We start from the raw sequence: 72,089 nt of genomic DNA on the forward strand, positions 1-72,089 counted from the left end.
TTGCGTATCCTAGATTTGCTTCTGCTATATTGTTTATGAATTTATGAATAAATTTTCTTCCCACCCTATGCGTTGGTCCGCACTCAGCATTTCTCTCATTGAGTCCGCAATATCTTTTTTCTTCCATTCACTAGAAAGCATTTTTAGGTCATATCGCTTGGTTGTTTATTGTGCTGTTTATACAATTTGTTTAATTTGAGTTTTATGAGAGCTAGTACTAGTTCATGATCAGAGTCTATGCCTGCGCTGCGTTTAGTGCGCACATCAATTAATGATGATTTCCAACGGTGGCGTATGCAAATGTGATCTATTTGGTTTTTGGTGTAGCCATTTGGCTATGTCCACGTATATTTGTATATATCTTTGTGGGGAAATAGTGAGCCTCCGATAACTAGGTTAAATTCCTGACAGAATCCAACACAACGCTCATCGTTGCTCATCGTTGTCGTTTCTACTTCCCATGCCATGTTTGCCCATTATATTTTTTGCGTCATCATTATATGCACCAATTTTTGCATTAAAATCACCTGACAGGATCAGGACGTCACTTTGTGGTACTTTATTCATTACCGCTGTTAGTTCATTATAAAAAGTGTCTTTCGTGGTATCATCCGCATCTTCAGTAGGCGCATAACATTGAACGATCGTTATGGATTTCTTTATAGAACTGTAGAATCGTGCGGTTATGAGCCGTTCATTAATGGGTTACCAGTTGCTTAACGCCTTTTTATTTTTTTTTTTAAACATGATTCCTACACCCCACTCACATCGGCCTTTATTTCCGCTGAACAATATTATGTTGCCATTTGATGATAAGTGTTCGCCCTTATCGCACCATCTCATTCCACTTATTCCTAATATATCCAACTTGTATATTGCAAACTGTGCCTCTAGTTGCGCAACTCTTGTTGTTTCTCTTAGCGTCCTTACATTCCATTGAGCTAATCTTATCCGTTTTCGTGAGCCAAGGGTCGTCATCGTTGTTTGGGGTGGATTTGTATTTTCTCTTGTTGAAGTTTCATAAATCGCTTTGGGTTCGGATAGGCGGATGATTGGTCCACCGTATCCTAGGATGGTAGTGGGACTGCCACTTTAGGGGCGCCATCCCGCCCGCGGTTGTAACAGTATTTTCGCTGTGCTGATGGGTAGGTTATACCGCCTTTTCTCGGTCGACAGAGCCTCGTTGGCGAAAACAGGGAGCACCAAGTCACGGGGGACAGTGGTTGAGGTTGCCATTTGAAGAGGCTATACTGTATATTCGCTGCACTCTTCCCTTATCTCATCTTAGGTGATTTTAAAGACTTTCAAAAATCCACGTTTTGTGGCCTTTTAAAGACCACTTAGCGCCGAGAATTTTTTGCGTGAAAACTTTAAATTTTATACAAAAATGATATTTTTGTGGCTTTTTAAGAATTTTTAAAGTAATATTTTTTTTTTTCTCTAAACCTTAAGTTTTCCTGTAATCGGGTCTTCTTTTAAAAATACGGAAAACTTGTAAGGGTAATATCTGCGTATTCTTAAATGACAAACCTTCGGTTTTTGATGAAGAAAATACTCTTACTACCTATATTCCTAACAAATCCCCGACTTTATGTGAATGTAACATTTATGATTAAATTTCTAACGCATATTTAAATTTTTCATCAAAAACCGAATAAAGCATTATAACCCAGCAAAATTTGAAGGAAGGGGTTCTATGCGATGACGTGATTTCATGACATCTTTTGTATTGGTTCAAACGAAGTCGTCAAAGATCCGATCTTTCATTAGCATTTGAACCAATGGAAAGGAAGTCGTGAAAGATCCCATCTTTTCATCAGCATTTGAACCCATTCCATCGATCCAATAGAGATGAATTTTGTGTTTTTATTTATACACATTTTTCTAAATATATAAGATTAATTAGTTACAATAGGCTTGATGTTGTCGGAGACTCGAAATCACAACCAACGTTGTTAAAACTCTCGTGGTAATGACGAAAATGACATGCCAAAACATTGATGGAAATGACACACCAAAGCATTGGTGAAAATGGCGTGTCAAAGCATTGGTGTAAATGACATGATTTGGATCCAAAACTGAATAGCATCTTTTGGGGCCCACGCTCATATAAAATTCATCGATGAAGACGCTAAAAAGATGACATGCCAGATCACTTGCACCCATTATTGAATGGCATCTAACATTTTGCTGGGAAGCGTGAAGTGACAGGTAACAGACAATACTATAACAAAAAGCTAAAAACCCCACAAATATGCTCAAAAATATCCCAGTTTTACGTCAATTTTTGCAATCATTGTTGTGGCGTTTAAACGACCTGTGGCTCTAGGTGGGTTAAAAAATCAACGTTTTGTGGCCTCTTTGGGACGATTTAGGTTATCGGGGAAGGGAAAAACTCAGATACAGCAAAACATGGTACTGAAAGCGGGAAAAATATAAAATAATCGGTATGCAGTGACTAAAGGTAAGGTCACATTACGCAAATATTTGCTCCAGCGACCGACAGTGTGCGCTTACTGAGAGCAAGTGAGTGTAAATAATGTATTGAAATGTACGCTCTCAGTAAGCGCATACTGCCGGTCACCGAAGCACATATGTATGTATGTATTTTCCTAATGTAACATTAGCTTAAGGTAAGTGATATTCCTAAACAAAAAAGAAAATTGCCGTTTATGTTTTCTTCTTGTCTTCTAATGCAGACTTTGTATATTTTTAGAATATTGATTCTAATGCACACACGCCTCAAATATTAAAAGAAAAATATTCGGCATCAAAGTTCAAAGTGAGAAAACATTTGAATGCAACTATTTACTGCGATATGCAAATGAAAATTTTTCAAAAATAATTTCTGGTCTTCTTTTATTGAAATGGACATTCGTTATTTGACACTGAAACTGTAAAGTAACTTAAAAAATAAATATTAATTCTAACATGTCTATTGTAAATTTCTATAAAGATAAGGAAATTTTTGTCACCGGCGGAACAGGTAAGTCAATTCTACAAACATAGCACAATGTTGTTAACTAACCGCAATAATGTCTTCTTTCTTGTCCCAGGTTTCATTGGCAAAGTATTGATTGAGAAAATTCTACGCTCTCTACCAAACGTTTCTAAAATTTACATTTTAATGCGTACCAAAAAGAATAAAACTCCTGAAGAACGTTTAAAACAGTTACTGGAGATACCAGTATTTCGTAGGGTCCGCAATGAACAACCTGAGTCATTTAAAAAACTCATAGCCATATCGGGTGATTGTTATGAAAAGGGTTTGGGTATTTCGGCACAGGATAAGGAGAGATTAAGCAATGTTTCAATAATATTTCATGTTGCGGCCACAATACGTTTCGATGAAAACTTAAAGACATCGATATTACTCAATACACGTGGCGCTTACGAAATGATTAAATTGGCCCAAGAATTGCCCAAATTGGAAGCTTTTGTTCACGTTTCAACGGCATACTCTCATCCGGATCTTCAGGAGGTGGATGAAAAGGTAGGTGTAGTTTTAATGATAGTAATATGAACAATGTTCAGACTATTCCATTCAAATTTAGTTGGTTGTCATTGGTTGTTTTAAGTGCAAAATCATTGTATTATCCTTTCTTTAAAGTTTATTGTTGTCCTTGCTGCATTCATAGGGTTTCTGTTCTTTAATTTCGATATTTGATGTTTTTCGATTTCTTTCCAGATATATCCACCATATGCAGACTGGCGAAGCATAATTAAATTGGCCGAAACTTATGATGTGGATACACTGAATATTTTGTTTCCCAAGATTTCACCCAAACATCCCAATACTTATACATTTACCAAAAGTTTAGCTGAACATGTTATTGATGACCATCGTCACACATTGCCGCTAGGAATTGTAAGACCATCTATAGGTAAGTCATGAGTTTTAGGTGAACTCAAACAATCAATTTCTGTTTTAGAAAAAGTATTAAAGATTTTTAGAGGCCACCAAACGGTCACAAAACGTGGAATTCTTAAAGATTTTAGAGAATATCCAAAGAGGCCACTAAAAGTGGATTTCTTAATGATTTTTAGAGGATATCCAAAGACGCCACAAAATTTCGATTTCTTAAACTTCTAATCTAAATCATATGCTCTGTTCCAGGACCTGCAAGAAGCTACTACCTTTTACTACGATAACATTTTGTCCTTTATGTTATCAGAAAAAATAGTAAAAATTAGTAGATTCTCGCAGTACTGGAACAGACCAATAGTAAGTGCATATAATACTCTAGATAGACGGCAGCGTTAATTTGCATTAACTGCCTTAATTCAAATTAATTCGTGCATTATCCACTGGTGATTTTTGTAGAAGACTCTTTTCTGTGTAAATAGAGTCAGGTAGATTTCTTTTTAATGCATGTGTTCGAAGAATCTATGTTTAAAAATAACCGATTGCCTGTCATAAATAATGGAACAAATGTCGTGCCCAAAATAGTAAAGATAAGAAAGGGTCTATAATAAATGTATGTATTTTCCATTACCAACGCAACGTGTGGGTGCAGGATGTATTTATAGACACAGCGTGCATTTCTGCGTGTAAACAAAATGTATGTGTATGTGTGTTATTGTTAGATTATAAGATTTAGGTTTAAATATTGTGTAGGAAATAAAGAGTCTCTCTAAAGCAACGAAGCGAACAACATCGCTCGCGCGCGTTTTCCTTTCTTCGGTTTCCTTAGGTTAAATTTAGTGATGAGATTAGGAGTCTGTCTCATCATTTGGTGACCCCACAGTGATTGTTTCGTGTTTAAAAAAAGACACGTAATAGTTCGCGTAGATAGATAATAGCGGGATAAGCGCGTAGAAAAAAAGTTACTGCGTTGTATTTATCCGCTAGGATAGGCTAGGATCATAGTGAAATCTGATAGTGTATCCGTCTATTTAGTATAGTGTTAGTGACACGTAGTGAAACTTAAAAAAAAGTGACTACGTTAGGTTGGTAACATGTTTATTTAAAGAAACAAAAAAAAAATTGAATTTGTTTTCTTAAAGGCGCACAATATTTTTTCGTCAAAATGAATTTTGGAGAATTCATTCAGCATCAAAAGATGTTGGGCGAATATATTGTGTCGCTATACTTAAAAATGAGCAAAATTGCTCAAACAAGTGTAGCAAGAGAAACTAGGGAAAAGTGTGAAGTCATTGTTAGTTCTTTCACGGAAGCCAGAAAGGATTTTTTAGACAATGATAGGGAGCTCCGGCATATGGGAAAATTTCCATATGAAATGCATAGCATATTCGCCTCAGGTGTGCGATATGCAATAAAAAAGTTCGACTATTTAGATCGTCAGATTAGAATAGATTTGGGCTTAGAATCAAATAGGGATTCGTCGGAGTTGCGAATTCTTTCTAGATATAAATATATAGCTGAGATGGACAGCTTAAGTCCATTGGAACAGTATGAAAAAAGAAACATACTGCGCCATTCAAAAACATTAAAAGGAGGTTTAATTAGAGAGTTTGAATATTCATTAAATGCGCTGGAGACTGAGATAAGGAATGAGTTTCTAAGTGTAGAAGATGTCAAAGACAGATATGATATTGCGTCATTAGTACTGATGCAATATTTGAATGAGTTTCCTAAAGAGGATAATCTCGTAGAGAATTTCAATTTTTTACAAATTTGTTACCGCATGGTGAGATTTGGGAAATTTTCTAGAGTAGCACCTAAAGAGGTGAAGGTAAAAGATTATGAAGAGATCAATGGGAAATGGGTTCCCAAGATAAATACTAGACAGGTAGACAGTAATTCAATTAGGAAAGTTGAAAATGTGACTATTCCTGAAATTAAGAAAATAGTAAAGTTTACAGGTAGTGTAGGGGAAACTTCGGAAAGGAAAAACGAAAACGTTCGCGCTGATGTTTCGCTAAAGTTCGAAAGTGAAGTCAACCAACTGCGTGAGAAAAATGAGCAGTTGAAGGCCAGATTGGAGCAAACAACCAAGGACCGGCAAATTGCTGAGAAGAAGGCTCGTATGTACGAGTCACGAGCTGCTGATCTTAACGCCAAATACGATGCTGCGACTGCTTATACGAAGGAAGCCGGTGTTGAACTCTGTGAGGTGCATGCAGAATTGGAGCTTCTACGCAAACAAATTAAAGAGGATGCACAGGCACGTATTGAGTTGGAAGGCAACATACAACATCTGCGTAACGAACTGACCTTCAAGGAAAAATTTCACTCAGAAGAAATTAATGAATTACGCACTGGTCTCTCTAAACAATATGAGACCATATTACAACAGTCGTTGCAAGAGTTGCGCGAACAACACGAAGGAAACATGCGTAAAATGAAAATGCTGTACGAGCAAAAGATTCAGGATCTCCAAGCAGAAGCCAATCGTGAGTCCGTTGCAGCTTCACGTGCTATCGAAGAATTAGATGTCTCTCATCAAAATATTGAAAGCCTGTATATTCGCATTAGTAAGTTGGAATCTACAAATGCTGCATTGAATGGCCGAAATTGTGATTTGGAAAAATTGCTCGCCAATGAAAGAAGACGCCACCCTTCTGAGATTGCCAAAGTGGACGCTGAATTACAACAGCTACAATAAAGTGTTGTCTACGAAAAACTATTGTATGACGAAGAAGTTAGTAGCCAAACGGAATGGGCTGTAACTAGCAGAGAATATGACATCGAAATTTCCAAAGGTGATCCTAAAGCAAGGGTACAAAACAAAGGTACAAATGAAGTGCAAGTCGACGGCAGTTGCTCCCGTGTCTCAATGGAATGTAACGAGTGCAGCGGATGAACCATCAACCACTATTGTTATGAAGTCACTAAAATGGCAGATTGGCAAAAGCATAAAGACGTCGCCGTGTAATGCCGATGAGGAGGAAGTTGCCGGTGCCGACGGTAACAAGCATACAATTATACGTCATGTGTCAAATCATCGTATAATTAATGAAGAAAGTTCTAGTGGCGAGAAGAATCCTCTAAGAAGAAAATGGATTTACCACGTCTTTCATCGAGGGAAAAGAAGTCCTCATCCTAGCTGGTTGCTGAAGGTGTTGGGTGCCATCACCTAGAATTAAGTCATGATAATTCTCTATATTTTTTATTATTAATTTAGAATTTAAAGAAGGCCTTCAGCAGAAAATGAAAAGTATTACATTATGATCATGTTTAAGATAATATTCCTATTTTGTAGAAAATAACATTCATACATTATTGTTAAAAGATTAGAATACTCTAAGAGCAGAAGAGTGCTAGTTTTGTATCTAAACTATTTAATGTAAATTGAGTGAGATAAATAGCAAGCAAGAAAATGTTCAATGTTCCGTAATAACTGTTAAAAGATTAGAATGTTTTAAGGCGGGGAGAATGGTGAATTTTGTAGAAGACTCTTTTCTGTGTAAATAGAGTCAGGTAGATTTCTTTTTAATGCATGTGTTCGAAGAATCTATGTTTAAAAATAACCGATTGCCTGTCATAAATAATGGAACAAATGTCGTGCCCAAAATAGTAAAGATAAGAAAGGGTCTATAATAAATGTATGTATTTTCCATTACCAACGCAACGTGTGGGTGCAGGATGTATTTATAGACACAGCGTGCATTTCTGCGTGTAAACAAAATGTATGTGTATGTGTGTTATTGTTAGATTATAAGATTTAGGTTTAAATATTGTGTAGGAAATAAAGAGTCTCTCTAAAGCATAGCCGACCAAGAAGAGCGAGCGCTTCAATTGTTTATGTGTGGGTAAAATTACACTGACAGAACAGGGTGATGATTTTCATATTGAGTGTGAAATGAAAAATATATTGTTGGCGCGTTCGCTTTGTATGACTTTAATTAAAAATAATATAAATAACTTCATAATTTGAAAAGTATTTTTCTTCATATGTTAATTTTTTTGAGAGAAAAAACAAATTGTATATAATAATGATTTTTTAAGACTTTCTAAGCATACATACATTTTTTATTGTTGCATTGCAGACGAGGCATTCTGCGTCATTAAAAATATTAATACAAAACAAAAATCATTTTCAACCTGCTTGCATGAAATTCAGTACAAGACTGAAGTAAAAAAATCAAAACATTTGCTCTCTTACTTTGCGTTCGGGTCGCGTGTGTGTGATTTGCCGAAAAACTTCGTAACCAAATCAATACCCACGAACGGGTTTGCTCTAAAGCAACGAAGCGAACAACATCGCTCGCGCGCGTTTTCCTTTCTTCGGTTTCCTTAGGTTAAATTTAGTGATGAGATTAGGAGTCGGTCTCATCATCCACATTCTTAATGCACAAAATCAAAAGGGAATTTAAACTGAATTTAGGTATTTCAATATGGCAATGCTGTAAAAGAGAGCCTATATTCATGTAAGAGAGCATATTCATGCTCTGAGAGACAATTTGCATTGCAAACAACAACAAAACAGTTGTTTACCAGCAAACAGCAGTTTCGTAAATGCAGAAACTGTCGTCTGTCAGGTTAAAATTAAATGCACATGTTAATGCAAATTAACGTGTCCGTTTGTCTAGGGCACACAGACAGTATTGGCAACACAATAACAAAGGTACAAACCATTTTCACCAATACAGTCATATTTCTCCCTACATATTAATAAATTTACAAATGGTGAAAATGGTTTGTAAATTTGCTACTGTCTGTGTGTAAACGCCTAGTAAAGCCCTGAGTACTTCTGATAAAAGAATAAAACTGAAAAGGGGTGTCGAAATTTGCTCGGCCTCCTTTATTCTTTTATTTTTCTTATGTCAGAAATGAAGCAGGAAATCAAGGCAAGCAGGCGAGGCAGCTTATGTACCCAGGCCTTAATAGTGAGTAGAGAACATTGCTAGGCTGCAATGTCTATAAATGAAGACTGATAAATAGATGACATATTATCTACCAAGATGTTTTACAGTACCGATTATTGGCGGAATAACCATAACATCTGTTTCTAAGAGGAAATGTTTAGAAATCGCTTCATAATTATGGCAGGTTCGGAGGCCTGAAATTATAAACCGAACTAGGTATCGTTGGTCTAATCTACCATCGACTGCCGAATAAATCTGGATTCGAGTATTTACAAAGAAGAAAAAAAACGAACGGAACTATTTGATGACGAACAAAGGCTATGTTAAAAGGATAAGATTTGCACAATGGAATGTCAGAACGCTCTATCAATCTGGGAAATTTGCTGAACTGTCAAAAGAATGTGATCGATTGATTATCAGTGTATGTGGTCTCAGCGAAGTCAGATGGAAAGGATGTGGCGAGATACGCAATAGAAAAGGTGATATACTACTGTACTCCGGAATGCCGAACCAAGATGATAACCACATAAGAGGCGTAGGGATATTTTTGACAAGGTCATCTCAAAAAGCTCTCGTAGACTGGAAGGGAATATCGGAAAGGATTATTACTGCCAACTTAAGAACTAAACGTAATATAATTACTGTAATACAGTGCTACGGTCCCACAGAAGAAAGCGATCTAACAGAAAAAGAGTCATTTTACAGTCAGTTGAGCATCATACTTTCCCATATACCAACGAAAAATGTTGTACTACTGCTCGGAGATTTTAATGGGATGTGACAATGATGGGTACGAGAGTGTCTTAGGAACCCACGCACTTGGAAATCGCAACACTAATGGCGAACTACTAATAGAACTGTGCTGTAACTTTGATCTCAAGATAGGTGGTTCGCTTTTCCCTCACAACCGAAACCATAAAACTACGTGGAGAGCTCCCTCTGGCAATTATGAGAACCAAATTGACCATATTTGTATATAAAAAAAGTGGAGCAGTATGCTATGTGATGTACGCAACAAAACAAGTGCAGAAATCGGAAGTGACCATTATCTCGTTTTAGCAGAGGTAAAACTAAAACTATCCCATCAGAAAAAGAAGAATGTCGACACACAAAGAAAAACCTTTGATATCGAGAAACTAAAAAACAGCACAACCAAAAAATATGTTCATAGACAAAGTATGTAATATCAACATAAACTCCCTTGATACACTAGAAGATAAATGGAAACGATTTAAGGACAACGTAACGGAAATATGCTCGACAGTTTTAGGATTGAAGCGAAAACAACAAGATGCCGATTGGATAACGAGTGAAACATGGGAACTAATTGAAGAAAGGAAAATCGTCAAGGGCGAAATGCTTTCTGAAAATGCTGAAGACAAGTTGGAACTATTTAGAGAGAAGCTCAAACAGTTATCCAAAGATATTAAAAAGCATGTAAAAAAGGACAAAAAGTCTTACTATGGTAAAATGGGGAATGAGGCTCAGACAGCTGCTAACAAGGGGAACTCAAAAGAACTCTATAAAATTATAAGGAAATTGAGTGGCAAGGATACACTCATAAGTAACACGCCTGTAGAAGATGAAAAAGGGTCTCTCGTGACATCAAAAGACGAACAAAAAAAGGTTTGGAAAAGACATTTTGAAAAAACGCTGAACATCAGCCAAAACCACCAAGCACAATTCCTCATCTCAAAAATACATCCCACAAATGCAGACGTAAAAACAGAAAATCCTTCAATTGCTGAAATAGAAGAAGCGATTAATACCCTACAACCCGGTAAAGCCCCAGGCAACGACGGTATTGCAGCAGAATGCTTTAAAGATTGTAGCAATATAATGGCTGAAAAACTACACCCGTTATTCAAACAGATATGGGAGGAGGAAACTATCCCACAAGACTGGAAAGAATCAATTATAGTGAAACTTCCGAAAAAGGGTAACAAAACAAAATGTGGCAACTGGAGAGGCATATCCTTACTGCCATCAACACTACAAATTTTCAACAAAATAATTTTAAATAGAATAGCCGAACCATTAGAAAAATTGTTGCGAAAAAACCAAGCTGGTTTCCGAGCAAGGAGTTCATGCATCGACCACATATGCACAACAAGAATCATCATTGAACAATCCGTAGAGTATAACGCAAGTTTATATCTAGCATTTGTGGACTATGAAAAAGCTCTCGATGCCCTAAACAGAAAATACATATGGAGCTGACTTCTATCAAAAGGAATACCCAAGAAACTAGTGACACTTATAGAAAATAGCTATAATGGTACGACTTCCAGAGTGTTGCACGAAGGAGTCCTCAGCGAAGCGTTTTTTACAACCAGCGGAGTGCGACAAGGCTGCACATTATCACCGCTATTATTCGTCACAGTTCTTGACGCAGTGTTTGAAAATCTAGACTCAACACCATCTGGTCTAAATTGGAATTTGTTCGACAAACTTGGTGATCTGAAGTATGCAGACGATGCCGTTCTACTTACAACAACATACTCAGATATGCAAAACAAATTACTCAACCTGTCAGAAGAATCATTAAAAGATGGTCTGAAAATAAACTGCGGCAAAACAAAAACTATGAGGATAAATGCCAATAATAACAACCCGTTTATGATATATGGAGAAGCAATACAGAATGTGGACGTTTATAATATCTTGGTAGCATTTAATCAACAAAAGGAGGTACCACGGAGGACGTTGATAACCGTATTAGAAAAGCCCAAGGAACGTTTGCGTCGCTAAAAAACATTTGGTCATCTGAGACATTAAATATAAAAACAATAATTAATATCTTCAATTCTTGCGTGAAATCTACGCTACTTTATGGATCCGAGACACTGCTTACCAATACCACAATAACCAATAAACTTCAAGTATTTATAAACAGATGTCTTCGCAGCATATTAAAAATATGGTGGCCACAAACTATATCTAAAGAACGTCTCAGGAATATAACAAATCAACAGGAAATAAAGTCTGCAATCACTCAAAGGAAATATGGCTGGCTCGGCCACACTCTTAGAAAAAGCGAAACTGATATTTCCCACTCAGCTCTCCATTGGAATGGAATCCCCAAGGACGACGCAATAGAGGCAGGCCGAAAACAACATGGAGAAGAACACTAACAACAGAAACCAAGTTATCAATCGATCAATTAAAATATATAGCAAATGATAGAAATGAATGGAGAATCTTTGTAAATAGACTTATAGTACGTTTATATATGACCGGATTTAACAAACCCACTGGGTTTCAAATGCCATTTCCATTGCCTATACGTCAAATAAATCCTTATAAAGAAGGTTAACCCTGCAAAAACCTATAATATAAACAGCATATAAGTTTATAATATGTTACACGTTTATAAACATGTCATAATAAATAAATAAGAGGGATTTTAATTCAGTGGTTTCCCATTGCCTCCTGTAGAATGTATAGTTTTCAATTTGTATATTCAGCCGCTGTGTGCAAAAAGAGCTCTCAAAAGGATTTGTTACATTTATCAACCGTAAATTTAAACCCTCTAAATACACCTCTAATAACTTTAATATTAATTTCCTTTTCACCATTCCTAGTCATCAGCAGCTATGAAGAACCTATACCTGGCTGGGTGGATAACTTCAATGGTCCTATAGGTATGCTAGTAGGCGGTGGTATTGGCATAATGCGTACCTTTTGTGGTGATCCCAATGTTATTACGGATATTGTTGCTGTCGACATGTGCGCTAAATCTCTTATTGTTGCTGCATTTAAATTGGGCACATATTCGCCGTCATTACCACCCAGATCCGAAGTGGAGATATTTAATTGTTGTAATTCTTCAAACCGTAATTTGAGCAATGCTGATATAGCTGCCATTGGACCGAAGACTCTATTAAAAGTACCATATGACAAATGTTTTTGGTTGCCCAAAGCTTCTTTTACCCTATGTCGCACGTGGCATTATATTAAGGTAAGTAAATCTAATTTTCGGCGATGATCATGTGAGCTGAGATCAAAATTGATTTTAATTTCTTTTTATTATATTTTGTTTTTAAGTTATTTGCTCAGCAAATAATACCGGCTGTGATTGTCGATTTCTTGTTGATTGTTGCTGGAAAAAAACCAATGTAAGTATTTTTGTGCTTGTTGTTTTATCCTATTGTCTTTGTTAATGTCCTCATACCGACTATGAATGTTTATTTATGGTCCGTTCCAGTACTGCAAGAATCTACTAATTTTTAATATTTTTTCGATAACATAAAGGAAAAATTGTTATCGTAGTAAAAGTAGTAGCCTCTTGCAGGTTCTGGAACAGGCCTTTAATTTTTTTTTATCAAACTTATTTTTTGTCAAATTTAAAAACCATATATTTTTCATATTAACTTACAGGTTACTCCGATTAAATCGTCGCATGGCGTCAACACTCGAGGCACTGCGATTCTTTTTAAGTAATGAATTTAACTTTCTAAATGATAATTTCCAAGCTCTAGAGAAGATTATTACAAAGCAAGAATGGTTTGTTTGTTTCCCATTACTTAGAATAATTTTCAGCCCAATTAGGAATAACAAATCACTGCGGAATTCATCGCAAGACAAAAAGGTATTGTACTGAAAGAACAATTTTTCATTGATTTTGAACCAACGTAGAGTTTCATTGAATAAATGAAAAGTTTAATTAAATAACAATAATGATTGTCTTCACTATTCCAATGAAATTTCCTCAATTATGCAATGATACTTCTATATTAATACAATAATGTAGTTAGTCCCGGTCCACACTAGCGTGAATTTCATTAAAAAAATTCATGAAATTAGGCGTTCTTAAATCGAATTCCTCACTGCAGCAATTTTAAGATTTTACTCTACTATGGAAATCGATCTAGAGACGAATAATTTCATGAATTTTTTTCAATGAAATCACTCTAGTGTGGACCGGGACTTAGCAGTTACAATTCTACTATTGCTATGAAACTTTCACATCAGCTTCGTTCCAGAACTAAAAAGTCTTTAGACATTTAACACATTTTTCCCCAAAATGCGTTGCAGTACACCAACAAAGTGACTCTAAATCTACACACTGAAACTTTCTTACGAAACTTTCCCATTATTTTGGCGTTTATAGATCGAGTTGCATACTAAAGTGATTTTATGTAATTACTGTATTGGGGAACTCGACCTAAGAACGCCAAAATAATGGGAAAGTTTCGTATGAAAGTTTCATCGCGTGGCTTTAGAGTTGCAAAAGTTGCACTTCTCTTTGAACGAAAATGGCGCTGAATAGCTTTCTCTTTAGAAACTTTTTGCACGACAAATTTGGGCGAGCAAAAATTTGCAACATGTTTGCCGGCTTCTGATTGGTTGATTCTCCGACTTTGACATTTGTTCCAGTTTTTTTTTACGTTTCTGCAATTTTTCCGTTCCCGCACATTTTGGAAAAATGTGTATGAGGAACTCATTTTCGACAGTTTGCACTTTTGACACTTTTATCATTAAAAAAAGTACTGGAACGAAGCTATTAATACTATGAAACAATAAGTCCCAATTTACATTAGGCGAGTTTACTTGCGGCAATTGTCAGTTTGTAGGTGAGAGAGGGTGCTGAGAGGCAAAGGGTTACCATATGCTTCACCTCTCTCTCCTACAAAATGACAATTGCCGCAAGTAAACTCGCCCAATGTAAATTGGGACTAATGAAAGTTATTTAATGAAACTCAATTAAACTTCTTTATTAATAAATGAAGTCTTACGTTGGTTCAAAATCAATGCTAAATTTCATTGATACAACGTAATTTTCTTTCAGTGTACTTACGCTTGTATTTTCCTCCAAAAAAGTCCCGGTCCACACTAGCGTGAATTTCATTAAAAAATTTCATGAAATTAGGCGTTCTTAAATCGAATTCCCCACTACAGCAATTTTATGATTTTACTCTACTATGAAAGTCGATCTAGAGACGCATAATTTCATGCAATTTTTTCAATGAAATCACTCTAGTGTGGACCGGGACAAAGGTTCCTACTCAAGTAATCTAAATATTTTTCCAAACATTGTACAAATATTGCCTGTAAAAGTTTTCATCTTCACACCATTATGTCATGTTCACACGAGCGTTTCAATTACGTTGTTCGCCTGTCGAACGACGTACACGAATTAACCCGTTTCCACGACACCATTCGTAATTAACAGAAACATAAACAAAAGTGCCTTCATTTTTGTTCCCTTGTTTTCACGAAAATTTGAACCGAAAACACATAAAATATACATTAAATGAATAAGAAAAGCAATAGACTTTCCTTCAAATGTATCTTCTATATTAAACTACACACATTTCATTCATTTTTTCATAAATTCTGAATAATTTTGTATTTTCAATATATTTTTATAGGTTTCTATTTTCAAAATTAAAGAGAGAGAGACATGTCAAAACAATATTTGTGTATACACACTTTCAGTTATTTCTTTCCTTTTTGTTTCTGATTTTTTACGCGATTTTGAACTAATGGACAAGAAATGTGTGTGGAATTAAGAAGGAAACACAACCATCTTCCTTCTGCATCTATATAAAATGTTTAGTACATTAATTTTCATTCATCTTTTTCCTTTTTCTAAAAATTTTTGTGTTTTCAACAATTTTTTCAATTTTGAATTTAGACATGTCATAATTAATTTTTTCGATAAATTCTCTCAATTGTTAGGGATGGGACATACTTATTCGTCGTTCAGAGAGTATTTCTAATCGAACAACGTAGAAAAATCGTCGTTCGTTCATAGAATTTTGTGTGGGGAAATAAGTAATTTATTCGTAGTTATGGGTCGAACAACGAATAGAGAACGAACGACGTACCGTGGAAACGGGCTATTAAATAAAAGAACACAAAATGGGAAAAAGACCACACCAGTGATGATAAATTCACTTCTATATTATTCTCAAAAATTACTTTTGATCGAGAAAAATTGAGTTCCTCACGAATATTCCTGATTTGGCTGTTGATAAATATGTATGTAGTATGAAACACTTAACTTATCTTCTTTCTTTGCTCATAGGTCCACTTTTAATTTCCTTGAGTATTGTAACTGTGACCAGGATGAATATTATTGCAATATGGTCAGGGGTATAAGAGAATTTTTACTAAATGAACAACGAGAGCCATCCTCTGGAGCATTTCTTCGTATGCGCATTTTACAGATATTACATTATTCGATTCAATTAGTTTTCGGTTATTTTATAGTTAGATATATTATAGGTCTGATCATGGAATATTGTAAATCTTATTCTATTGTAAATTGAATTAATGACTATAAATAAAGGTAAAGGCAAAACAGAATCAAGATTTTTTTTATTTGGGTCTATGACCCCTATGAAATGATAAAGTGGTACTCTATATCACACACTTGATAAAACACTAGAGTTCAAAAGCAGTAAAACTTCTTTGACAAGAACATCCAAAGTTTCAGTAATATTGAGTGTAATTTCTGATAAAGGAATAGTAAATAATTCGATCTATGTTGCCCTTGCTCTTTTATCAAAAATGACGCCCAAGTTTACTGAAACGTTGGATGTGTTTTAGGCTTTATTATGAACAATTTTTGATGTTTGATATGGTTAATGACACAATAGATGTGTCTTATTACGTGATAATTATTAATAACAGCATTGTTCCAGACGTGTTGCTTTACAACAACCACATGAAAACTTCAAGAACAAACCTGGCATCACTTCCCAGCAAAAAAGTTTGGAAGTAGTGCAATGCAGAGTTATGATTTTAATACATCTTTCGATGCAGTCCACACGGATTTATGAAAATGCACTGCGCTCGATACATTTTGGAAGCACTCGCTTAAAGATCCCTAGCCAAGCAAGCCAATTTTTTGATCCCTACAGTCGCAGTCCTTTTTTTCTGAACACAAGAAAGAGTGTTAAAATTCCAAGAATTTGTTTTATAAAAAATAAAGAAATACAAACAAAGGATACGAACATTGCTGTAATTCACGAGACGCAAATTATTTTTGAAGTGGAGTTGGAGTTTTTTGGAAATCTGAACTGAAGTAGGAGGAAAAATGAAAACCCATTTGGATGTGTTTTTTATTTATTTTGGGATATTTGCAATGGCTTGCATATTACAACATCTTTAGACCGCATTTAAATTCAATCCAAAACACTACATCAAAGGCTGTGATTTGGATCGAAAATGGAGTACATCCTAGCTATGTGCCGTGGAAGCAAAATGGAGTGCATCCTAGCTGCGCGCTCTCTTGTAAAATTCATAGGTGAATTTATAGGAAAAGATGTACTCCAGCGGCAATTGTTCTAGTGATTTAACTGCATGCGCGGATGCAAACTTTTTGCTGGGTTGTATTGTAGAGTAAACGAACAACATCCAGTAACAATTGGTATGTTCCAGTACTGCAAGAATCTACTAATTTTTACTATTTTTTTTTTCGATAACATAAAGGAAAAATTGTTATCGTAGTAGAAAGTAGTAGCTTCTTGCAGGTTCTGGAACAGAGCAAATTTGTATAAATTTTGAGTAAACGAACACACATATAATTAGTTTTATAATACTGCTTTTCCCGCTGCAATACATTTATTGTCACCTAAAAGTAGTAGGTAATTCTTATTTTTTTATATTGTTCTTTTATGACAGGGTTGTCTATTTGTTGCGGTTTGAGCAGGTTTCTCTTTTCTATCAGTTTCCATGTTTGGTTTGATATCCATGGTTTACGCTTGTTTGTTTGGGTGTATCCTATGAAGTTTTCTCCTAGTTCATATAGTTGGCTGCAGGTTTCGTCCCATGTTTTATTATTTAAGGACAATAGTGTATTTAATCTTTGTCCGACCTCATGTTTTGCTTCTACGTTTCGTAGCGCTGCTACATCAAGCCTTTTTTGTCGCTTGCCTTCTTTTTTTTGTGGATATTTTCGAGTTTTACCGCCTGTTCATGTATGTCGCACGGAAACCTCTACGAAAGGAAAGCAGTCACTCGCTTCCGTCTAAAAATGCGTTCATGTATTTCGCAAACTATCGTGCGACTGCCGTTACGTATCCTATGCGAAATACTACTAATTTGAATGTACATTTGTACAACTATGTTCCATAAATGAGAGCCAAATGAGAAATGAAAACAAAATCCACATATACATACAAATATTGGAATATGTGTGATTTGTTTTGTTTGAAAAATAAAATGTGTCGGTATTTTGAATTATTTTATTTAATTGATTTCTTCAAAATAATGAATGAAAGCGCCATTGAAACGTATCTGCAAAATTTTTATTTTGTTTCAAGAATGTGTTGCATAAATTTGTTTTAAGATTTTCGGTGTTATTCGCGAGTTTACGTTCTACTCGGCAGCTCTTTCTATAAGAGACAGTCCTTTCGAAATACATAAACCCAAATTTAAAGGAAAAGTGTACGTTTACGTGTTATTTCGTAGGGCTTGTCGGTCGCATAGATTTTCGTTTCGAAGGTGTTTACATGAACAGAAAATGATTTTTTTCCACTTCCGAAGCGCAAGAAACCTTTCGGTCGACATACATGAACAGGCTGTTAGTTTTATTGTAGCTACCACTAGCTCATGGTCGCTGTCGATATCTGCTCCTCTTTTGGAACGCACGTCCTCTAAACTCCTTCCCCACTTTCCACTGATGCATATATGATCGATCTGGTTTCTTGTTGTTCCATTGAGTGATGTCCATGTATATTTATTGATGATTTTTTGGGGAAAGATTGACCCGCCAATTACCAGGTTGAATGTTTGGCAGAGCTCAACAAACCGTTCTCCGTTAGAATTTTTTGAGCCAATGGCGTGAGTTAAAAATAAAAATGTTGCAAAGAAGGTCAAAATATCAGCACGAAACAATAAGAGGGCATACTTCGACAACCTAACAAACGAAGCAGAGGCAGCAGCAGGAGCCAACAATATGAAAGAGTTACATCAAATAATCAAACAATTATCAAACCAAAGGAAACCCCACAACCATTTACCAAAGGATTACACATGCAAGTAACTTGCAGACAGTTGTGTATACATATTATAGTCGAAACTTCAATTTTTTTCGAACTGACACTTGCATGTGTAAACGTTCGGTAAAAAATTGAAGTTACTTTCAAAGCACTTACACTTGCTCATGGTTTAATAAGAAAGGTTAGCCAAAGCTTTATGTCAATTTAATTTTTTTTCATTCGAGTATGCCTAAAACTTCAAAACAATATAAACAAACTGTGTATGTGTGTGTGGTGTTTGAATAATATGCCAAATAATTTTAAAAACAATCGAATTCAATGATTTTTAAAATTGTATTTAGACCATTTGTATGGAAGAAATTGGTGAGACGTGCATTGAAACAAACAGTTTATCATATTCACAACTCGATTATGTGGAGAAAACTTAACTCTTTATTCATTTTTCGCGTTTTTTTTTAAATGCTCAAAAATGCATTTTAAACAAACCCACTTGTTGCTTTTATTTTGAAGTTTTAGGAATTCAAGAAAAAAAGGGTTCTATAGATTTTTTTCATTTAAATCTACCTCTTTACTTATACCATGCACTTGCTCTGTTCCAGAACCTGCAAGAATCTACTATTTTTTACTACGATAACATTTTTTCCTTTATGTTATCGAAATAAATAGTAAAAATTAGTAGATTCTTGCAGTACTGGAACAGACCAATTGATTACTGACAAGGAAATTTTGTCGGCAGTGAGGTTGTTAGTTGGTGTGGCAGTGAATATGTGTGAGTGTATTGGTATTTTTCGAACTGCCACTTGCATGTGTAAACGGAGGGTTAATCAAAGACAATAAAGCGGGGTACACACGATCAGTTTTGACTGTCGATTTTTCGGAAATATCGATAAATGTCAAACTGTCCAGCAACCACAAAATATTTTGTTGTTGCCTGATGACTGACAAAAATTAGCGGCCACAGTGGCAAGCAACCGATTATTTGAGCAAAACTGACGGTCAAAACTGATCGTGTGTACCCCACTTAATGGTCAACTTCTTACCACAATCGAAGAACAAACTGAAAGATGGAAACAACATTTCGAGAATATAAGTAACGATACTGAGGATTTAACACATCAAGCCATATTCGAAAGATCCGCGGTCGACCAAAGAATTAATCTTTTCGTTCCAGACGCAGAGGAAACAGAAGCTGAAATTCTAAAACTAAAGAGAAATAAGTCCCCTAGAGAGGACGGCATACCCGCAGAGCTTCTTCAGACCAACTCGACAGCAGCTGCAGAAATACTACTACCATAAATTCAACAAGCGTGGATAGACGAGGAATTGCCTGAAACTTGGACGAAAGGAACAATCATAGAACTTCCAAAGAAAAACGATCTGACAGATTGCAATAATTGGCGGGGCATTACCCTCCTCAATACAATATATAAAATATTTACAACAATAATAAATGACAGGCTAAAGATGGTGGAAAGGGGACTAAGAGATGAGCAAGCTGGATTTAGACCCCACAGGAGCTGTCTGGATCAGACGAACACCATACGGATAATCATTGAGCAATCGATAGAGTGGAGAACCCCGCTATACTTAGTCTTTATCGACTTTAAAAAAGCCTTCGATTCCATAAAAAGAACAGCGATATGGGATGCACTTCGGGCGAAAGGTGTTCCATAAAAAATAATACACATAATAAAAGCTATGTACCACAATGCTGCGCTCCAAGTCCGACACAATGGGGGCGAGCGAACCATTCTACACCATGGCCGGCGTGAAAGATCTAGATGAGATCATGCTAATTCTAAGCAAGAAAAAAGAGGAATAACTTGGAACTTTCAACAACATCTGGAGGACCTCGACTATGCAAACGACATATGTCTATTATCCCACAAATTCAATGATATGCAGAGCAAATTAAATGACCTGTTGAAACTTGCGAAAATGGTTGGACTGGAAAATCAATGAAGAAAAAACATATGCAATGCGCCTAAACCATATAACCGACAACAACCTCACTGTCAATAACCACCCGATTTCCTATACTAACAAGTTCTGTTACCTGGGAAGCGTAATTTCATTAGATAATGGCGTGGAAGAAGACGTTACGACGTTGCATGCGTAAAAAGCACACTCCTCTATGGAAGCGAAACGTGGTTGATGACTAAGATCATAGCCCAAAGACTGCACACGTTTATTAACAAGTGTCTACGAATAATACACAGAATATTTTGGCCAAGAAAAATCAAAAACGAAGAACTACTCCTATTAGCCAATGATGAACCTATAGGAAAGCAAATAAAAAGATGGAAATGGAAGTGGATAGGACATACACTTCGTAAATCAGAAGAAAGTATTGCATAGGGCAGCATTAGAATGGAACCCAGAAGGCACAAGAAGACCGGGAAGACCAAAGAACACATGGCGACGAACAGTGCTTGTCGAATTGAATAAGATCAACAAATCATATAATGCAAAAAAGTAATATGTAATGATAGAATAAGTTGGAAAAACATTGTAGAAGTCCTATGTTCCCATGAGGAATAAATAAAGGAAAAGTCCGTATTTGTTATAAATTGCAAATACATATTGTATATTTTGACGGAATATTGTTTTGAGGACCAATAGCAAGAGATTTATACAAAAAAAGCGTGTGCTTCCTTTACGTGCAAGAATCTTCAAATTTTACAACGTTTTACTCGAAAATCGTTCCTTTACATCAGGCACCATACAACTCATATATTCTAACTGTAAATAAAAATGTATTCTCTTTCCCCAATTTTACAATTTTGTATTTCAATGTTTGTGTCCACAAATTTAATATTATTGTCGATTTGGCGTGATTACTCCATATTTAAATGATTCTTTTAAAATTTTGACTTTTTAAGTATATTTTCCGTGTGGAAAATTCGGAGAGAAATATTCATAATTGCCCTGATAGACAAAATAAATGTTTGCCGCTGTTGAATATCCATTCGACTTATGGGTATTTTACACGATATGTGTTGTCATTTTTATATACATATACAAAAGGTATATGCTATGTGACAACACATATGTAAAATAACATATCGTGTAAAGTACCCATTAGGGAAAAATATTCAGTAAGCACTCAATTAAGCAAGTGATATTTTCAAAACACAATTTGGTATTTTAATGTAATACAGACATTGTGAATTTTAAGAATACCGCGTCAAGGTCAACGAATAAAGAAAACTTAACGTGTACTATATGTATGTATGTATTACACACTTTGAAGGTGCATATATGATCGACAATATGAACTATTTTATTTCTATATTATATGCCTCATTATGACCTTTGACATTAAGAAAGAGAAAAAAATAAATACTAAATTTTGTATTTATGTAACATATGTACATAAATGCTAATGCAAATGTTCAACATGATTTCTATGTTTTATTTACCGAAATGTTCATTCGGTATTTTACACGTGAACGGTACAGTTCAACAAACTAAACTTAATATAATAAAAATTCATTCAAAAATGTCTATTGAAACTTTTTATAAGGATAAAGAAATTTTTATCACCGGTGGAACAGGTAAGCCAATTTTACAACCTAATGCTTGGTTTACATTTACGAAATCCACTTGATTTCAACTGTCAATTCCTTTGCGTATACGTCAAATTAAAACTCATCTAAAATCCATTGGATTTCATTTGACGTTTAAGCAATGGAATTGACAGTTGAAATCAAGTGGATTTCGTAAATGTAAACCAATCATAACCTAATCACAAATATTTAAACCAATCAAACTATTTGTATTCTTTCTTGCTGCAGGTTTCATTGGCAAAGTATTGATTGAGAAAATTCTATACTCCCTACCAAATGTTTCGAAACTTTACATTTTAATGCGTACCAAAAAGAATAAATCTCCTGAAGAACGCTTAAAGGAGTTGCTGGAGATGCCAGTATTTCGACGAGTCCGTAACAAACAACAGGAGTCATTTAAAAAGATCACAATCATATCAGGCGATTGTTATGAGAAGGGTTTGGGTATTTCGGCACAGGATAAGGAGAAATTACGCAATGTTTCAATAATATTTCATGTAGCGGCCACAGTACGTTTCGACGAAGACTTAAAGTCGGCGATTTTACTGAATACACGTGGTGCCTACGAAATGGTTAAATTGGCCCAAGAATTGCCCAAGATGAAAGCTTTTGTTCATGTTTCAACAGCATACTGTCATCCGGATCGTAAGGTGTTAGATGAAAAGGTATGTAAAACTTATTTAATGTGTCAAACTGTTCAGTTGGTGTAAAAGTTGATAATTGAAAAAAAAAATCGCCTGTTAGATTTATTGCTTCAACATAAGCCATTACAGAACTACATGCGCCAATATCCTCTTTAAGCGTATACACTTGTTCGATGATTTAGTGCATTATCTCGGTTTATGGTACAGCCTTTGTCCACATACTTGCATACTTTCGAAATTAGCGAATGTAATTCGATCTCCTCTATCTGTATAAATATTTGCTCTGTTCCAGAACCTGCAAGATGCTACTACTTTTTATTAAGATAAAATTTTTTCCTTTATGTTGTCGAAAAAATAGTAAAAATTAGTAGATTCTTGCAGTACTGGAACAGACCAATTGTCTGCACAACCGAACCATAAAACCCTTGCGGAGAACAAGTTTTCAGTAATTGTAGGCAATGTAATATCTTTAATTGGAATCGCTTCGGGCCATCGAGTATAACGATCAACAATTGTCAGAATGTAACGATACCCTTCCGTTTGAGGTACTAGACCTACACATGGAAATTTTCTGGTCGACACTTCAAAACGCCGCAAAGAAGATTTTGACGAGTAACTTTGCATATTTGGCAGGCCAACGTCTTGATTTATTGAAGGCCACATCCATCTGCCAACGTCTTGATTTATTGAGGGCCACACAAAGCGTTGAGCTAACAATTTCCGAGTAGATTGAGTTCCCGGATGTGAATGACCATGAATTGAATTAATTATTGATCCACGCATTTCTTTAGGTATGTAAGTAACTAGGCGTTTACACACAGACAGTATTGGCAAGACAATAGCTAAGTTACAAACCATTTTCACCAATACATTCATATTTTTCTCTACACATATTTAAAAATGTATCAATGTATTTGTGAAAAAGGTTTGTATTTTTGCTATTGTCTTGCCAATACCGGCATTTGTAAACGCAGGGTAAGGTCGAATCTTGCCAGTTGAGGTGTCGCAATAAATTTCAGCTTTGCTTCCAGGTATTTGAAAAAGTTTAATTTAAAGAACAGCTGACGTAATTCGTCATTTCTTTGTGCCAAATGAAGACATATGTGGTCAATTCTCTAGACCGAAAATGTGACGAATGTCTGGTACCGTGTAATGATTGTACCATGAATGTTCAACACATTAGCTCTGTTCCTTTACGTGCAAGAATCTTCAAGTTTTCCCACTTTTTGCTCGAAAAGCGTCCCTTTACTTCTGACACCATACAATTCATATGTGAGCAGTTTACAACTTTTACTACTTTTGCCGGTTTTACTATTTTCAAAAGTAAGGGAACAGACCAATTTCTGTTGTCTTTTTTGTTATTTGTCCATATTTACATTAGGCAATTTTCCTTGCGGCAATTGTCAGTTTGTTGGTGAGAGAGGATGTTGAGAGGCGAAGGGTTACATATTCCTCACCTCTCTCTCCATCAAACTGACAATTGCCACAAGGAAAATTGCCAAATGTAAATATGGACAAATAACAAAAAAGACAACATAAATGTGTTGAACATTCATGGTACAACATGGTACAAATACACAGGTAGCCGCATCGGCTATTGTTGGTAACATAAGATGTCAAAATTTGACATTAATTCAAATGCAATTGACACATTATGTTACTATCAGCTGGCATGATAATGCTACCTGTATTATTGTACCATGTGGTACAATCCATGGCACAATTACCCAGGTAGTGGTATCACACCAGTAGAGTTGTGCAAATTGAACTATATTGAACTACCTAGTTCACTATCTAGTTCAATGGACACCGGTCGTTTCTTTGAACAAAATGCGTATACTTATTATCTCACGTTAGTTTGGATGATGTTACTCATACGTTTTTGAACTAGGACAGTGAACTAGGTCGTTCAATTTCCCAACTCTACACACCAGCTGTTCGAATATGAAGTGTCAAATCCCTTTATAAAAAAATTATTTTTGTTGTAATTTCCCCAACAACATAAAGAACATTCTGAAATAACATATTACAAATATGTCGATGCCACTACCTGGTCGATATGCCTTGGTACAATCATTACACGGTAGGACACAGCAAACATCTGATTAAAAATTTTTCCTGTGGTCCTCCTATTGTGTCAAAACAGTTTTGACAAACGACAAAATTAATTTACAAGTAAAAGTATACCCTCAATGTGTGAATTGATAATATCGACTCTATGGTTTGAAGCTCTAATGTGTTGCGGAGGATGTACTTGAAGGAATGGACCGACAAAGTCCATTCTCGAAGTGGCTTTTATTTTGGGAATCATTCCTTTTGAAATATTTTGTGCCCACCAGTCATTTCAGCATAGACTAATGAAAACATAGACGAAGGAATACTCAATTTTGCGCCGTCAAGCTACTCAAACACGAAAACTCAAAAAAGTTCGAAGACGTTTTTTGGGGAAAGTTACAATATTTTCTTGGATATTTTTGTCTGAGGATATTGTTCCCATCAAAAACTAACCCCATGTAGCCTTTTGCGAAAACAATATATTTATTAACTTGTATTTTTTGGCATTTTATTTTGAGTACCTCTGTAAGCATACTCAATTCGAACATACTCGGTGAGAGCATTCCTTCGTCTATCTTTTTATTAGTCTATGGCCTCTTGCCAGAACAAAATATTTATTAACTTGTATTTTTTGGCATTTTATTTTGAGTTGCATTTTCAGCACACTCAATTCGAACATACTCGGTGAGAGCATTCCGTCGTCTATCTTTTCATTAGTCAATGTCATTAGTCTATGGTAAGAGCAAACAAGAGCAAATATCTGCTGAAACACATTGTTGTCACATATTAAAAAGGGGCATTATGACCATAAAATGACGAAATTTCTTGTAAATATGGTTTTATATTATAATTCTTATGAGGGCGAGTATTCGGGATATTATCAATCCTATACGAATGGGAGTAATAAATGAAACCAAAACAGTGGAAACGCTTGGTTTTGGGATCCGTTATTACAACAAAATCTGCAATATTTATTATCCCATTTTCCGAAATGCCATTTCTTGAATAGGATCGTTGTTTTTTAACGTAGAAGCTTGAAACTTTATGTATCAGATCCCGACAAAAAACGAATTTCGATTTGCGTGTGGGTTTCGTCTTCGGGCATTTTTGGTGACGATATGTATATACATATATTCTCCTAGATTTGACACTGTATTACATTTAATTATTGTTTTTGGTTATTATAAGGTCTGTACGATAACCCAAAAGTTTGTACAAATTTGCACAAACTTTTACAAAATGCCTAAACTTGTAAAGTAAAAGAGAGCGAATTTGGAGACAATTGTGAGAGAATTTTGGATAGTTTTGTTTACAAGTTTTTGCAAGGAAATTTTTTCTTGCAAGAATTTGCAAGTTTGATCAGCTGATTTAAATTCGAATGCTTTATGGCGGACTTCTTGGCAAAAACATAAACAACAAATAAATAGAAATAAAAAAGGGAAAAAATATTAAATAAATTTTGAAAAACGATAATGTAAGTGAAATAAATTATTTTGTAGTTTGTGGTGACTATTTTTTATTTTATTATTTATTTTATTTGATCTTTTCCTCCAACTTCTTCTTGTTTATCAAATCAGCTGACTTCTTGCAAGTGTTGGCAAATTGCTGTTCGATAACAATCTTTTGCTTCGAGAGAGTAAAATTAGTGGAGAGAGGTTACGGAGAACTTGCTGAGTACTTGCAAGTACTTTTCACTTGCGAAGTTATCGTACAGACCAATAGTTATACTATGTGGGGTTTTATTTATACGCCCAATATTATCTTCACAAACTTCACCAACTAATTTAACAGAAAAGCGCGATATTTTTATAAAAATTTTAATTTTCATAAGTTAATACAAAAAAACTTTGTTTTCTATGTTTAAAAGCATTACCTTGTTAAACTGTATATTATTTTCATTAAAAGAAAACGCTTTCATTGCAAACGGTATTTACACTTTTGGTTGAAATACTACGTTGACAACATTTAAATACAAATATCTATGAATTCATAATAAACAAAATTGAAAGCTGCTTATAAAAATATTTTTCCAAGGCACAATGTCAATGTGCCATAATACATACATTCGCAACAATACAGAAATGAACTCATTCCGACAAGGTGGTCTTTGATTTGCCTTCTCCACCATTGACTAATGAAAAGATAGACGACGGAATGCTCTCACCGAGTATTAGCCCGTTTAGACTATACCCTTATACGATGATTAAGGGCAGTATCTCGATTTAAGTGCTTAATCTACCCAAATCCACCCTGATTTACCGTACAAAATTAAATCAACTCAAAACTTGGATTTGTTTTAAATCAAATGTTAAATCGAAATATTTTGATATACAACACTGCTTTTTGCTCCTAAAAATGCAACTATTGTAGTCTGTACCAATATTGGCAACTATGTTCATGTGTCGTTTATTTACTAGGGTTATGACTTTTTGACCTTTTTCTCAAAAATGATTTCCTTTAGCGGGAGTGATTGCACTTTTGCCTATGAAAAATTTGCTCCAAAATTTGTTTCCTTTTGCAAGAATAAGTGGCATTTTGCCTATTAATGACTAAAATAATTTTTATGCCATTTAAATATTGAAAAAGGTCCCCCACAAAGCACTTTCAATTTATGTGATACATGGAATAAAGCTATATATGATATAAAATGATATATATGTAATAATAAAATTGGTGAGAAACAAAAGGTTATGTCATTCTGGATATGTCGTGTGGCTTTAACGATTGTTTTGAGTTATTTATGTGCTTAAAGTGACTCCAAACATTTTTCCAAAAAGCTCATCTATAAAAATTTAACAGCTTTTTGTGCGTGAGCTTTTTTCTATCGAATCACCTTGCAATTAAGATTTTATCTAATCTTATAGCTCATTTAGACTAGCCATAAATCCTCGACTGGATTTAATAAATCCAGTACAAATCTCATTGCATTTAGATATACATTTTGGAGGATTTAAATGGCAGTCAGCTGATTTTTGTTCATAGCACAATTACCAAGGTAGATGCATCAGCCCATCTGAACGAATTTGAAACGTTAAATTTTTTTTTGTAAATTGAATTCGTCTCAAAAAACACACGTCAAATTACAAATTTATTATTTAATACTGAAAATGTTAGCACATTATGCTACTAATGCTAACTAAAGAGTAAATAAAGAATTATTTTATCACAGTTTGTCCATCTAAAATAAATAAACGAATTATTTTATCGTTTACACATCATAAATATTAGGCCATGTTTATATTATAGCCTTTTGCAGGGTTAATCTTCTTTATGAGGATTTGTTTGACGTATATGTAATGGAATTGACATTTAAAACCCAGCGGGTTTGTTAAATCCTGTTATATATAAACGTACTATTAGTCTTGGTTGATTAAAATCAACTTTGTAGATCAAAACAAATTTAATTTTTCCGCCTTGTTTACAAATTTTTACATTTTTAATTATTTTTAGTGTAGCAATTCACCGATGCATCTACCTTGTTTCTTGTGCCAGCTTGCAACTTTTCGTATTTTCTAGCAACATGTTGCAAAAAACAGAGTTGTATACGAGGATTTATGCCAGATTTAAAACAAATCCACTCAATAGGAGGATTTATTTTTGTATGGGAAATCTGGTAGATTTTGGCTGGATTTAGCAAATAAAACCTGATAATGGGCTAAATCCGGCTAATGGCGCCATATCTAAATGGCATATTATGCAAAAGCTCATCAATATATGACACAGGGATGTGAGGTTGTAAAAAAGTCATAACCCTATTATTTACATTTTTCAAGTAACTGTAAACACAAACACACAAAAACAAACAGAAGCGGAAAAATAGAAAAAATATTAAATAAAAATAAAATGGATGTACCTTTAATTTAATATAAATTGTAAGCAACATATTTAATAGCAATTTTTGAGATTATTTTTTGCAGTATTCCATTCCATTTTTAATTTTCAAGCAATTTTTTTGCAAATTCGCTTATGTATACGTAAACAAAGATCAGCTGACTGGCATCTTATATCATTTTAGACTAGTTTAAACAACTAGGATTTGAAAGTTGGATTTAGAAATCGAGTCGATTTAAAATGACTTGTCTAAACGGGCTATAAGTTCGAATTGAGTGTGCTGAAAATGCAACTCAAAATAAAATGCCAAAAAATACAAGTTAATAAATATTTTGTTCTGGCAAGAGGCTACATGGGGTTAGTTTTTGATGGGAACAATATCCTCAGACAAAAATATCCAAGAAAATATTGTCACTTTCCCCAAATAACGTCTTCGAACTTTTTTGAGTTTTCGTGTTTGAGTAGCTTGACGGCGCAAAATTGAGTATTCCTTCGTCTATGTTTTCATTAGTCTATGTTCTCCACAACAAACAATAAACAAAACGCCATTTTCATTATTTCTCTCTTTTTCTCGGCAAAATTATTTAATATTTGCTGGCAGTTTGCTTAAACAGTTTCTGGGTGAAAATATCTTTTCAAATGTGAACACACGGCAAACATGTTTGCCCATTGCGTTGTTTGTCACTGTTTGAACAAACAAAATGTGTCAAATATTTGCCTGTAATGTGAACACAAATAAAAATTTGTATGAAATTCAAATTTGTTTGGGCAAATATGGGAAAACGAATTTGTAGCAAATATTTGCCTAATGTGACCTTACCTTAATGCACAAAATATTTTGAGCACCACCGGTCCAAAATCACATTTTAAACACTAAATCCGCGACCGAAACTTACTTAAATGTTTTCATTCGTAAAACAAATAATTTTCCTTTGCAATGAATTGTATTTCATGTTTTGTTGGGCTTTTGCTTTTAAAATACAAAACACACACAAACTTACAAAAAGTATACGCTCGACGTATTTCGGTAGTTCTCACAGCAGAACATTAAGGCCGCCATCAGATCATCTGCCTTTTCACATATATGACATCAGCTGTTCTGTATATTAGTATACCCAAAGTGACAACATACATGTGAAAAAGCAGATGGTCTGATGGCCGCCTTACTAGCCGTTTACACACAGACAGTATGTGTGTTCGTTTACTCAAAATTTGTACAAATTGTTACTGGATGTTGTTCGATTACTCTACAGTATAATGCACAAGAGCTTAAGGCCTGCGTACATAAGCTGCCTTGCCTGCTTCGTCAAATATAAATGCTACTTATAATATTAACAAGAAGTGATGATAAACACAACATATAGCTTGGTTACAAATACAAGACAACAATGGTTATAAACTGTTACACGCATTGAATCGCAAACATTACAAAGAAGAAAAGGTACATAACAGAAAAATCAAGAGACGTCAGATAAAGTTAAACATGTCATGAAATCGAAACTCCGCCAAAAATGCACTATCGGCACTATCGTAAAAACTATCATCTTTCATTCGCTAATAATATTATTAACGACATTCGAATTCGAAGGTTTTCCTGCCACAAACTGAGCGACGAATGAATCGTTTTTAATTCGTTCTCGAGTGTCGTTTTCGAACAAAATATCCGCAAAACTATCGAAAAACATTCGAAAACGGATCGTTTGTGATAGCAATGGTATGGGGGGTATTTAAACATTTATAAATGTATTTGTGAAAAAGGTTTGTATTTTTGCTATTGTCTTGCCAATACTGGCATTTGTAAACGCAGGGTAAGAATACATGTGTTCTACTTTTTTCACCACACACGCCCTGGGTATACGGACGTATATAGGTATGGGCCAAACAATTGGGCCAGATGAGTGGAATATGCTGTAGCTATGTGTTGTGATTGCAGCTTACCGATGTCCAACTTCCGTGATGTGTCTGTTCGTACTTTATTTGTAATGTTTAAGCGGATACGTAGTACGTACCTTTGCTGCAACAATATGGTGGTCCGAGTCCATGCGATGAATTCCTTTGCAGAAGTTTCACTGAGGAGACTGAATTTTCAGACTGTTGGGCCAAAGTTATTCTCCCTTCCAATTTCGTCATTAAAAACTGCAGAGAATAAATGTAATATCATGGACAGGACAACTGCCGTCCGTTTCTTCTAAGCGCTCATGAAATATATCGTTCAACTTTATTACGAAAATTCGCGTTATGTGGGGAGTGTGTTTCGAGCCTAATTTTGTTCAGTGATGAGGCACATTTCTGGCTTTATAGGTATGTAAAGAAGCAATATTGCCACACACATTTGGGAAGAAGAGCAACTTAAAGATATTCAAGAGCTGTCACTTCATCCAGAAAAAATAATGGTTTGTGGGTCGGCGGAATCGTCGGACTCTATTTCTTCAAAATTATGCCTATTAGGACTTCCTCGTCAATGGCGACCGTTATTGCGCCGTGATAACCGACTATTTGATGTCCGAAATTGAAGCTCGTAATCTCGGCGACATTTGGTTTCAACAAAACAGCGCCACTTCTCACACATCATATCAATCAATGGATTTATTGAAAGACCACCACTTGAAAGACCTCACTCCGTTAGACTTTTTCCTGTGAGAATATGTAAAGTCAAAATTGTATGCGGATAAAGTCGCTTCGATTCCGGTCTTGGGGGGAAAACATCAGTTACCAGTCGTAAAGCTTCAACGTGTCATTGAAAATTTCTTTAAGCTGGGTACACATTGCTCGTTTTGAATGTCGATATTTCGCAATTATCGATAACTGTCAAACCGTCCAGCAACCACAAAACATTTTGCGGTTGCATGATGAATGACAAAAATGAACGACCACACTAGCAATCAACAACGAAGCTGTCATTCAAAACTGACAATGTGTACTCAGCTTTAAAGATCACCCTATTTACACACTGTAATAGGGATCTATAGAACGTTCCTTTTTGAATGCTATACATGCACTGATTTATTAAACGTAAGTTAGTTAGTAAGAATATTTTACTAACTAAATACAAAAATATTACTTAACCTACTTAAACTAGTGTGTAGGAAAAAGTGCACATATGTGTACGAACGCATCTGCCATACAATCTTATGGAGAGGTCGTAAAATATCCTTATCATACATGCGCATACATGTAGCAAGCAAACACATGGTTATCAGACTGCTCACAGATTGCCTCTACTAATCTATTTCAGTCATACCACATGTGGCAATGGAAATTCTTATTTCCTTTCTTCTAACGACCACCTACTATAAGGCGGTCTGCTTAGTTAGGTGTTCTTGTGACACCTTTACCAATCCATAGTATTTCCTGTATGGCAGTAAAATCGGTATTTTATTTTTCAAGTACATCTGCCAAAGCGTAATCTGCACCGAACATTCCAGGTGCAGATTCGCTGTTTATAATCCATAAAATTTTTGCGAGGTCGTCAACTTTAGAGGTGGTAGTTTCTTTGACCAACTCAAGTATTTAACGTTGTTATGAGTAAACATGCTAGCTCACTATTCTTAAAGGATGTTAAAGGTGCTCCCAAGGTGGTGCCACGGTGAGCTCAGTCTCCACCGTGGCACAAAAATCTGCAGGTACCGTTATATGGGGGCTATACCATAACGTGGACATACATAAATATATAAAATAGTTCAGTTTAAATATTTGACTATACAGTAGTTTTCACTTAGCTGCATTAGTTTTAGCTGCGTTTTGGCGTTAGCAGCCCAATTTCATTTTTCTTGCGTAGAACAAATATGCTATTTTATCTCAAATTTATTTAAGATAACTGAATTTTTGGCTTACGTGCACAAACATTTCTGCAATTTTTCAATGTGCAGGTAAGCGAAAACTAGTGTATTTCAAATCATGGCACAATTAACCAGGTAGTGGTATCACACCAACTGGTCGAATATGAAAAGTCATATCCCTTTATAAAAAAAATATTTTCGTTGTAATTTCCCCAACAACATAAAGTTTTGAAATAACATATTCAAAATTTTACTATGCCACAACCTGGGTAATTGTGTCATGTTTCAAATAAACTAAATCTGTTGAATTTGTTATTATTCATTTGAAGTTATAAGCAAACCGGCATCAGAGTTGTTTTTTTATAATTTCATGAACCTTCCCAACCTTCTAATAATTGAACCATGATACATATAATTTGTTTTCTCTTACAGATATATCCACCATATGCCGATTGGCGCAACATGATTAAATTGGCAGAGACTTGTGATGTGAATACGCTGAATATTTTATTTCCCAAGATTTCTTCGAATCACCCCAACACATATACATTCACCAAAAGTTTAGCTGAACATGTTATCAATGATCATCGTGATACATTGCCTATAGGAATATTAAGGCCATCAATAGGTAAGCAATGATAAATGCATGATGCTAATATCATTATACATCTTTTTGTCGCGTCACCGCCTTCACTATGCTCCAACGTTTACTGTGCTTTTAGTATTCAAAGACATAAATACAACTAAGACTAGACAAAATGCATGCAACAAAAAAAATGTTTACGAAACTTTGTATACAAACATTAATTACCCTTAACAAGTTGCAGTTAATTCAAAATCGCAACCAAGGGGGAACATTTCATGTAATGGTATCAGAAACGAAATTTATGAATTCAAGAATCTATTCAAGAATAATTCTATGTCAATTGGATCGGTAAATTCGGTTAAATACGTAAAAATGTATAAAAGAAAAAATGTTATATCACCATATCGTGATATAACATTGTTAAATTCAAAAGCCATTCACTGAAGAATGATAGCAAAAAAAATGTCTTATCTTGTTGTATTTATGTCTTTGTAGTATTACACTGTGCGTAGGGATTTATTAAAATTGTCAATAGTAAATTTAAATCTCTAATAAATCTGACGATAATTCATTTTTTCCATCGCCAGTCATCAGCAGCTATGAAGAACCTATGCCAGGCTGGGTGGATAACATCAATGGACCAATTGGTATGTTAGTAGCCAGTGGTACTGGACTTATGCGTACCAGTTATGGTAATCCTAATACAGTACCTGATGTTATTCCTGTCGATATGTGCGCCACATCTCTTCTTGTTGCTGCATTTAAATTGGGCACACAGCCACCACTGCCAACCACAGCTGAAGTGGAGATATTCAATTGTTGTAATTCTTCAAAGCGCTATTTAAGTAATGATGATATTCTTACAATTGGAAAGAGGATTCTATTGAAGGTACCATTCGATAAATGTTTATGGCTGCCAGAGGGAAGTATAACCAGTTATCGTGTATGGCACTATTTTAGGGTAAGCAAAATTAATTTTTGGTATGATTTCTCGATAATGAGATTCTATATTTTTTTTTCAGTTTATAACTCTGCAAATAATTCCAGCCATATTTCTTGATTTGTTTATGATTATCGCTGGAAAAAAGCCCATGTAAGTATATTTGTATTATTCTCATAATTTCAGTGCGCTGGCAGAGCACGAGTTTTCACTCTCGCATAACCGATGAAGAACATCGTTTAATGACGCTTATGGGTAATGCTAGGTGACCTTCTAGTTGCAATCATTGATAAAGTTAAGCTAAACATGCTATCGAACGTTAAACCCAATATTTTGGGGTAGTTAGTGGTCGGAATCAGTACACCATCGACCAATATGTCAAGAGAAGCCTCAGTTCTGTCCTCCAAGTGATGAACAGTGTGGCAGTGGATTAAGCAGTGGATATTTTTTCATTCCTCAGAGGGAAGAACTGGACTGGTCCGCTATGTAGACATTTGACCTATTACATATGTCATCGACGATAGGACCCGACATTAAGATCGTACAATCATCCGCATACATTACGATCTCTATGACGTCTGGAGATTGTGGAATTTCAAACTGTTCCGGGGATATCACTCCTCTTTGGGGAACTCCCTGTTTCACTCTACGGGGTTTAGACATCTTCAGCCCAATCATGAACATCATCTCACCGTGAGTTTTCTCACTCTCGCCTCCTCCCTTATTATAAACATCATAAGGGAGAACAAAACTCACGTTCGTGAGAACAGTAGCTATCATAAATGTCAAAAAAGTGAGAATGTGAGGCAATTTTCTCTCACTACAGAAATCAAGGTGAGTTGAACAAAAAAATGTAACTATGGACATTTTTTATAGAAAAAATCGACAAGAAACGAATCTTTTGCAATGGTAATCAATTGTATTTATTTGTGTTTTACGTTAAAGGTAACAAATAAAAAAACAATTAGAAATTCTTTTGGCAACTATACATGTTCATCCGTGTATCAATGAAGCAAGGAAGACCTCAATCGAGTTTGGCGTAATTTGGAGATGGAGTTGAAGTTGGCCAACATTTTTCAGATATGGGAAGCGGTTCAGAATCATATGATGAAAACAGGAATGGAAGAGGATCCAATCAGGAGCAACACCTTTCTAAAATTTTTTTTGTAGGTACTTCCAAACCTTGCGGCCACTCAAGATGATAAGTGACATATCTTAAGTGCCTTTGTATTGTTCTTTGTTCGCTAAGGTTCCCAGCAAAATATTGGATGCCAAAGATTCTATTCAAGCATGAGTGCAAGTTATATGTCACCTTTTTACCACCTACGCCCATTCTTTTTACAGTACTGTGACCCCTAAAAGATCCAAATCATTTGGGATGGCATCTTCAATAACCCAGTGGAATGGTATTACCACCACCTTGGCATGGCATATTCCACGAACAAGCCACAATAGGAAGGATTAAATTCATAAAAAAGGGCATGTTTATATTATAGCCTTTTGCAGGGTTAACCTTGTTGAAAATTGAGAAATTGTATTTCAAATCCATGAAATTGGTTCAAATGTTGAATAGGATCCGAATTTCACGAATTGTACTTAGCATTCATATAATTGGTCCTATTGCTGGAGAAAAGATCGGATGTTTCACGTATTGTATTTATTTACGTATTGTATTTATTTACATTTAAATTCCTTCCAAATGCTGAAAATGGGACCTTTCACAACTTCATTTGAACTAATACAAAAGATCCAGTGAGATATTGGCATCGCATGGAACGACTTCCACAAAATTTTGCTTGGTTTTCTTTGTATTCCTCAGCGTTTGTCGTTTCGCACATCATTTAAAATGCAATATTAAACATTTTCATTTCTTTTTGCCATTTAATGACCTTTAAACGGTTTTTGTTAACTTTTCTGCAAATTGCAGAAATTCTTCGGGCGTAAATAAACAATTTTTACATATGTATGTATGTATCTGTCAAAACAAAAAAAAAAAAAAAACAGCTGTTACAGATGTTGCCACATATCAAACATTTAATATTTTTTATCAATTACCAAGTATTTTTAAAGTGCATTGTTGATAAAAATTATTTTTCGTTTTAGAAATATTAATTTAATTTAAAATAAAGTAATGTTTTATAAAAAAATTACGAATTTAGTTACTGCAAAATTATTTGTAAATAAAATAACGATATGGCAACGCAAATTATATTTTCAAGGGTTCACAAAATGCGGCACTATTTTCAATTTTCAAACTTGTGAACCCCTCTTCACTTTTTTCGCTCCTCCCTTGTCATTTGTGATAGGTCGAGACGTGAGAAGTGAGCTGCAACTCACTCGTGAGAAGCTCCCTACGTGAGTATTCATGATCGCTATGCTTGTCTATGAATTCCACAAACGACTGGCGTCAGCTCATGTAGTTGATTATTTTTAAACACTACTGGAGAGTGGTCTTCTCTATATCCTCGAACAGCTTGGCATGGTTTCGCGATACCTATAGCTTTCTATAGGTTAAGAGGTACCATGACTGTTCGGTCACACGGACTGTTCTGCTTCAGTTTTCTACTGATATGTGTGGATATGGCGTGTAATGCTGTTATAGTGCTATGCACTTTTCGGAATCAATGTTGATGTTGGGTAACTGGAAAACTGCTTCTCATTGTGGCAGGAACAGTGCCTCTAGAATCGTAGCTACTGGTGACATGAGGGAAATCGGATTGTAGCGGGACCACACTGCCAACTTTCCGGGTTTCTGGTATAATATGGGTGCCTAACGATAGGTTGAGGACACTTGTTAATTCTCAACTCCGGGTTCATTAAATTTTTCTTTTTTTCCGCCTAACTCCTTGAGAAGCATAGGACCTCAAAAAATCATCGCTTTTATTTCGATCCATGATTTTCCGGTGGATTCAAATTCCTTCATACGACTTCTTTTCCAGGAGTTGTTAGATCTTCTCTTTTTCCTGCTACGTTGAGGATTCCAATCTAGGGTCAAAGCATTACCATTGATATTCCGTATGGGCCACTGAACGCTTTGGGTGATTTCGCGTTTCGGATGACGTCTGCAACATCGCGCATCGTAAATTGTGGTGGTACTTCCTCATCCTTCTTTCCCGGATACGAGGGTGATTTAACCGTTGTTCACAATTTACTTAATCCTGTTGCATTGCTTCAAGTGGTCTAGCAACTTTTTCTGATTATGTTTGCCTACTAACCTCCCAAGTACAATACCTACAAGCTCCAGGTCAAAAATGTTGCCAGGCAATATAAGAACTACATAGCGGATCAGCTGAACACACATGCACACACTTCTTGGTCCACCATTCAAAACACCTGCCACCATAGTGCAGCGCATATTCTTGGCATTCAGAAAAGAACCCACAAGCCGTGAATTTCCGACGAAACTCTTCGAGAAATAGCCAAGAGGAAGAGATTAAAAAATATTAAACCACTCTAAAACTCCCATAATAAGAGAACATTGGGAGCAAGAGACCATACCACAATGCTGGAAGGAAGGCATCGTAGTTGCCATACCGAAAAAGGGTGATCTTAGGATATGCAATAATTGGCGAGGCATAACTCTACAAAACGTGATAAATAAACTTTTGTCAGCCATCATTCTTCAGCGAATATCCCCAGTAGTCGAAACCATCCTTCGTAAAGAGCAAGCCGGATTTAGACCGGGGAGATCATGTGTGGACAATATAAACACTGTTCGAATCCTAATAGAGCAGTCTATTGAATATAACAGCAGTCTCTATCTCCTGTTTGTGGACTTTGAACGCGCGTTTGATACTGTGTCCCGACCTGCTTTGTCTAAATATAAAAGGGATTCCTCAGAAAATTATACGCCTGATACGTGACCTATACAATGGTGCAAAATGCAGAGTTCGCAACAAAGGACAAGAGAGTGAACCCTTTGAGACCTTTTCTGGCGTTAAACAAGACTGTGTCACCCACATTATTTTTACTTTCCTGGATTGCGTGCTGCAGGAAACAAATAAGAAGCTGGAACATAAATGAGCTGCTTTATGAGATCGATTACGCTGACGATATCTGCCTGTTTGCGCACCGTTTTGAAGATATAGAGAAAAATTATACGCCCTCTTAAATAACGCCAACAAAGTGGGACTGAAAATTAACGCAAAGAAAACCCAGGTAATGCGAATTGCTTTTAACAACACCACAGCACTAACCTATGGAGAACAAACTATCGAGGATGTCGCAGTCTTCTCCTATTTGGGAAGTACTATTTGGAAAGAAGGTGGATCCCATGAAGATATAACGGACCGTATTAATAAAGCCCGCAATGCGTTTCACTCCTTGCACAGAATTTGGCGGTCAAACAACATCTCAACCAAAATGAAACTCCCAAAATTCCAGAAAGAGACTGCAAATATTTCATAATAAATGCTTAAAGCAAATCCGGCGCATATTCTGGCCAAACAAATACCCAGCTACTTACACTAGCAAACCGCAAGCCCATCGAAAATGATATCTGTAGGCGCAAATGGCAATGGATTGGCCATATACTGAGAAGACCACCCAACGACATAGCCAGGCAAGCCCTTGAATGGAATCCCCAGGGTCACAGAAAACCTGGCAGGCCTAGAAACACATGGGTTCGTATGGTTAGAAACGAATGTCAATCTCGTAACATGACATGGATCCAAATAAAGGTCCTAGCAAATGACCGACCAATATGGAGAGAGTTTGTTGACGCCCTATGTTCAGTATGAACTTTTGAATTATTATTTTTTTTTTCTTTTAAACTATTGTTCGTAGTATAAGACATTAAATCAAATAATTTCAAATAAAGGAATAAAAAAAACTAGCCTGTTGACTTCAAGAGTTAGTTCTGCAACCCTTGGTCTTCAGCGCTCGTACGACGAAACTCATCACGCTCATTTGGTAGTGCTGTCGCTGCTGCTGGGAAATTTGATCAGATTTTGGGAATTCGACCAACAGGTTTGTTGCGAGCGGCTGCTGCAGTGATGATGTCCCGAAAAGTTCTCTCAGCTACCCGAAAATCTGAGGGAATGGACAGTTTTCTGAAGCGGTGATTGGTAAATTCTCCAGACCCTTGCTAATCAGCTTTCCCATTGTTCTGAAAAGTACGGTGTTCGGAGGTTATGAAGTCAAGTGGTCTATTTACTGTGGCAATCTCATCTTATCATCATTCACAGTGCATAACATGGAGCTATCAATTTCCTATGTCAGGGTTGTACTGTCCATTACTAAGGAATGAAAGGTAGGCATTGAAGTCCCCTAGCACCAGACGGTTATTGCCCTCTAAAAGCGAAATAATATCGGCTATGTAACCCTTCTTGTGCGATCCTTCCCCAGAACAAGAACTTGTGACGTTATTCCATATTCCGACGACGACGAACTTGAAGACAATCTGAGAGATGTTCTGGCGCAGCAACATACCTATCGCTGTAATCCCGGGTGGTACTAAGGCCAGAGCACCCACGAAAATGCACCCATTCCATACATCCATTACATCTCACCATTTTGGCATGTTGTGGATGCGGATCTGGCAAACAGAACAGATCCATACTGGAGCGGGGTGCATCTCTATTCCGGCACGGATCAAGAGAGCTCCTAGCACGCATTTTGGGATAAATTTCCGTTCCCATTTTGAAAAAAAATGAACACAGATACATATGTAATTGGAACACATTTGATCTAATTGGGCTGTCGAAGGCGGCCTTGTAGTCGACGAACAGGTGACCTTTAGAGCTTCGTGAAATGCTCCTTCCAAATACTCAGTACGCTATCTGTATCAATAACCAGATTACCTTCATCATCTTTGCAGGAGAATGTGCCTACACAATACCCTTCAGTCTGGTATTTTACCCTCTGGTAAAATTTTCGCACTTCGTTCAGACTCCTGAACATCTGGAGTTTCTCACTCTCATGTGTTTTTCTTGCTCTTTCTTCTTTCTCCTGAAAATACGGTTCACCTCTCTTCTCTTCCCCCGATAGTTTTCCTTGGCACTTTGTGCTGTTACTGAATGCAGAATTGCTCTGTATGCCGCCTCTGTCGCCTTACGACACTCCTGATCGTACCATCGATTTTTAGGTGGTGGTGGTAGTATAGATTTTGCGGCTGATTGAAGAGAGTGGTCGATTCTTTGCCATTGCCCTTCCACATTATTGGGGCAAGAAGTGCTGTCTGTCAGCAGGTCAGTTGAGCGGAGTCTTCCAGCATGTGGGCCAGTTGTGTTTGTAGCTTCACGACATCCAGCTTCCGTTCTGTGTTAAATCGCACATTAGTCGCAACATAAGGATGAGAGCTTACCTTGGCTGCGACAAGGAAATGGCTCTTCCGTATATCGCAACAACATCAATCTGGTTTCTCGTTTTTCTATCTGGGGATACCCACGAGCCCTTGTGTATATCGAGGTATATATCGAGGTGTATATCGGTCGGGGCATGGGCGCAGATGAGACGGATGTCGTTCTTTCGAGTGATCCTAGGTGGTTATATTTTATGGCTCCTCTCTCTGTGAATGACTGATATGGTTTGTAAAGTTTATACAGGGCGGTACGGTAAGTGCCATATGGACTTTTCCATGGTTTAATAAGAAAGGTTAGCCAAAGCTTTATGTCAATTTAAATTTTTTCATTCGAGTATGCCTAAAACTTCAAAACAACCCAGTAGAAAGTGTCTTTAAGACAACATTGATGACTCGTGCACGACACTTTCAATTCGTTGAGGACTCTTTGCAGACAGCCCTTTGGGATCGTTGACGACATTTTCACACAAGTGTCCCAGTATTCATGCACGACAACTTGGGTGACAGGGTAAGCGAAGTTGTCGTCGACGACGATCTAGATGACTAAAATCCCCGTATTTCGTCGACGACTGCTTCACCGACCCTGTCTTGCTACTAGTCATCGATGACCCAACTAAAGACATTTTCGTTTATGTTGTCGTGTGTCAAATTTTTATTTAATTATAAAATATATTATTTTTACAAAATAAATTAGTTTATTAATTAATAATACTTAGCTCCCGTATGTTCCGCAATCCAATATTTTCTTCCAGCTTTACCACGCCATACACGTCTTTATTTTTGGATTCTGCAAAAATAAACGATTTTAAATGAATGTTGTGAATGTCCACTAAATTTTCTATAATCTTACCTTATACCACAGACGTTGTATTTTACAGTCGCTGGAATTTTCAATGTTCTCCATGACTTCAACATACATGCACCTATTCAAAGAATAACTACAATTAATTTTAAAGCATTTTAATCTATTTATTCTAGCTTACCGTTTTTTACATAATGCAGTTTGTATAAATAAAATTGTTCAATCAGTAACGCGGTTTCCGAATTTTATGACATTATAATTTTTCATTTATTACAAATCCAAAATAATATAAATATAAATATGTGTACAATTGTTTCAAAGCACACTTTTGAGAATTTTTCGGTTTGTTCCCAATAGAAAATCGAGTCTTCGATGACATTTTCGTCGACGATTCGTTAACGAATATTCCGAAATTGTCATGTACGACAACTTGCATGACCATGTCTTGCATTGTGTCTTGGCAACAAACCGAAAAATTCTCAAAAGTGTGCTTTGAAACAATTGTACACATATTTATATTTATATTATTTTGGATTTGTAATAAATGAAAAATTATAATGTCATAAAATTCGGAAACCGCGTTACTGATTGAACAATTTTATTTATACAAACTGCATTATGTAAAAAACGGTAAGCTAGAATAAATAGATTAAAATGCTTTAAAATTAATTGTAGTTATTCTTTGAATAGGTGCATGTATGTTGAAGTCATGGAGAACATTGAAAATTCCAGCGACTGTAAAATACAACGTCTGTGGTATAAGGTAAGATTATAGAAAATTTAGTGGACATTCACAACATTCATTTAAAATCGTTTATTTTTGCAGAATCCAAAAATAAAGACGTGTATGGCGTGGTAAAGCTGGAAGAAAATATTGGATTGCGGAACATACGGGAGCTAAGTATTATTAATTAATAAACTAATTTATTTTGTAAAAATAATATATTTTATAATTAAATAAAAATTTGACACACGACAACATAAACGAAAATGTCTTTAGTTGGGTCATCGATGACTAGTAGCAAGACAGGGTCGGTGAAGCAGTCGTCGACGAAATACGGGGATTTTAGTCATCTAGATCGTCGTCGACGACAACTTCGCTTACCCTGTCACCCAAGTTGTCGTGCATGAATACTGGGACACTTGTGTGAAAATGTCGTCAACGATCCCAAAGGGCTGTCTGCAAAGAGTCCTCAACGAATTGAAAGTGTCGTGCACGAGTCATCAATGTTGTCTTAAAGACACTTTCTACTGGGTTGCCAAGACACAATGCAAGACATGGTCATGCAAGTTGTCGTACATGACAATTTCGGAATATTCGTTAACGAATCGTCGACGAAAATGTCATCGAAGACTCGATTTTCTATTGGGAATATAAACAAACTGTGTATGTGTGTGTGGTGTTTGAATAATATGCCAAACAATTTTAAAAACAATCGAATTCAATTATTTTTAAAATTGTTTTTAGACCATTTGTATGGAAGAAATTGGTGAGATTTGCAATGAAACAATCAGTTTATCATATTCACAACTCGATTATGTGGAGAAAACTAAACTCTTCATTCATTTTTCGCGTTTTTTATAAAATGCTCAAAAAAATGCATTGTAAACAAAACCACTTGTTGCTTTTATTTTGAAGTTTTAGGAATTCAAGGAAAACAAGGGTTCTATAGATTGTTTTCATTTAAATCTACCTCTTTACTTATACCATGGACTTTTCTATTTTATTACTATTGTAGAGCTTGCCTTGCTTGCTTCTAATAAAAGAATAAAAAAGAAAAGGGCAACACAGTTCGAAATTTGGTCGGCCTTCTTTATTCTTTTATTTTTATTATGTCAGAAATGAAGCAGGAAAGCGAGGGAGCTTATGTACCCAGGCCTTTATTCTTTTGATTGATTTTGGTAACTTGAAACCAATATATTTCTTTAATGTCACTCCAAACACCAGCCTATTATTCAATGCATTATTATGGACTTTCAAATTAGTATAATTTTTCATATTACATTTTCAGGTTTATCAGATTAAATCGACGTATTGTATTAACCTCCGAAGTACTGAAAGGTTTCTTAAATAACGAATGGACTTTCCTAAATGACAATTTCCGAGCTCTAGAGAAACTTATTACGGAGAATGAATGGTTTGTTTGTTGTGGAGAATCATTTTGTTTAAGCATGTGAAATATTAATTTATCTGTTATCTTCCTTCACAGGTCCACCTTCAATTTTCTTGGGTATTGTGACTGTAATCAAGAAGAGTATTACTGCAATGCAGCCAAGGGTGTGAGAGAATTTTTACTAAACGAAAGTGCAGAACCATCTTCGGGAGCTATTCTACGTATTCGCATATTGAGAATACTACATTATTCGATTCAATTAATCGGCGGCTATTATATAATTTGGTATATTATAGGTCTGATCATGAAATATTTAAGCTCATATTCCATTGTAAATTGAATCAGTAAATGTTTTTATTCATGGTAGAACAATAAAGGTAACATCATTTGTAATTTTGGACTCCCATCTCTGGTATTTTCTGTAATGCTTGGCATGGTAGAACAAATACAAGGTAAATGGTCTGTTCCTTTACTTCTGAAAATGGTAAAACCGGCAAAAGTAGTAAAAGTTGAAAACTGCTCCCATATGAATTGTATTGTGTCTGAAGTAAAGGAACGCTTTTCGAGTAAAAAGTTGTAAAACTTGAAGATTCTTGAACGTAAAGGAACAGAGCTAAAGTTAATACTACAACAAATACAACTCGAACAACAACCACAAAGGAATTTGTTTTTGTTTGTAACGTTACTGCCAGTTGTATTTGTAAACAAAACAAGGAAATGTCTATAAATTATTGGAATTTAAAAAACTAATAATTTTTCACATTTGGTTGAATATTTTGGAAAACATGAATGAAAATTCGTTACATTTTCAATTTTTATGGTTCCACATCATTCCACTAAATGCATAAATTCTCGCAGAAAGTAGAATTCTTGCAGAAAAGTTTGGGGTCGCTGGAAATTCATAGAAAAAGGAGAAGCTGTTTCAATGTTTTGTTTTACAAATCAAAGAAGCACATGTTTATTAGGGCTTTATTTTTTTAAATTTTAACAAAATACCTCACATATTATCAAACGTTGTATCGCCTCTACAAGCGGGGATTTACTGCGTTTGAACTTGGGGGAGGTTACATGTCATTGATATGAAGAAGTATATATATTTTTTTTTTCAAAAAATATATGTCCCTAATGTACATCGAAATAGAAATAAATGTATAAAATGTCATATGAAATTTGACACTAACACTACAACCCAATTCAGTCAGCTGGGTATTGCTGCTACCTTTTCTTGTTCTACCATGAATGCTTGGTTTACATTTACGTCAAATGAAAACTCATCTGAAATCCATTGGATTTCATTTGACGTTTATGCAATTGACAGTTGAAATCGAATGGATTTCGTAAATGTAAACTTACTATTAGTTATCCTTTCAAATTCAACCCCCATGTCTAGAGTATGACATGAAAACCAAAAACAACATTTGTTTATTTACATTTGAAAGTCGGCAAAATTTCTAAAAAAATGTTCAGAAAAAATCGGATATCAGAGCCCTCTTGTTAGCTGGGTGGTTACTTTCCTAGAAAAAAATTTCCAGCAAGAACTTTCTCGGAGAGTAAGTATTTATTCTCTTTTACAAGAAAAATTTAAAAAGTAAACAGACACCTTCCATGCGAAAACTAGCACGCAATCAGCTGATTTGCCAAAACAGAAGAATTTTCCCGCCATTAAAGGAACCAAACAAGCAAAAATTTTGTATTTTATTCAAAGGTCTGTACGATAACTTTCCCAGCAACATCTCTCTGTGAATTTTACTCTCTCAAGCAAGACAAATTGCTTGATATTTTGATATATTAAACCAAATGAAACAAAAACATTAAATTTAAAATTGCATTTTACGTATTTAAAGCGATAATCCTATTCACACCGCTTTGGAAACTAACAGCCTGTTTTTGTAAAAAGTTTTTTCCTATTCGTTCGTCGATTTCATGAACGAAGACACAATTTGGTTTTCATAGCGGTTGACATTTGTATTCGTGTGACAAATAAATGAAAGCTTTTTATTTTCGACATTTTTTTGGTTTTCGTAACAAAATCAGACGAACGAATACGTCAAAAATAAACGACTGCAAAAGACCCATCGTTTTGAATGAAAATTAAATAATTTAAGTAATAAAAGGCACAAAACACATGCAAACTGGAGGGGAATGCAATTTTATTTCCATAGAAGCACACGCGTATATGTACATCCGTTTCTTTATATTATCACAATTATTTTTGGACAAATTTGTTTACATTTTTTTCTTATTTTTTGTTTGTCATCTGTTCATCGGGGTTGCCATCAAGTAACACATATTATCTTTGTTCCTTTACTTTTTTAATGGTAAGAGTGGTAAAGGAGAAAAGTATCAAAATTGCTCTCTCATGAACATTTTTACCAGAAAAGTAAAGGAACGGAAATAGCAGCAATGCCAAAAAGGAATCAATTTTTGTCTTTTATTTCACAGTTTTTAATTTAGTTTTGTCAGCGTTCGACTTTTTCTTCTGGTTTTCGTCCATTTTTTTCTTCATTGTGAAATAATCGTCAAACAAAAGTCGAAAAATCAATTCTGCCATTTTTTACCTGCAGAAATTTGTCTGGTAGCCTGTGGTAGAAGAGAAAGCCATTTCTGCTCTCTCTCCTCTCTCACTCTCTTAAAAATTGTTTCCAGTTTTGCCACTTTTCGGGGTTAAGGAACGCTTTGCAGGTTAAAAATGGTAACAAATGGTAAAAATGGTAACCTCAGGAAAGTATAGGAACACAGCTATTATGTACAGATGCCTATGAGAAATTCACAAAGTAAGTAATATGGAAACCCTGAAATATAAAAGCTTTTCTGAATAGACGAAAGAAAAACGAATGGTTCGTACAATTTTACAAGAACCAAATTTTGAACGTATACGGTTTAGTGCGAACGGTTCGTGTGACAGGCAAGCATTTTAACAAAAACAGGCTGTAAAAAAATATGAAATTGTGAAATTTTCTTGGTCGAAAATAGGTCTGTACGATAACCCAAAAATTGTACAAATTCGTACCAATTTTTACTGAATGCTGCTCGATAACAAAATTGTCCAGCAAAAGAGTGCGAGTTTGGAGAGTTTTGTGACTGAGAACTTGCAAATTTTTGCTGGGAAAATTTGTAAGTTCGGTCAGCTGACTTTTAATCAGCTGTTCAGTCAGCTGTGTATTGCTGCTACCTTTTCTTATTCTACGATGAATATAAGCCGTGGGGATTAGTTACTGTAACCATTTTAAAACGATCCGAGGCAGGTCCATGGACTGCGCATTGCGCGAAATATTGTGTGGGAGGTACCCAAAAGGGTTAACAGATATTGTTAATATTCGAACATGATTTAATTGTGAAAGAAATATTACAATGCAGTTTGGACCAGTGCCAATCACTCCTTTCGATGGTTATAGTGCCGCTTTAATTTGTCGCCGTGGGTTTTTGGAGTTTTTCGTCCATGTGTCAGGAAGTCCATACGAAAATCATTACATATTTCTCTGGAAACATGGCACAAAGTATTGTATTGCCACCGTCTTTGCTGTCGTAAAAAGCACCGCGAGGACAATCTGCTACAAGCAATGTTATGTCGATCCAACAAGTGTTCCTTAACTGCACATGTGCCAAAAAATTTGAAAATTATGTGGAAGGTACTCGAAGGAATGGACCTATAAAGTCCATATTAGAAGCTGATCTACGTCCGGAGGAAATATTACGACAGGCAAAGTTTGGACCAAATCGTGTTCTCCCTTCGAGAGTTAACGTGTGCATCATTTTTGCGAAAACTTTTGAACTTTTATGAGGACCGATACGGCCCATCTTCAAAATTCATCTAAGTTTGGACAAAATATTACGGCAGCTAAATTTTGGACCGAATCGGTTAATCCGTTCGATAGTTATCGTGCGCACCAGCCAGCCATACGGACGGACACGGCTTAATCGACTCCAAATTGTCTGAAACGGATTTCTCCAAATATACTTGGAGTCTAAAACTATTAGCTCTGTTCCTTTACGTGCAAGAATCTACTTTTGCTACTTTTGCCGGTTTTACCACTTTCAAAAGTAAAGGAACAGACCAATTATTTCGATGATGGCACAATTTTTATCGTATCAAAGTGTATATACCCTCTTAAGTGTATAAAAACGTGCAAAAAACGTTTTATCATATTATTCCCTTTCTACACCATTACCATTAGCTAATTAACATGTATAAAATGCAATTAATTTGTATGTATTTATATATACATACATATGTATATATCATGGCACAATTACCCAGGTAGCGGTATCACACCAGCTGTTCGAATATGAAAAAGGGAAGAAAACTGAATTTGTAAATAAATAATCTTATGCTAAGTTTACATTTACGAAATCCACTCCATTTCAACTGTCAATTCCATAGCTCAAACGTCAAATGAAATCTCATCTGGATTTCATTTGACGTTTAACCTATGGAATTGACAGTTGAAATCGAGTGGATTTCGTAAATGTAAACCAAGCATTACCTTTTTGACTATTTCTTATAACCCTGCGTTTACAAATGACAGGACAGTTGAGTTCATGTATTGATTGCCAAAAACCCAAAACATGCCTGTGTGACGCGGGCGTCCAGACAACTGCAAAAACAGTTGTAATATTATGAATAAAAATCATCGAATTCCTTTTGTTTTCCGTTCACATATTTTGTTTTTGTTCATGTTCTTTTGTTTTCAGCACATTTAAATTATCATCTCAATTCTTTTTCACCAAAATTTCAAAAATTTGTTAACCCGATTGTCTTTGAAAAAATGATGGACAGCTGGGAGACAAACGACAAATATGTGTATGTGTTAGTAAATCAGAGTTGTATTTGAAGACAAACTGTCTGGTGTAAACGCCTAGTAAAAGCTCAAAACGGTGTTATGAACAGAAAAGACAACTCGTACTCTGCTTGTGTTTCCATTTCTTTGAAATTAGCCGACTCATTGTTCAGGCATTCCGTTTCTTCATAATTATTGCAATCCAGTTAAATTATAGAAAGGACTTGGCTCAGCATTTGGCATTAAACGTTTTTTTTTTTTGTGCTTCCTTTTTCATATAAGAGGGGGGAAAGTGGTCTTCGCAAATACATGATTTAACCGACAATCCAATACCACATACTATTTCGCTCCAGTTACGTTTCCTCTTTTCATCTTTCGGGACAGTGAAAAATACCCGTTTCCGTGATTTTCTCGTTTTTTTTTTTTTGCAAACGATACATTTTCGCATTTTTATTTTTATGCAAACAATCGAAGTATTACGCAAAATCAATTTAAAATCAAAAAGATTTTTTTTTGAAATATTGCCTGTTAGGCCATGGTAGAACAAATACAAGGTAAAGTTAATACTACAACAAATACAACTCGAACAACAACCACAAAGGAATTTGTTTTTGTTTGTAACGTTACTGCCAGTTGTATTTGTAAACAAAACAAGGAAATGTCTATAAATTATTGGAATTTAAAAAACTAATAATTTTTCACATTTGGTTGAATATTTTGGAAAACATGAATGAAAATTCGTTACATTTTCAATTTTTATGTTTCCACATCATTCCACTAAATGCATAAATTCTCGCAGAAAGTAGAATTCTTGCAGAAAAGTTTGGGGTCGCTGGAAATTTATAGAAAAAGGAGAAGCTGTTTCAATGTTTTGTTTTAGAAATCAAAGAAGCACATGTTTATTAGGGCTTTATTTTTTTAAATTTTAACAAAATACCTCACATATTAACAAACGTTGTATCGCCTCTACAAGCGGTGATTTACTGCGAGGCTTATCGTTCGAACTTGGAGGAGGTTACATATCTTTGATATGAAGAAGTCTTTCTGGGAAATGGTTTTTTTCCGAATGATATATTTTTTTTCTCAAAAAATATATGTCCCTAATGTACATCGAAATAGAAATGAATGTATAAAATGTCATATGAAATTTGACACTAACACTACAACCCAGTTCAGTCAGCTGGGTATTGCTGCTACCTTTTCTTGTTCTACCATGCTGTTAGGCCATGTTTATATTATAGCCTTTTGCAGGGGGACATTTAAAACCTATTATATATAAACGTACTATTAGGGCAAAGATCATTTTTAATGATTTTTATTAATTTTCTCGTTTAGAATTAATCTTAATGATCGAAATTTTTTGCAAGTGAAAAAGGAAAGCCAAGGACTCGAACCCACACAGCCACCAAATTATGTGACCGATTTCGCTGTTTGTTGGGCAGCTCTTCAGACATATGTTTGACAAATAAATTCAAATTAATCGACATAAATTTGAAAAGTCGTTGCGTCTGTATTTGATTTTGACAACTGATTTCACAAAAACAGTTAAAAAAATAAAAATACAGCAGATTGTCACTTCTACCTTATATAAATATGCCTTGGATTGGGTATATAAAAAAGGCTCAACAAATTCAACTTCAACTTGAATTGGGTATGAATGGCAGAATTGGACAGTTGCGTCCAAAATAATAGCAGTGCGGAACTACTATGTACGAAAATTGCAATAATACCGCTATAAATCCTTAAATTAATTTAATTATCTACACCAGGAGAATGCTTATAAGGTCCCAGACCTCACGGGCTAAAATATTTACATAAATATGCAAATATTAAGAAACTCCATTGAAGTTTTCTGCTCAGGAAAGTTTTTTCGTTTGCAAAATAATAGCAGTGTAATACCCCGGTTACACTATAGAAGGTTAACCCACTGGGTTTAATAGATCCAGTGGGTTAATCTTTGCTGGTTACAGTTAGCTTTTCGAGGATATAAGCTGTCAGCTGATGTTTGTTTACGTATACATACAAAATAACACATAAGCTTTGTTCCAGAACTAAAAAGTTTTTACAATTTTTACGACTTTTACACATTTTACCCGAAACCCCGTTCCCGTACACAAAAAAGTTGTTAAATGTTTACTTCTCTTTAAACAAAAATGGCGCCGAATGACGCTCTCTTTAAAAAAATAGTAACATAGATGCTGGCGTCCGATTGGCTGGTACGCCGACTTCGACATTTGTTCCAGGTTTTTTTTACGTTTTTTCAATTTTTCCGTTCCCGAACTTTTTGAAAAAAAAACTTTTGTGTGAGAACAATTTTTCTCTCTTTCTCTCTTTTACGAGTTTTACTATTGAAAAGTACGGGAACAAAGCTATCAATATCGAAAACAAAAATAGTTTCCAAAAATTAAAATGGTAACTATTGATGCAACAAGTATTTAAACAGTATTGTGATTGACTGGAAAACAAAAAATATGGGACAAAATGCATAAATAGTGAGCAAAGAAAACATTTACGAAAATGTAATAAAGTCGTGTTTTACACTTGTACGATTTCTCGTATGAGATATCTTCCCCTCTTTGCTCATATTCGTATATTTTACACGCAGGGATACATTTTTGTGTTATGGTACTTTTTGTTAAAAAAGTGTCTAATGTAAAAAAATAAATAATTTTATGATTTTCAAATAACTTTATACCCCGGTTACACTTAACCGGATTAACCCAGTGGGTTTGGATCAGGGTGGAATAATAAGGTGTAACGTCAAAAACAGCTGATCTTCATACCAGTTGTCAAAATGCGTTATTGTGAATAAAATCACATACAAAATGTAAACAAGCAATTCACAGTAATGCATTATTGTGAGCAAATTTGACGGTTGACATGATTTGATGTAACACCTTCTTAATCCACCATGGTTTGGATTTAAAATGTCAATTCCATAGCGCAAACGTCAAATAAATCCTCTCGAAGTGGGTTAACCCGGCAAAAAACTCTAGTGTAACCGTGCTATTAGATTTATAAAGGCCATAATATCTCATACGACCAATCGTAACCCTGCGTTTACAAATGACAGGACAGTTGAGTTCATGTATTGATTGTCAAAATCGCACAACTTGTCTGTGTGACGTAGGCGTCCCGACAACTACAAAAACAGTTTTAAAATTTTGAATGAAAATCGTCGATTTCTTTTTATTTTCCGTTCACATATTTTGTTTATGTCCACGTTCTTTTGTTTTCAACACATTTCAATTATTATTTCACCTAGTTTTACAAAAATGCCAAAAATGTCTTCCTTACTGTCTGTGAAAAAATGATGGACAGCTGGGAGACAAACGACAAATGTATGTATTTGTTAGTAAATCAGAGTTGTATTTGAAGACAAACTGTCTGGTGTAAACGCCTAGTAAAAATGTAAAACACGACAAACTCTGTTGTAAAAACAGTTGCAACTTTTCGTACTTTTTGAGCATAGTTGCATTTTTTTGCACATACATCGAATACAACACTGCATTTTTGGTGGATTTGTGCCGGATTTAAAATAAATCCAGCCGTGAGAGGATTTAATTTTTGTATGGCAAATCTGGTCAGATTTGACCAGATTAATGGTCTATTCCTTTACTTTTGGAAATGGTAAAACCGGCAAAAGTAGTAAAAGTTGAAAACTACTCCCATAGGAATTGTATCAAGATCTATTTAACAGGTCACGTAAGTAGCACAACAACAACTCTATTTTCGCCGAAAATTCTTCAATATGTCAAAATGTTTGTTTACGTTTTCATACAATTTATTCACAATAACAAAATAGTTGACAGATTGAAACCAATCAGCTGGCCGTTTTACGCCACCTTATAATTTCATCATGGAATTGTATGGTGTCCGAAGTAAAGGAACGCTTTTCGAGTGCTATAAGTAAGCCAAGTAAAATGAACATGTTAAAAGCTATTCATTTATAACTTTTTACAGTTGAAAAGTATTTTGGAATAAAAATAAGACGAAATACTGACAATAGCTCCGTTCCCGTACTTTTTAATAGTAAAACTCGTAAAAGAGAAAACTGTAAAAAAAATTATTCTCACATAAAAGTTTTTTGAAATAGTTCGGGTACGGAAAAATGGAAAATACGTCAAAAAACTGGAACAAATGTCAAAGTCAGCGTACCAGCCAGTCAGACGCCGACAACCACTTTACTATTTTTTACACGCTCAAATTCTTCGAGTAAAAAGTTTTTAAAGAGAGCGTCATTCAGCGCCATTTTTGTTTAAAGAGAAGTGAACATTTTACAACTTTTTTGTGTACGGGAACGGGTTTTCGCGTAAAATCTGTAAAAGTCGTAAATATAGTAAAAACTTTTTAGTTCTGGAACAAAGCTAATATGTGCAAAAATGTGGATCATCACTCCCTTTAGTGCATCACTGCAGCCCATAAACATTAAAAATTTTAAATTTGTCAAGGAAGAAGATATCGGTGGTATTTTCTCAAAAGTTATTTCTCTTCTCTCTCTTTTGGAATCGTGTGAATTGTTGAACTTTTGAATTCTTCGCCTTTCTTCATTTTTGACATTTCGTTTCGACATTCAAGTTTATATAAACACGTGTTCAATCTGAAAAATAGAATTTGGCTGTAATTTTTATGTTCGGTACTAGTTATCTACGAACAATTCATATTAAAAATTTATGGGTCTATCTTGTATTGCCACTAAACTTGAGTTGCGTTGTCAGTTGTCTGCGCGACTGAGACGAAATGTTGTACCATTAATGTCAACTCAACTGGGTGGTCGATAAACATGTTATCGATCAGTGTTTTTTCAAACTTGTGACCTCTATTCTCCAAAAAAAATAAACATTTTAAAAATAATTGCGCTTTGGATAACTCTTTTGTGTATTCTTGACAATATTTTAATACTTTGGCTGAGTTTTCGAGCAAATTTGGAAAACAACCCAAGATTGGAATATAACCTGCCCATTGAATCTTCGGTTCGTCAAGTTTTACTTGCTGTCCCAAAAAATGGTAAGTTCGGTGGAATTAGTTTTTGATGATGAAGAAAATGTACAGGACATTGCATCTATTAGAAGAAATTTGGGGGACAAGTCGAATCCATTGGAATTGCCATCTGCACTGTAAGCTGATGATCATGTGGAAAGATCTGTATAATCAGTAAATTATTTCAAATTACGCCTTAAATATTTTCTATTGCCAAAGGATGCCGCGTTTTACGTTGTGGAAACGTTAAAGGATGACTTCAAAGTAAGTTACAGATCAACAGCAATACCCCCACTTGTAAAAGTGTGCTCAGCGTTGCGATTCTTGGAGGAGGGAAGTTTCCAAAAGTCCCATGGCAATGATTTCAATAATTGCATGGGTCAATCTACATTGTCGAAAGTATGGAAGGAAGTTGTCCACTTGATAGAGGACAAATTGTGCCAAAATTGGATCGTTTCGAAGTTGACAGAGGAGGAAAAAAGGCAAAATAATAACCATTTTTATTCAAAAACGAAAATCCCTGGTGTAGTTGGCTATATAGATGGAGGATGTTCGTCATTTGTACTTAAACTGAACCTACTGTATTTGTCACCAAATTCATTTGCAAAAGATTTGCTGCTGTCCGCTCCAAAGGCGATAAATTCACTTATTGTGATGGACCACCACGATCGATGAAGTTTATTTTATTTTGAGGCATTTTCTTTTTCAACTTTGCTTTAAAGTGAATCCAGACTCTGTCACTCTTCATACGTTCGTGTTGGAGGTTCATGGCTGTTTAAACTGTCCGAAATGGACCTCCACGCTTCATCCGCTGTGGCTTTGGTTTCACCAAAACTCCCGAACTCCTCGGGCTAAGTTTGGATTTTCACTCAGTTTATCAATTAATATTTTTTTATTAATATTAATAATAAAACTGGTGCTTTGTCGTTATTTTCACCATATTGATACACAAAATTAATTAATGATGCAAAGAATCAATAATTGTTAATAAAATGTTTATTTTTCCTTCTATTTTACTTCTTGTTTCTTCGAAAATGTTCACTGCAACTGAAAATTTGTGGTTGCTGAAAAACAGCCGCTTCGTCAACTGAGATTCGCAACTTCAGTTGAGAGTTGCCATACGTGGATCAATTTTGACAACTGGCAACGCCACTCAACGATAATTGTTATCGAAGATCGACCCCTTAATTTTATTTGATATATTGAAATAATTATGTTTATAGTGCCCATGAATTTTACGCTTCGATGTGTGATACCAAGAAATAAGCGGCCTAGTGAAGAAATAAGCTAAGCAGAAAAATTAAGCTAAGAGCTTGCAGATAGATTACACTATACAACACTTAAAAAGTCATTACATTTAAAAATCTGTTTTAAGAGCATGTCAAGACTATACAAATTGTCAATGTCGACTTTTAGTCGTAAATAATTGCTCTGTTCCAGAACCTGCAAGAAGCTACTATTTGTTGCTACGATAAAATTTTTTCCTTTATGTTATCGGAAAAAATAGTAAAAATTAGTAGATTCTTGCAGTTCTGGAACAGACCAAATGTAATCTATCTGCAATAACGGTAAGGGTTTTTAGCGGTTGTTAAAAAATTTGAACTCGTTTCAAAGTTATCTACGTTTAAATGTTTTAGTTCAGGTTGCATAATTTTTAGTGGCTGTCACTGTATGCAGATGTCCGATAATATATACTATTTTATTTTTTTGCATTCTCAATCGATTTTTTTTTAAATTACCTTATTTTGACCTTTGAGAATAAAAAATTTGATGACTTTTTAAATATGCAAACTGATGCTAATGCTCAAAATGATTGCTATTTAAAGTTTGGCGAAATGGTCAATCGCTATTTGAAACTGAAAGAGTAATAACTGAATAGTGTATATTAAACTTAAAATAAGAAACGTCTTTAAAAATGTCTATTGTAAATTTTTATAAGGATAAGGAAATCTTTATAACCGGCGGAACGGGTAAGTCTCCAATTCAATATATAATTAGCTCAAGCCTAAGTAAAAATTTCTATCACGCTCTAGGTTTCATTGGCAAAGTATTGATTGAGAAAATTCTATACTCCCTACCAAACGTTTCGAAACTTTACATTTTAATACGTACCAAAAAGAATAAAACTCCTGAAGAACGCTTAAAGGAGTTACTGGAGATACCAGTATTTCGTCGAGTTCATAAGGAACAACCGGAGTCATTTAAAAAGATCACACCCATAGCAGGGGATTGCTATGAGAAGGGTTTGGGTATTTCTGCGCAGGATAAGGAGAAATTACGCAATGTTTCAATAATATTTCATATAGCGGCCACAATACGTTTCGATGAAGATCTAAAGACTGCGATATTACTCAATACACGTGGTGCCTATGAAATGATTAAATTGGCCAAAGAATTACCCAAATTGAAAGCTCTTGTTCACGTTTCAACAGCGTACTCTCATCCGAATCTTAAGGTGATAGATGAAAAGGTTGGTATAATCATCGAAATTAATGGATTAATTAGGAATTTTTCAAAGCACGGGAATGCCGGTAGTCGCACGGGAATGATATTTAAATATTACATTTTGTAACATTCATTTGTCCTTTCATTAGCTCTGTTCCTTTACGTTCAAGAATCTTCAAGTTTTACCACTTTTTACTCGAAAAGCGTTCCTTTACTTCAGACACAATACAATTCATATTGGAGCATTTTATAACTTTTGCTACTTTTGCCGGTTATACCATTTTCAAAAGTAAAGGAACAAGCCAATTGTTTTAATTAACTACAGCCTTGACTTTGAATTTGGTCAATTTGGATATATGCAAGGCATATTTATACAAGGTAGAAGTGACAATCAGCTGTATTTTTACTTTTTTTGTAAATTTAGTTTTCAAAACATAATAGGGTCTACTCATGAAATTTGAAACTTCGAAATTTAGGACCATAAAATTCTTCTTTTCACAGTAAACGTGTAATAACAATGACCTACGACAGTTCTGAATGGTTTATATTTACATTTTGATTCAAATTTGTTCTATTTTAGAGGATTTTCAAAATGTATTTATGTTTTTCCTGAACAAATTTTTGGAACGACCCTATTATTCAATATTTATCTTTGACAATTAGTTTTCAATAACAACAATGTTGTTTTTGTAAATTTGTTAGTTGTTGTAATTCATGCATTTACCTTATATGAATATGCCTTGGATATATGTAGCTCCCAATTACAATTTAACATATTCACAGTGGTGTTGGGTATCATATAGTCGGGCCCGGTCGACATGATCCTTTCCTTATTAACTATTTATTTTTCGATTTTTGTTATTGTTTTGCTTTAGGTCATTAAAAAACGAGGTTTTTATTGCTTTTAATCTTTATTATCCGATATTTCGATTACCATCGGTAATCATCTTCAGGGATCTATTGTAAAAACACAAGTTACAAATTAATTTAACAATAAACGTATAACACAAAAATGATAAATTACATGTTTTAGAGAGAGATGCGGCTACTCGAATCTAATGTCACCATCAAACTGAGCTTTCTTACGTCTGTGCTTGTGAACTATGTTTCTGTAAATGTGAGCACAGTGGTCTGTGTCAGTCTTATAATTAATCCGTTTTTCGTTAGGTAAATTTATTATGTGTAACATTTCTAATGTGAATCGTCTCTTATAGTTATTTTCTTGTGATAGTATGTCAACATTATTAAAGTCTGGTTTGTGTCCTGTTAATGTGCAATGAGCTGCTAGCGCTGTCTTTTGTTCAAAAGGTTTGTCAGTTTTTTGATCCGATTTGTGTCCGGAAAGTCTAGTTTTTAGTTTTGTTTTAGTCGTTCCTATTTTTTTTTATAAAATTTATAATAAATAAATACAGACTAAAAAGATTGACATACACATATTTAGCATTAATTTGGAAATTATAACATAAATAAAGGAAAAAAAATACTCAGCACGGGAATGACGAAATTTTGGAACATGCGCAAAAACACTTAAACACTTCAACAGCTCTTACCCAACTGACTACATTTTTCACTTCTGTTGATTATCGTTAAAACTAACGGGAATTGTCGTTACTTTGACACATCACATATAAACAAAAAACCAGTTTAAAGAATTTTTTCTTAATAAACACATTGACGCACGGTAATGACGAAAAAACTGGGACACGACTAAAATGTCTCAAAATCATAATTTAAAAAATAAAATTATATTTATGAAATCAAAATTGACTTGGTTTATTCTTCTAGAATAACTCGGTAAAAAAAAAGTGGTAAAACTTGAAGATTCTTGCACGTAAAGGAACAGAGCTATTATATATCATGGTGGAATAATAAGGTGTAACGCCAAAAACAGCTGATCTTCATACCAGTTGTCAAAATGCGTTATTGTGAATAAAATCACTTACAAAATGTAAACAAACAATTCACAGTAATGCATTATTGTGAGCAAATTTGACGTTTGACGTAACACTTTCTTATTCCACTATGTAATATATTTTAATAAATTAATGAATATCAGTGTTTTTTTTTTGAACAGAAAACGGTTGGGGACACGCTCGGTAATGACGTTTTGCACCTTGAGACCAATTTTTTGGATATAAATATGTAAAATATTTTATTTCGTTTTTCGGACCTCGTTAAAGGACATTTTGTTTTACTTAGTCCCAATTTACATTAGGCGAGTTTACTTGCGGCAATTGTCAGTTTGTAGGTGAGAGAGGGTGCTGAGAGGCAAAGGGTTACCATATGCCTCACCTCTCTCTCCCACAAAATGACAATTGCCGCAAGTAAACTCGCCCAATGTAAATTGGGACTTTTTCTGTTTCTAAAAATTTATTTTTTTCAATATTTTAACCCTAAATGCCTCGGGACACAGAAACTAGTCTTTTCGCAATATTCACCCATGTATGTATATATCAGATCATTCATATTTCCCATGAAAATAAGTTTCCTCCTGTGATCATCCTTAAATAGAGTTTATTTTGCTATTTTCGCCATTTTTAGCACATCCTTTGTATTCCATTTTATGCCATGCATTTTTTTTTCCTTTCCAGATATATTCACCATATGCCGATTGGCGCAACATGATTAAATTGGCAGAAACTTGTGATGTGGATACATTGAATATTTTGTTTCCCCAGATAGCTCCGAGTCATCCCAATACTTATACATTCACCAAAAGTTTAGCTGAACATGTTGTCAATGATCATCGTCACACATTGCCTGTGGTAATAGTAAGGCCATCCATAGGTGGGTAAAGATAAACGCAAGGCATATTTATATAAGCGGGGTACACACGATCAGTTTTTTCGGTTATTTGCCAGTGTGTCCGTTCACGTTTGTCAGTCATCAGGCAACCACAAAATATTTTGTGGTTGCTGGACTATTTAACAGTAATCGATAATTCCAAAAAAATCGACAGTCAAAACTGATCGTGTGTACCCCGCTATAAGGTAGATGCATGAATTACAACAACTAACAAATTTACAAAAACAACATTAGGCATGTTTGATAACTACGCAAGTTCTTGCAACTACTTCTCATTTCTCTTTTACTGAACATATTTGTTATCGAACGGCATTTTGTAAAAGTTTGTAAAAATTTGTACAAACTTTTGAGTATTCGAACAGGCCTATTGTTGTTATTGAAAATCAATGCCCTGTTCCAGAACCTGCAAGAATTTTACTACGATAACATTTTTTCCTTTATGTTATCGAAAAAAATAGTAAAAATTTTTAGATTCTTGCAGTACTGGAACAGACCATAAATGTCAAAGAAAAGATTGAATAATAGGGTCGTTCTCAGGAAAAACATTAAGAACGAACATTATTCAATATTTTCTTTAATATTTAATTTTCAATAACAACAATAAATATGCCTTGGATAAACGTATGACTCTAAAGGTAGAAACACAATGGATTTTTGTTGCTTGCTCCGCTTACTTGGCGTGAAAGCGAGAAATTAATTTGTTCTGTTTTTAATAGAACAGCCCTCAACGAAGCACGATTTCAGGCACCGAAGTTAAAAATTATTCAATTTTGGAATTCGTATTCGGCATTATGTTTGACCATTATGGTAATTTTTTTATACATTGTTTCATAGAAACTTTAACGTAAAAACAAAGCGTATGTCTTTTTTATGTCCATCCGATTTCAACTGTCAATTCCATTGCTAAAAACTTCAAATGAAATCAAATGCTTGTACTATGTTTACATTTACGAAATCCACTCGATTTCAACTGTCAATTCCATTGCTCAAACGTCAAATGAAATCCAATCGATTTCAGATGAGTTTTCATTTGACGTACACATAAAGAAATTGACAGATGAAATCAAGTGCATTTCGTAAATGTAAACATAGTATTGGTTTACATTTACGAAATCCACTCGATTTCAACTGTCAAATCCATAGGTTAAACGTCAAATGAAATCCAGATGAGATATATATTTGTGCTTTTTAAAGATCTTTAAGCAAAACACCACCAATTTTTGTTCTTTTCTTCTTTTAGAGTGTCTCTGCTGTAGAAAAATGTTAAAATAAAGATAATTTAATTCAAAATTTTGCATGAATAAAAATTCGGACGAACATCCGAAACACTTTTACTCTTTGCTTAGAATTATTTCTAGTTTAAGATCTGAGTCCATCAACTTGGCAAGGGTTGTAGTAGATCATAAACCTTCAATGTTTGCTAAGCGAGATATGCTTGGTTTACATTCGGCGTCGTTTCGTAATTTCGAAGGCGTTTCGTGATTTCGCGCGGAATCAAGCAAAATTTATCATGATTTCGCATACAAAAATGAAATCATCTCATTTCGTGATTTCAGCGAAATCAACATTGAAATCACAAAAAAGGACCAAAAGTTGCAACACTTTTCACGTATCACAATAAACAAGGTAGATGGTCAATTGCTGCAACAAAAAATTTTAGTATCAAAATGTGTAAACAATGTGAAAAAAATATTAAATTAATTTGTTACAAGGATATTTTCCATTGTGTTCCCGTACTTTTTTAATGGTAAAGTTAGAAAAATGAAAAATGAAAACTTTCTTTCTCATACAAATTTCCTAAAAAATACGGGAATGAAAAAAATGACGGAAATTGCAGAAACTCCAGCAGAAATGTCAAAATCAATGTATCAGCTTTCATATTCAGATGCCAATAAACATGCTTCTATGCCAAATTTACTATTTTTGTTTATAGAAAAGTGCAAGTCTTGCTAGATTTTGGAGTACGGGACCGCATTTGTAGCGCTAAACGGCAAAACTACTGCAAGTGGTAATATTTTGCAGGTTCTGAACACAACTTTTATCCAGAGCTCCGATTTACACGCGAGTGAAATTTTAGGGTGAGGTGGTAATTTTTTTGGGTGCAATTTTTTTGGTGGGTTTTGGGCAATTTTATAAGGGGTGGGATAAGTTTTTGTTTGTTGTGAGGAGGGGGCAAGTAACCCCCCTCAATTTGCTCTAATTCCAGAAGAGTTTCACTCGCGAATGGAATTCGAGCGAGTATTCGGAGCTCTGCTTTTATCTATCAAAATTTATTATTATGATGTCTCAACGATAAAATCATTTTTTTATTTTTTTCATTTGTTAGTATTATACACAATTAATACGATATATACAGGCATGTCACAGAAACCAATTCCGATCGAAAGTGAAATTGATTTCGTATTAAGCTTCTTCAGAAACCGAAAAACGAAAAATTTTTTCGGAATGAAACCACTTTTGGTTTCTCAAGTGGAATTGCATTTTTTTGGAAATATGTCACTTTAAAACAGTCCAAAAACACTTAAAAATAATAAAATTATTGTTTTATTAACAAAATCTCATTTATTTTCATAATTTTTATAATTTTAATTAAAAAATTGCCAAATTTTCATTATTTCTCAATCAACGAAACCACTTGTTAACGAAGTGTTGCCACATAATTTTTTCGTTAAAATCGATTTTTTTCTTCGAACAAATATTAATCGTTTGCAAAAACTAAACAGTCTGGCATTACGAATGAAAACTTAAAGGGAAGATAAAACAGAAAACATAACAAAAAAATAACTCAAACAAGGAGTTTCGTACAAAATGTAAGTGTTTTTAAATACATATGTTATTTTGATGTATTAATTAATGTTTAATAATTTAGGGTCAAACAAAGAAATTCGGCACATGAAAAAATCTTTATAGATTTTATGCTCACACTGCACTGGGGTAGGACAAGGGGTCCGAAGTATCTCTTATATTCCTTCCGCGTATTTTTTCCGTATTGTGTTCATTACTTTGCGCCTCAATTACAGAAACAATAGAAACTCCCGGCATTTTGTAAAAGCTAACTTTTTTTTCGCACAAAAAACTTCCTTTTAATAGAATATTTTTTTACAATTTAAACTTCTACAGTGTTTTCTAATCATATGGTCTTTGTTTTGATCCTTTTTCGTCCAACGTTGCCATATTTATGCTAAATAATGACAATTCCGAAATTCACCAAATCGATCGGAATCTGAAGAAGCTAAAACAAAAACCATCGAATTGAAATTGCGGAATTGAAACCATTCCGATCGGAATCTGTGACATGCCTGATAGATAATTTTCGAAATAAAGCAGTAAAGTTCTATATTGTCGTATTTATTTGATGACTAATACTATGTTTACATTTACGAAATCCACTCGATTTCATCTGTCAATTCCTTTGTGTATACGTCAAATGAAAACTCATCTGAAATCGAATGGATTTCATTTGACGTTTGAGCAATGGAATTGACACTTGAACTCGAGTGGATTTCGTAAATGTAAACATAGTATTAGTCATCAAATAAATACGACAATATAGAACTTTACTGCTTTATTTCGAAAATTATCTATCAGGCATGTCACAGATTCCGATCGGAATGGTTTCAATTCCGCAATTTCAATTCAATTAGTATAATTCAATTTACAACAGCTTGAAAATTCATGTTCGATCAGGTGCGCATATGCATCTACCTTGATTATTGTGATATGTTTCAAATCAAGAAAAAAATAAGTGTAAACACCGGAATGTATTTCAGGATTTCGCGAAATCCAGTGGATTTTGGAGCATAAGTGTAAACTTGGTATTATGCTAGGTTTACATTTACGAAATCCACTCGATTTTAACTGTCAATTCCATTGCTCAAACGTCAAATGAAATCTTATCTGAAATCCATTGGATTTAATTTGACGTTTAACCAATGGAATTGACAGTTGAAATCGAGTGGATTTCGTAAATGTAAACAAAGCATTAGAGTGACTTTATTGAAATTTGGGTCCGTTTAAGTCAGCATCAGGCAAAGGGTGCACGCGCGCTCTTTGGGAACGTACATTTATTCACGTATACAACATGTGGAGAGAACAAAACAATTTATTCTCAGCTGAGCAGGCAATGAATAAGGTTGTGTGTCGCTTCTTTTGTTTTTTGTGTATGCGTCCCCTTATCTAAATGACTGTTAAGCATGTTTTGTCTCCAATACTAATGCAAAGAACGCAATGTGCGTTAGTATGGGTTGCCTAATGCTGGTTTAAGTACTCTCAACTAGTATTGGTTGTATACAAAAGGTATTAAGATCAAAGATGTAAATTAAAAGTAATTGGTCTGTTCCTTTACTTCTGAAAATGGTAAAACCGGCAAAAGTAGTAAAAGTTGAAAACTGCTCCCATATGAATTGTATTGTGTCTGAAGTAAAGGAACGCTTTTCGAGTAAAAAGTTGTAAAACTTGAAGATTCTTGAACGTAAAGGAACAGGGCTAATGCTTACAAAATATGTACATGGTTGCATTTTTTAGCTGTTAAATTCAACTATTTCAAATAATCAGGGTTGCATTCTTAATATGTAAATGCTAAATGAAAACGTAAGTGTTTAGACTATCATAAATAAAATATGTACATAAGCGGAATTCAGTGAAAAGTAAAAATATGAAATAAAGTAAAAATAAAATAGTTCATGGGATTAAAAGTTGATCCGCTTCACAAATTATTATTTTATCAGAAATGACGCGGAGCTACGCCTTTAGTCATTCTAGGTACTGCTCTAAAGATTTGCTTTGGGAGCCACCGTGGTGCAATGGTATGTACACCCGCCTTACACGCTGAAGGTTCTGGGTTCAAATTCGATTTTGGTTGTCCTTTGTCTTTAACTTACTCAAAATTTTATTCACACGTTTATCGTGTTTTCGTCTTAACTTTTACCATAATTTTCATTTTCCAGTCATCAGTAGTTATGAAGAACCAATGCCGGGCTGGATAGATAACTTCAACGGACCTATTGGTATTTTCGTAGCCGGTTATAGTGGGCTTATGCGTACCAATTATGGTAGTCCTAATACAGTTCCTGATGTTATTGCTGTCGATATATGTGCCAAATCTCTTATTGTTGCTGCATTTAAATTGGGCACACATCCACCATTAACATCCAGAGTCGAAGTGGAGATATTTAATTGTTGCAGTTCCTCTAAACGGAATTTTAGTTATGCCGATTTTAATGATTTTGGAAAAAAACTTACATTAAAAATGCCATACGATAAATGTTTATGGTTTCCAGATCTTCCTGTTACATCATACCTTGTGTGGCACTATTTTAGGGTAAGTAGCATATGATTTGGTGCATTAAGAGGATAATCAGATTCTAATCTATTTTACTAGTTTATAACTCTTCAAATAATTCCTGCTTTATTCCTTGATTTGTTAATGATTATTTCCGGACAAAAGCCCATGTAAGTATTTTTGTTTTATTTTGTACAACAGGAGTATAAACTTTCTCATAAAGAAGCATTGGGTTTTGTCATAGACTAATGAAGACATAGACGTCGGAATGCTCTTACCGAGTATGTTCGAATTGAGTGTGGTAACTAAGAAACTCAATATAAAATGCATAAAAATACAAGTTAATAAATATTTTATTCTGGCAAAAGACTACATGGGGATAGCTTTTGATGGGAACTATATCCTCAGATAAAAATATCCAAGAAAATATTGTCATTTTCCTTAAAAACCGTCTTCGAACTTTTTTGAGTTTTCGGGTTTGAGTTACTTGACCGCGGAACAATTGTGTAATCCGTCGTCTGTATGTTCATTAGTCTATGTCTATGGTTTTGTGAATATAGAAATATTATTGTTGAAATTTTTCTTTGGCAATGTCATTTCGAAGTCCAGTAGTGCGATTCTCTAAAGGCCTGGGTACATAAGCTGTCTGATTGCCTTGCTTTCCTGCTTCATTTCTGACATAATAATAAAAGAATAAAGAAGGCCTAGCAAATTTCGAACTGGGTTGCCCTCTTATTTTTTATTCTTTTATCAGAAGCAAGCAGGCAAGGCAGCTTATGTACTCAGCCCTTAAAGACCTGGGTACATAAGCTGCCTGGTTGCCTTGCTTTCCTGCTTCATTTCTGACATAATAATAAAAGAATGAAGGAGGCCGAGCAAATTTCGAACTGGGTTGCCCATTTCATTTTTATTCTTTTATCAGAAGCAAGCAAGGCAGCTTATGCACCCAGGCCTTAACTCATTTTTTGAGTTACCGACAAAAATCGGTAACATTAAAACGCAAAATTATGAATGAAAAGTTCAAAAGTTGACAACACTGTTGCTACCGGTAGAACTTTACGACAACTTTTTATTGGTCGCTAACTTACCGAATAATATCGTTAATTACCGAAATTATACGCATTTTAATTATACGGACATTTGTAGGTAACTCAAAAAATGAGTTAAGCGTTGGGTACATAAGCTGCCTAGCCTGATTGCCTTGCTTTTTTGCTTCATATATGACATAATAAAAATAAAAGAATTAAGAAGGCCGAGCAAATTTCGAACTGGTTTGCCCTTTTCTTGTTTATTCAGCTTATGTACCCAGGACTTTAGAGAATCGCACTACTACTCTATTATCGAATTTCAAATAAGCATAATTTTTCCCATTAACTTCCAGGTTTATCCGATTAAATCGTCGCTTCGTAACAACCGGTAGAGTAATGCAACTTTTCATAAAAAACGAATGGACTTTCCTAAATGAAAATTTCCGAGCTCTGGAGAAAAATATTAGCGAGAATGAATGGTTTGTTTTCTCCCTTCTTTTTTTTATTACATTTATAATATTCTTCTGTGATATCTTCCTACATAGGTCCACCTTCAATTTTCTTGGCTACAGTTATAACGAAACTTATTATTACAATTTGCTCAAGGGTGTGAGGGAATTTTTACTAAACGAAAAGCCAGAACCATCTTCGGCAGCAATTCTACGTATTCGTATATTTAGAGTACTACATTATTCGAGTCAATTAATTGGCGGCTATTATATAGTGCGGTATATTATAGATCTGGTCATGAAATATTTTAAATCATATTTTATTGTGAACCAATAGAAAAATAAAAAGTGAAATAGTATCAAAGATATATATGGTAAAAACCAAACATGTTTTACAATAGATGAATCTGAGTTTCACCCATTTAGCATTCGCGAACTGTTAACATATTTTACATAGTATGATTGAAATTCTTTAAAATGAAGTGTTTTAGGAGTGAGGGATCCCATAATGTCCACCATTAAAATTAATTTTCGTGGAAACTGTGTTGGCATCAATGTAGAAAAATGGGTTGAAGCCAACAAGTTTTTTTTTATGTTCTCTTCCCATTTCTAGCTTAACCCTACATTTTATTGACGTATGCCTAAAGAAAGAATCACAGAATACTCCACGGACAACATGATACTAGTGTATGATTCTTTGATATATCCACTGCATCCACCTAAAATTTATGCTGATATTTTGAAGCCGGAATTTCGGTTTTTTTTATTTTTTTTAATAATCCTGACGCGCAACAACTTAATTTCCCAAGCTCATAATACGATTATAGAATAATACGATTATATAGAACGTGATTCTACGTTGTTTAATGTATATCTCATGAGTGTGCTCCATACAGCATCCTAGTAATTGGAGTCTAAAGGCCAATATTTCATGCGTGAATTTTCTTAAAAAATCTATTTTTTGCGTGTAAAATTTACAACTGTCATTCAATTTCCTTTAAACCCTGCGTGAATTTAGTTTTTTTTTTACTCGACAGATCTAATGAGCCCATCCGCGATCGAATCTATCCGCAAAAATCGCGGATATAGATACCTTGAAAATAGGAAAATCAACAAAAAAATATTTTAACAAATCTGCATACTAAACCGCGATTTTCTTTAAACATTTTTATATAAATGGAATCCTTTATACGCGATTATAATATTTGCGAAAACGCGTAAATTACAGAGTTACGAGAGTAATAGGGGTATTTTACGCAAAATAGAATGTGGAGGCACATCCGCGGTTCTTGAAGAATCTATTTGAAATAGGTGTATATTGACGTATTTTTGATGGGCGCTAATGAAACCGGATGCGCATCAAAATCGTATGCAAATTGCGCGATTTTTACCCACTTTAAGGTTTTTGGCATTGTGAGATGCAACCATGGTGGAATAATGCTTAGTTTACATTTACGGAATCCACTCGATTTCAACTGTCAAATCCATAGGTTAAACGTCAAATGAAATCCAATGGATTTCAGATGAGATTTCATTGGATGTTTGAGCTATGGAATTGACAGTTGAAATCGAGTGGATTTCGTAAATGTAAACTTAGCATAAGAAGGTGTTACATCAAATAATGTGAAACGTCAAATTTGCTCACATAAAGGCATTACTGTGAATTGCTTGTTTACATTTTATATGTGATTTTATTCACAATAACGCATTTTGACAACTGGTATGAAGATCAGCTGTTTTTGGCGTTACACCTTATTATTCCACCATGGATGCAACTGACGGCACACAATGGCCGCTGAGTGAAAAAATGAAATATGCATAGATATTGAAAGAGATTGATTCGCTGTATCCAAAATCGGATGCGCATCAACCGACTTTAACTAATTCTTGAATAACAAGCTTTTTAATTTTGTTGGGTTTAACCAAGGCCTACCGAATGTCGGCCATTCAGAGTTCTCTTAGTCGATGGTCAGACTAGCACGATTTCAACATGGCGACGTCAAGTTTATAGGCGAGGGGTATGAAGTAGTGAAACCCATGTACATGGTTTTCTGTGTTTGTTGTGTTGCCTCTTCTTGTCGTTCGTTGCAAGATTTTTTCTTCCATTTTCTTTCATTGTAATTTTCTCAAGCCAACGTTAACAACGAAACAAGCATAAAAAGATTTAACAAAAACATTTTATTAATGAAATAGACAAGATTTAGCTATTACTATTAATTTAATTATTAATGTTAATTATTTTGTGTTGTTGTTTAGTTTATTTATATATGTTTGCTTTGTTTTTTGGTATGAGAAACACAAAAAATGCGAATAGTAAAATAAAGGGACACGAAAAAATCTTAAATTTCACGTTAACGTGTGTGGACACTAACGAAACTTAAAAAGAAACTTTAACGAAATTGGTTTCAAGAAACCTTGCTAGTCTGACCATCGACTTAGGGCGAAACCTATAGATCTGCGTGTTTCGTATGCGTTCAAAAATACAAAAATAAAATACATGTATGTATTTCAAATTGAGAACAGCAACAAATACATGTATTTTGTTTTTGTATTTTTGAACGCACACGCACAGCTATAGGTTTCGCCCTTAACAACATTTGACAACAAACATAATAGATTGTTCATTATTGTGATTTGATTTCCTTTGTATTTTATGTCACAATAATAAGCCTGTTCGATAACTTCTCAAGTAAAAAGTATTTGCAAGTTCTTGCAACTACTTGCAATGCTTCTCAGTTCTCTTTCACTGTGCAAGTGTGTTATCGAACAGCATTTTGTAAAAGTTTGTACAAATTTGTACAAACTTTTGGGTTATCGTACAGACCTAATGTATTTGACAGCAAAGTAAATAGTCAAGGCTAACTAGTTCGGGCTGAATCGACTGTATAGACTGTGGGTCATGGTACAATAATACAGGTAGCATTATCATGCCAGCTGATGGTAACATAATGTGTCAATTGCATTGAATTGATGTCAAATTTTGACATCTTATGTTGCCGACGATTGCCGATGCGGCTACCTGTGTATTTGTACCATGCTGTGGGTTTAACTTATATTAGCTTTGTTCCTTTACTTTTTTAATGGTAATGGCGGTAAAAGAGAAAAGTGTCAAAATTTCTCAAAATTGCTCTCTCATGAACATTTTTACCAGAAAAGTAAAGGCACCGAAAAATTGTAGATCTGGCAGCAATGTCAAAAAGAAAAATAAAAAATCAATTTTCGTCTTTTATTTCACAGTTTTTAATTTAGTTTTGTCAGCGTTCGACTTTTTCTTCTGTTTTTCGTCCATTTTCTTTTTCATTGTGAAATAATCTTCAAACAAAAGTCGAAAAATCAGTTCTGCTATTTTTTACCTGCAGAAATTTTGCTAGTAGCCTGTGGTAGAAGAGAAAGCAATTTTCGCTCTCTCTCCACTCTCACTCTCTTAAAAATTGCTTCCAGTTTTGCCACTTTTCGGGGTTAAGGAACGCTTTGCAGGTTAAAAATGGTAACAAATGGTAACCTCAGGTAAGTAAAGGAACACAGCTATTGTTTATGTTATAGATATACCATATATATAATGTGAAGTCAAAATCAAATATTATGCTAAACGTATCGTATTGATGTAATATTATATCTTTTGTATCTAAATTCAACATACCAATAACTGCTAGGATCCGTTTATTTTTGTCAATTTTAGGCTAATTTTTGATTATTCAATAGCTCTGTTCCTTTACGTGCAAGAATCTTCAAGTTTTACCACTTTTTATTTGAAAAGCGTTCCTTTACTTCAGACACCATACAATTCATATGAGCGCAGTTTGCAACTTTTACTACTTTCGCCGGTTTTCTTCTTCTTTATTTGCGCATCCGTGTTTCGGATATATGCGATCATATAATAATTACAGATTATTTGTTGGTTTACAATTTTTCTTATGTTTAACAAAAATGGAGTCGGCGACCTGACTTAACGCCCAACAGACATAACGCCCAAAATCAAATTTGGGCGTTATGTCCGCCCTGACCCTGGACTTAACGCCCAAAGTGAAATTGGGCGTTAAGTCCGCCCCCATTGCGGACATAAGGCCCATTGGGCGTTATGTCTGTTTTCCGAAATTAATGATTTTCCCTGTTCATAAGTAAAATTCAGATTTATTTAGAAATAAGATTGAATTATATATGTATGTAATAAATAAATTAGCTTACTGAAATCATATAAAAATGTGCACGGTTTTTTGAACAAATTGTGGACAAAATGGACACACCATTACAGTACCGTGATCGTTATGTTTTCTTGAGGTCCCTCGAAACAAGGCTTACAAGCATGCAAAATTTTGCAAACCTGCATACCTGACGAGTAGATTGGCTTTCATCTCTAGATTAACTATCATATGTATGTTTTTGTCTCATTTTTAGAAACATTTTGGATGTTACTTGTTTATTTGAAAGTTATTGTGTTATTCTTGTGTGCTTGCGATACTTCTATAACGCCACACAAAATTGTGAATAAAACATTGAGACATAGAGCAAACCTGAATATGCTGGAAACGATGGAGCAAAAGTTAAAAACGGTATATTTTATAAGAAATCGCGCGCGCGATTTTTTTTTTAAATATACCGTTTTTTACTTTTGCTCCATCGCTTCCAGCATATTCAGGTTTGCTCTATGACTCAATTTTATTATACCCTATACCACAATGTGGAAAAGGGTATTATAAGTTTGTTTTGGTAAAAATTCATGTAACACCGCGAAATATTCGTCGGAGACCCCCAATGTGGTATACCAATCTTCATATCTCGACGAGATAAAGCGATTTTGAGATGTGTGTCCGTCCGTCAGTCCGTCCGTCCGTCTGTCCATTATAAATTGTAAACACGCTCCAGGCCGCAATTATGGACCGATCGTCACGAAATTTTGTATGGAGGTCGGGTTCAGATCAGAATAGATCCCTATTCTTACTGGTGATGATCGTGAAATATTTAGCGGGTGAAATGGACCAAAAACATAATATTTATCCAATTTTCTAGCGGCTCTGTAGGTCTCAATAATAGCCCGATCAACGCGTAATTTTAAATAAGGTAAGAGTATATCACAAAGGAGAAGCTTGCAATTTGAGATGGCGATCGGATAATATTTAGAGGGTTAAATGGACCAAAACTTTTGTGTGAAAATTGTGAAAATTTTTAATATACAGCTTATATCTTAATTCCTGGAAGTGACATTCCGGACAAGTGAGATATACTTGAAAGTGGAACCCTTGACGTTTCAATTGATGCCAATTATGTTGGTGTACATGATCAGATAACAGAGTTACAGCCTAATATATTCCGTTATTTGTTTGTAGTGTAATAATAAACTCGCTAGAAGTCGCAATTATACATCAATAGTCACGAAATTTTGCACCGGGTAAGAGTATAGGTCGAAAAAGATGCCTACAATTTTGAATGATGATCTGATATTCTTTAGCGGGTGAAATGGACCATTACTTTTGTATGAAAAATATAAAAATTTTATTTTTGCTCGATATTTTAATTCCTTGAGGACATATATATTTCGCAAAGTAGCCTACATATGGAAAAAATCTATTGACCTTTCCTCTGATGTAAATTGCAATAAAGTGTTTGTTCGATAACGGGCCTACTGCCTAATATATAATGGGTTCTGTGTAGAGAACCACATTTTTATCCCATGCTAAATATTGTCTCTCCAAAAGTTTATGTAACACCACGAAATATTCGTCCTAGACCCCATATCTCGACTAGATAAAGCGATTTAGCGATGTGTGTACGTCCATTAAAAATTGTAAACAAGCTTAAGGCCGCAATTATGGACCGATTGTAACGATTTTTTTAGGGAGGTTGGGTTCGGGCCAGAATAGAAATGATTAGTTTTTGCTGAAGATCGTGAAATGTTCAGGGAATGAAATGGACCAAAAACAAAATTTTAACCAATTTTGTAGCGGCTCTGTAGGTCATAATAATAACCCGCAAAATTTTAAACAAAGTTTGAGTTTATGATGAAGAAGAAGCGTACAAACCAACGTGAAGATCAGATAATACTTAGCGGGTTAAATGGACTGAAACTTTTGTGTGAAATTGGTAAAAATTTCAATTACGTAGCGGTTAAACAACGGAAGTAGTAGTACTACATAAGTGGGTTTCATTACATTTTAGTTTGTGTGAACTAAATTTTCCTTTCCTGCTACAAAAATGTCTTTGTCATGCAAAATAACATTTTGGTATTGGTCATAAAACAAGTAAAAAAGTATCAGTCGGCTTTGCCGACAGAGCTATACCCTCAGCCTGTATATATTGAAACGATTTTTTCTCCAAAATGCGTATGTGTTTAGGGCGTTTTAGAAATTTGGGCGTGTGGACCGACAAAAATGTTGATTAAGATTAAAGATCAAAAGTTTTGCGAAGGAGATACTAAAAGGAATGGATCGACATTGACCGTTATGGAAGTGGATCTCCAGCCACAACATATGGTGCCATAGGGGTTTTTACACTCTTCGGGCTGTATGCTCAAGAAGTATAGACTTGCCCCTAAAAAAATTAACCATCGTAATTGGGGCAGCGAATGCAAGTTGCTTCAACAAAAATCAAAGTGTTCGATATCAGCTCTTAAAGTGAACTTATCCGAAATTTTGTGTGGGAGGTACCGGATAGAGTGGACAAATATAGTCCATATTTAAACCTGATCTATACCTGGTAGATATATTAGGATGTGCAAGGTATAGACTAATTCGGCCACTCCCTTCAAGAGTTACCGTACGAACAATTTTTCCGAAAATTTTTGAGCTTTTGTGGGGGAGGTACCTGAAGGAGTGGACCGATAGGGTTTATCTTCAAACTTAAACTATGTATGAACAAAATATTACTAAGGCCAAATTTTGGACCGAATCGGCAGATCCGTTAGAGAGTTATCCTGCGCTCCAATCACCTCACACGGTGTCATTGGGGTTTTTTGCAACTCTCAGGCTATTTTCTCAGGAAGT

At 34.9% G+C, this 72,089-nt stretch overlaps 3 protein-coding genes across 4 annotated transcripts; all 3 read left to right on the forward strand.

Annotated features, from left to right (window-relative positions):
* The first annotated feature begins 2,856 nt into the window (after nt 1-2,856).
* LOC141397224 (fatty acyl-CoA reductase wat-like) lies at nt 2,857-16,080 on the forward strand. Of its 2 annotated transcripts, none has more exons than XM_073973319.1 (7): nt 2,857-2,986; nt 3,057-3,493; nt 3,689-3,884; nt 12,357-12,733; nt 12,820-12,890; nt 13,153-13,278; nt 15,806-16,080. In XM_073973319.1, exons 1-7 carry the CDS (start codon nt 2,932-2,934, stop codon nt 16,047-16,049), a joined length of 1,506 nt encoding a protein of 501 aa, XP_073829420.1. In that variant the 5' UTR covers nt 2,857-2,931; the 3' UTR covers nt 16,050-16,080. The 2 variants fall into 2 exon arrangements, with proteins under 2 accessions (XP_073829420.1, XP_073829421.1); XM_073973320.1 differs by having other exon boundaries at nt 13,153-13,363; nt 15,806-15,960.
* A 6,101-nt stretch (nt 16,081-22,181) lies between these two features.
* On the forward strand, nt 22,182-43,686 carry LOC141398453 (fatty acyl-CoA reductase wat-like). Its single transcript, XM_073975736.1, has 7 exons — nt 22,182-22,282; nt 22,523-22,959; nt 33,036-33,231; nt 33,777-34,150; nt 34,212-34,282; nt 43,245-43,370; nt 43,443-43,686. The coding sequence occupies exons 1-7, from the start codon at nt 22,228-22,230 to the stop codon at nt 43,684-43,686; spliced, it is 1,503 nt and encodes a 500-aa protein (XP_073831837.1). The 5' UTR covers nt 22,182-22,227.
* An 11,276-nt stretch (nt 43,687-54,962) lies between these two features.
* On the forward strand, nt 54,963-65,449 carry LOC141397225 (fatty acyl-CoA reductase wat-like). The gene is made up of 7 exons (XM_073973321.1): nt 54,963-55,074; nt 55,138-55,574; nt 58,141-58,336; nt 63,301-63,674; nt 63,735-63,805; nt 65,017-65,142; nt 65,209-65,449. The coding sequence occupies exons 1-7, from the start codon at nt 55,020-55,022 to the stop codon at nt 65,447-65,449; spliced, it is 1,500 nt and encodes a 499-aa protein (XP_073829422.1). The 5' UTR covers nt 54,963-55,019.
* The last annotated feature ends 6,640 nt before the right edge of the window (nt 65,450-72,089 follow it).

This window comes from Musca autumnalis, unplaced genomic scaffold, assembly GCF_047663935.1.
Source record: "Musca autumnalis isolate F117 unplaced genomic scaffold, ASM4766393v1 scaffold_3, whole genome shotgun sequence".
In the NCBI taxonomy this organism is placed as follows: Eukaryota; Metazoa; Arthropoda; class Insecta; order Diptera; family Muscidae; genus Musca; species Musca autumnalis.

What these genes read in the sequence shown, in the direction of transcription:
- LOC141397225 (XM_073973321.1), top strand. Translation starts at nt 55,020, where the DNA reads ATGTCTATTGTAAATTTTTATAAGGATAAGGAAATCTTTATAACCGGC. An exon ending in TTAAGGTGATAGATGAAAAG is followed by an intron (nt 55,575 to 58,140) that starts GTTGGTATAATC and finishes TTTCCTTTCCAG; the next exon opens with ATATATTCACCATATGCCGA. An exon ending in AATATTAGCGAGAATGAATG is followed by an intron (nt 65,143 to 65,208) that starts GTTTGTTTTCTC and finishes CTTCCTACATAG; the next exon opens with GTCCACCTTCAATTTTCTTG.
- LOC141398453 (XM_073975736.1), top strand. Translation starts at nt 22,228, where the DNA reads ATGTCTATTGAAACTTTTTATAAGGATAAAGAAATTTTTATCACCGGT. An exon ending in TTTTATCACCGGTGGAACAG is followed by an intron (nt 22,283 to 22,522) that starts GTAAGCCAATTT and finishes TTCTTGCTGCAG; the next exon opens with GTTTCATTGGCAAAGTATTG. An exon ending in CTTATTACGGAGAATGAATG is followed by an intron (nt 43,371 to 43,442) that starts GTTTGTTTGTTG and finishes CTTCCTTCACAG; the next exon opens with GTCCACCTTCAATTTTCTTG.
- LOC141397224 (XM_073973319.1), top strand. Translation starts at nt 2,932, where the DNA reads ATGTCTATTGTAAATTTCTATAAAGATAAGGAAATTTTTGTCACCGGC. An exon ending in GCACGTGGCATTATATTAAG is followed by an intron (nt 12,734 to 12,819) that starts GTAAGTAAATCT and finishes TTTGTTTTTAAG; the next exon opens with TTATTTGCTCAGCAAATAAT. An exon ending in GTTGCTGGAAAAAAACCAAT is followed by an intron (nt 12,891 to 13,152) that starts GTAAGTATTTTT and finishes ATTAACTTACAG; the next exon opens with GTTACTCCGATTAAATCGTC.